General features: G+C 47.1%; 2 protein-coding genes and 1 pseudogene across 3 annotated transcripts in view; 1 reads left to right on the plus strand and 2 right to left on the minus strand.

Annotated features, from left to right (window-relative positions):
• The window catches only part of LOC311183107 (translocon-associated protein subunit gamma-like), a gene marked incomplete at both ends in the record, with an annotated part of 558 nt that extends 227 nt beyond the window's left edge, over positions 1 to 331 (minus strand). The window contains 2 exon segments of the mRNA XM_084252367.1: positions 1 to 184; positions 188 to 331. The exon segment at positions 1 to 184 is cut by the window's left edge and continues 227 nt beyond it. Of these exon segments, the coding sequence (XP_084108493.1) occupies positions 1 to 184; positions 188 to 331 (328 nt within the window).
• Positions 332 to 11,546: 11,215 nt separating this feature from the next.
• Positions 11,547 to 47,524, plus strand: ARHGEF37 (Rho guanine nucleotide exchange factor 37; the record flags this gene model as incomplete). The annotated part of the gene is made up of 12 exons (XM_084252784.1): positions 11,547 to 11,726; positions 12,932 to 13,055; positions 23,312 to 23,459; positions 32,325 to 32,524; positions 33,591 to 33,721; positions 34,386 to 34,490; positions 36,181 to 36,291; positions 36,842 to 37,171; positions 40,085 to 40,213; positions 42,761 to 42,956; positions 44,676 to 44,836; positions 47,315 to 47,524. The coding sequence occupies 12 exons, from the start codon at positions 11,547 to 11,549 to the stop codon at positions 47,522 to 47,524; spliced, it is 2,025 nt and encodes a 674-aa protein (XP_084108910.1).
• Positions 47,525 to 71,095: 23,571 nt separating this feature from the next.
• The window catches only part of LOC311183288 (large ribosomal subunit protein uL11-like), a 614-nt pseudogene continuing 408 nt past the window's right edge, over positions 71,096 to 71,301 (minus strand). The window contains exon 1 of the transcript in view: positions 71,096 to 71,301. This exon is cut by the window's right edge and continues 408 nt beyond it. The product of the transcript in view is annotated as a large ribosomal subunit protein uL11-like (transcript).

Genomic DNA, 71,301 nt, shown 5'->3' on the forward strand with positions numbered 1-71,301 from the left:
TTCTATTATCAGCTTCAGAAAGTTTTCTCATCACTTCTTTGGAAACAGTATCCTCCCTCTTTTGTGCTACTTTGTGCTTGAGAACAAATTTCACATTTTTGTAGGCGAATGCTACCAAGTAAGTGCTTACAAGGGTCATCACACTGTACAGAACAGCAGACTGAATAAGATCCATATGCCATATTCACCAATATAACCAGATCGGGATGGCCGACACAGTGAAGGCGTTCCCGAAGAAGAGGGCGGTGGATTTGGCCGAAAGGTTGCGGCTGAAATCCTGTAAAAGCAGGTCCTCTTCAGACTGCTGCTTGGAGCCACCTTTGGGCACCATGGCAGAGCCGCGAGCAGAGGCGGACGCTCAACCCCTGGAAGTATGTTTTAAGGCAGCACAATAACCTTAAGAATCATCTTGGTTGTTGTAGGTTATCAGTACCCACTTCTCTTTATTTCTGAGTAGTCAGTGGTGTTGGATATACCACCGTTGTTTTTTAAATCGTTCGTCTATTAAAACAACATTGTGTTGCTAAACCAAAGAAATCTGGTAAAAGCAAAACAACTGGCTGCTTTTACTTTTTGGCTCTTACAAAGAGCTTCTGTGAACATTTGTACATAGATTTTTGTATGAGCTTAATTTTTTTTCCCCCTCTGGTATAGATGCACTGGGTTGTGATTGCTATTAAGGGTGTGACAACTGCTAAGGTATGTTTAGTTTTTTTGTTTGTTTTTGCTTTAAAGATTATTTTTATTTATTTATGCATAAAGAACTAGGGTGTAGGCCAGACTTAATGTGGAGGTGGGGGTGTGTGAGAGTATTTACCAGAGTCAGAGTGGGGAGCAGAACAGGGAGATTGAAATATACTGCTGAGGGGAGCAGCGGGCAAGACAGGAGAGGTCTGCTGCACCATGTGGGTCATCTACCTGGCTGGGGATCGAACTCAGACCACAATGGCTGGCGATAGCTTGATGGCGCTGAGACTTTAACCCCTATGCCACCAGGGAGGCCCTAAGGGTATGTTTAGTTTTTAAAGAAACCAACAATTTTCCAGAGTGGCTAGACCACCAACAATGAGAGATCTACTTCTCCTGCATCCTTGTCAGCATTTGGTATTATCTAATATTTTGTTAGGTAACAGTGTTGGTGTGATAGGATTCACATCAGATAATTCCCCCTTTTAAAGTGTAGAAGTCAATGGTTTTGAATGCGTTCACTGAGTTGTGTAAACACTACCACAATGCATTTAGAATATCTTCATTATCCCTGCACCCCATAGCCACCACACCCAAATCCCTGTCCATTTTAACAGTGAAAATCACTTATCTACGTTATGTTTCTATAGATATGCCTATTCTGGACATTTCACATAAGTGGAATCATACACAGTGTCCTTTGTGTCTAGCCTCATTCACTTAGTGCTGATGTTATCAAGATTCATTAATGTTGTAGCATGTTAGCAAGACTTAATTCCTTTTCATTGCCGAATGACATAGAATATTTTTAAAGAACTAAAAGTATGTTTCTTTCCATTACATGGGCTATAAACTAAGAGATAACTATAGAGAGGTTTTGCCAGCTCTGCTGGGAGATCTAGATTGCAATTAACCTAAGTGCAAATTAAAGCTATTTTAAATATTCAGCAATTTTCTATAAAGTATTACTTAATGCTTTTTTTTTTTTTTAGCAACAGTTCTGAGTTGTAGAACATGAGTGACTCTCCTGAAAACCTGCTAAGACTTTCTAGAACTGCTGTATACACACAGGGTGGTGAATGTCAGCTGACCACACACAGGCAGCTTTCAGGAGCTAGAAGAGACAATGCCTTCATGTGCATCAGACAATGCCTTCCAGGATCTTTCTGGACCCTTCACTTTTTGACCAACCTTGCTTTTACCACTCAACTTACATATTATCATTAGTCAGGTCAAAGCAGGTCAGTGTTTAAATACCAGAACAGAAATTTCTGTTGCTACTAACATATCCAGAAAGATCATTTATGTATGGAATCTGTGTTAATCACCAGTGTTCTGAGGCACAGAGGAGGACACAGATGAATGGGTGTTCATCGTGTCTCTAAGAGCATAGTGTCTCACTGGAAAAATGAGGCAGAGCTATAAATAACCCCAGTACAAGGTTAAATGGGATGTGTGCCACTTTAAATATCAAGAAATATTTTAACCACTCAGAAAAGAACTAAGAATAACAAATACCCATGTTTCTACCACCTAGCATTATTTAATTTTAACATTTTTACCATATTTGCTTCAGCTGTTTATTTTACTTTCTTCTTATTTTGTTTCCCTTTTTAAAAAATTTGCTTCAGTTTTTTAAGATTTATTTTATTTATTTATGCACACAAGAGCTGGGGTGCAGGCCAGAGGAGTGGGGTGGGGGTGAGAGGATTCACCAGAGGCAGAGTGGGGAGCAGAACAGGTAGATTGACTGAAATACACCACTGAGGGGAGCAACGGAAGAGACAGGAGAGGTCTGCTGCACCATGTGGGTAGCTCCCTGGCCAGGGTCAAACTCAGGCTGTAGTGGTGATAGCTCTGAGAATTAACCCCTACGCCACCAGGGAGGCCCCCACCATCCTGTATCTTGACTGAATCAATGTTCTGGCTGTGATATTATTGTACTAGATATCACCACTGAGGAAACTGAATAAAGGTACTATTTCTTGCAACTACATGTGAATCTATAATTACTTAAAAACTAAAAGTTCAACTAAAAAAGCCCTCAGATACCATGAAGTCCTCTTTGATCCAGATCCATTCCTCTGCCTCCCTTTCCAGAAGTTACCACTAGCCTGAATTTATTGTCATCATTTCCATGAAAATTTTAATACCTCTGCTACATATGTATGTGTCCCCAAACAATCTCTAGTATTGTTTTACATATATTAAACTTAAAAATAGTATCATGCTCTGTGTACCCTTCTGGGATTTGCTTTATATTTTTCTTTACAGTGTTTATGAGGGTATCCATATTGATATGTGAATATATAGTTTATTCATTTTCACGGTTGGCTCAGAATTCCATTATATGTCTCTACCATGAGTTACTCATTTACTCTCGTTGGGACATCTAGGGCATTTCTAATTTTCTGTTAACCTGGCTGCAGTGACTATACTTCCACATTCCTTCGGTATATGTGGAAAGTTTCAGGATAGATCTGGAAGTAAAAATTTCTGGCTTGGCAGTGTATGTTTTCTAGATCTTGCCAAATTGCTCCTTAGAGTGGCAACAGCAATTTACATTATCACAACAGTATACCAGTATGTGAGACTTCTCATTCTTCTATAGTCTCATCAATATTTTTATATTTTGCCAACCTGATGGGCATGAAATCAAATGTGGTTTTGATTATTTACGTTTGCTTAGTTATTAGTGAATTGAACAATTTTTATGTGTGTATTAGCCATTTAAGTTTCTTTTTGTCTGTGAATTACCTGTTCATAGCAGTATCAGTCAGGGTTTTATTGGAGATACACAAGATAGATTGACAATCAATGTTTATTGACTCAGATACAATATAAATATCAACTATGTAACAGATAATATCTGCTACAGAAAACTTCTGGGATATATGATATAAAAGCTAAACAAAATAAACTATGAACAGAGAAGTCCTACTGTAACTTAAACCAAGAGAAAGATAAAGGTGGGTAATTTGGAAAATAGCATAATTTTCATAGAGAAAAACAAAAAAGCATGATTTAACAACTGATTTACTCTAAACTTCACCATTCCTTTAAAAAAAATTGTTACTTTATATTTCGAGGAAACTATTTGGAGGCGATAGACAAAGAATAAGAGTTGAAAAATGTCTGACATCTTTTACATAGACCTAACCTAATTTTTTTCAAACATCTGATTGCTGAAAACTTGTCTGCATTTTTTAAAAAAGATTTATTTATGCATACAAGAGCTTGGGTACAGGCCAGAGGTGCAGAGGGTGAGAGGATTCACCAGAGACAGAGTGGGGAGCAGAACAGGCAGACTGACCGAAAACACTGCTGAGGGGAGCAATGGGCAAGACAGGAGAGGTCTGCTGCGCCATGTGGGTAGCTCCCTGGCCAGGGATCGAACTCGTGCTGCAGAGGCCTCAGATAGCTGCATAGTGCTGAGACTTAACCCCTTGCACCACCTGGGAGGCCTAGTCTATATTTTTTAATGAAATACTTAGTTCTTAAATCATTCATCTTTAATTAGTAAAGGATTTAAAAGCAGGTACCAGGTATTTATCAGGTTGGTGAGGGGCCAGACAATAGGCCACAGACTGGGACTCTATGAGGGGGTCCCAGAGCTAAATTGCAGGAAAGAGCCTCTAGTGGAGCTGTTGTCTTCCTTGACAGCCAGGACCCTGGAGGACTGGAAGCTGCCTTCCCCCTGCTCCCTTCAGGATTCCAAAGTTTTAGCCTCACTCTATTGAGGAGTAACACAGTAGGTACTATTACACGGGCACCTTAAACACCACCTCTCTTCCTAGTTAGCTCAGTTCTAAATTCAGGGTTTACATGAGGCCATCTGATTGGTGAGGCTGAAACCATATTTTTTAATTTTAGCTCAAGGGAATGTAGAAAATGGTTTTTAGCTCTCTAATTTCAGTATTATAGCAACACTTCCAAGGAGGAGGTTAAAACTGACATTGAGTCAATTAAAATGCTGTATTTGCAACAATAATTTCTGTCTATATTTCTTTTAGATTGCTTTGTTTTAATGATTCATGGAAATTCTTTATATAGTCTAGGTATTAAGCTCTTACAGGTTATATTCATTACAAATATTTTCTGGTTTGAGACCTCTCTTGTCCTTTTGCATATAGAATTGTCTGATAAATAGAAACATTCAATATTATTATACTGAGGTTTTTTAATCTTTTAGGATTTATATATTTTGTTTCTTATTGAAGAACTCTTTTCCATTGAGAGAATAAAAGTATTTCCATTTTATATTAAATTATTTCTTTGTTTTCTTTTAAGAATTTTATTTTTTATTTTTATTTTTTTTAGATTTATTTATTTATACATACAAGGGGGGTGGTGAGAGGATTCACCAGAGACAGAGTGGAGAACAGAACAGGCAGACTGTTGAAATACACTGCTGAGGGGAGCAGCGGGCAAGTCAGGAGAGGTCTGCTGCGCCATGTGGGCAGCTCCCTGGCTGGGGGTCGAACATGTGCTGCAGTGGCTGCAGATAGCTTCATAGGTTGTGTCTTAACCCCTTGTGCCATCAGGGAGGCCCTCTTTTAAGAATTTTAGAGTTACACAATTAACATTTTTTTTTTATTTTTTTATTTTAAATTTTCATAGCTGCCTAGGAAGTAGATCTTTTTTTTTTTTTTTTTTAAGATTTATTTATTTATGCATACAAGAGCTGGAGTACAGGCCAGAGATGCAGGTGGGGGTGAGATGATTCGCTAGAGACAAAGCCGGGAACAGGACAGGCAGACTGACTGAAATACACTGCTGAGGGGAGCAGCGGGCGAGACAGGAGAGGTCTGCGCGCCATGTGGGTTTCTCTCTGGCCGGCCGGGGATCGAACTCATGCTGCAGAGGCTGAGGATTGCTTCATAGTGTGGCACTAACCCCTTGTGCCACCAGGGAGACCCTTCACAATTAACATTTAGATCTTTTAATCCATCTGTAGTTTATTTAGGGTGTGATGTGGAAATGCATTCATTTATTTTCTATATAGGGAAGCCAAGTTTCACATGGGCCATTCTTTTTCCATTGACTTTTAATGACAGTCTGTTACATATCAAGTTTCCAGATGTATACTTTTGTTCTGTTTCTGGGCTCCCTAATCACTTCCACTGATCTCTTCCTCTGCCCCTGTGTGGGTATCATACTGCTTAATTGTTACAGCTTTCAAGTAGATCTAGATCTTTGCTGGGACAGGTTGTCTTACTTGTTCTGCAAAATTGCTGTAGCTATTCTTAGCCTTTTTACTCTTCATTTGTATTTTATAATCACTTCATAAAGTTCTACTTTAAAAATTGGGAATTTTATTTTAATTTTATTGATTCTGGGGGAATTTTCATCTTTATGATATTGCATCTTCCTATCCATGAACATATTTAATTCATTCTTAAATATCTTTCAATACATTTTAATAATTTTCTTGATAAAGATCTTATACAGCTTTTGTTAACATTTTAGAAAGGAATACATATGTTTTATTTTTAAATTTTTTTAAATTGTATTTTTAAATATTGTCATTATATATAAGAACATGATTTTTTTTAATATTGATTTCTAGCAAACCTGAGTAACTCTCACTTTTCCTTACATTTAGTTTTAGTTCATATCAAAGCTGTAAAAGTACATAATTTAAAGAGCTGGGTTAGTGGGTACTTTTATATTTGTTAAGAAAAACAGCCTGCCCTTTTCTCTTTCCTTCCTGCTTCAGCCACTACCAGGCAATACCTTCTGTCATTTTTATTTTTAAATTTTTTTCAAAGATTTGTTTATTTATGCATACAAGAACTGGAATACAGGCCAGAGTTGTGGGGCATGAGAGGATTCACCAGAGACAGAGTGGGGAACAGAACAGGCAGACTGACTGAAATACACTGCTGAAGGGAGCAGTGGGCGAGACAGGAGAGGTCTGCTGCACCATGTGGGTAGCTCCCTGGTCAGGGATTGATCTTGTGCTGCAGTGGCTTCAGATTGCTTCGTAGTAGTGCTGACGCTTAATCCCTTGTGCCACCAGGGAGACCCCCCTTCTGTCATTGTTAGCTGATTATCTTAGTATTTACATCCATGTCTTTATTTTTTTTTAAGATTTATTTTTTATTTATACAATAGCTGGGGTACAGGCAAGAGGCGCAGAAGGGTGAGAGGATTCACCAGAGACAACAGGGAGCAGAACAGGCAGATGGACCGAAATACACTGCTGAGGGGAGCAGCGGGCACAACAGGAGAGGTCTGCTGTGCCATGTGGGAATCTCCCTGGCCAGCTGGGAATCGAACCCCCACTGCAGACGCTGCAGACAGCTTCACAGCGCTGCGCTCAACCCCCTGTGCCACTGGGAGTCCCCATCCATGTCTTTATTTTTTTTTTATTTAAATTTTATTTTTATATTCCCCATACAATTACAACCCCCTTATTTTGACCCCACTTCCTCCTTTCCCCGTCCCCCACCCCGCATAGAGTGTCTCTGGTTCATAGTTGTTTGTTGATTTCGATATTTTCTTTCTTATAGTTATTCTTTTTCCTGGTCCCTTATTTAGGTTTTCTAGATTCCTGCTATGAGTGAGACCATCCAGTATTTTTCTTTTTCTTTCTGGCTTATTTCGCTGAGCGTGATCCCTTCCAGCTCCATCCATGTTGCTGCAAATTGCATGTGTTTATCTTTTTTGAATGTTGAGTAATATTCCATGGTGTATATGTACCACATCTTCTTGATCCAGTCATCTATTTTTGGGCATTTGGGCTGTTTCCAAAGCTTAGCTATTGTAAACAGTGCTGCTATAAACATAGGGGTGCAGGTGCTCTTTGGAATTGATGTTTCTGTGTCCTTTGGGTAAATACCTAGGAGTGGAATTGTTGGATCGTATGGAAGCTCTATGTTTAGTAGGTCCAGAAATCTCCACACAGCTCTCCATAGTGGTTGGACCAGTTTGCACTCCCACCAACAGTGCAGAAGAGTTCCTTTTTCTCCACAACCTCGCCAACATTTGTTGTTGCTAGTTTTTTCAATATGTGCCATTCTCACTGGTGTAAGATGGTATCTCATTGTTGTTTTGATTTGCATTTCCCTGATTACAAATGGTGTTGAACATTTTTTCATATGCTTGTTGGCCATTTGCATTTCCTCTTCAGAGAAGTTTCTTTTTAGCTCTTCTGCCCAATTTTTGACTGGATTATTTGTTTTTGTTGAGCCTCATCAGTTCTTTGTAGATTTCTGTGATCAGTCCTTTATCATTAGTGTTGTGTGCAAAAATGTTCTCCCAGTTGGTGGGCTTTCTCCCATCCATGTCATTAAATAGCATGCATGCACTGCTACTTTTTGAAATTTAAGTCTAGGCATTGTTCTTTGATTTCCACTATAGAAGATAAGGAGTTAGCTATTTTTCACTTCCGCTCCATCACCCTAGCCTCCCGGTATAGTAATACATAACATTAATTAGCTCACTTGCATTATTATTTGTGTAAATTCTATTTAGAATAGCACTAGTTGATAATATATAATTTTACCTTTTCACAATTTTTTATTATAAAAATTGTTATAACAGTATTTTTTTTTACATTTGTTCCTTAGTTGTGTATGTATTATCTGTGTAATTATTCCTTGATAAACACTATGTTCTCTATTAGTCCAATAAATCCAAGACATTCTAGTACCTTCAGCAGTATTCTGGTCCAGACTGCTTGCCCTCCACCTGTAGCTAACAGTCAATTCTTGAACTTTCTCCACCCATCCTGGAGATTTCTTCATCTCTCTACCATGTTACATCACTGATTTCCTGTATCCTATAAATTCCTCCTTCTTAACTCTTTATTTTGATGTAACACATTCTCCAGTAGTTTCCTGAGACAGGAACATACAAAGTAAATCCTCTGGAACTGCAAGGTTTTGTAATTTCTCCTCCATGTATTTAGATGTGGATTTAAAAAATATTATCCAGCTTGTGACCTATACTTCCTGCATCTAAGACTGCATATATTTTAGAATTCTGTACAATTTTTAGTCATACCTCTTCTATTGTTGCTTTTCCTCACTGTCTTTATTCTTGCCTCCTAGAATGAAGATCTGATATGTGGCTCTTCTTATTTCATTATCTAGATCTCTTAAATTCTCTTTTATATTTATCATGCTTCTCTTTCTCTTTAATAGTCTGAATAATTTCTTCATATCTATCTGCCAAGTTACTGTTTCTTTTTCCTAAGTGTTTGTTTAACCTGTCCAACTTTTAAATTTAAAAGAAAAAAATTTTTAATTTCTGTTAAGTTCTACTTGTTGCTATAGGTAATCATACAGGTCTTTATTATTATTCTGTAATGTCTCCCCCCCTACTTATTTGATCATTTAGGATAGTTTATCTGATGTTCTTGAGGTCTAATCTGGTGTTTTACTGTGATGCTCATTCAGAGTAGAGTACTTGTAATTTTGGATTCTAAATCCATGATAGGGTTATCTATTGGATTACCATGTGGCCTAGGTTAAGGATTTGTCCTTCTGAAGATATTTTATTTGTCCTGTGGGCACTCAGAGTAGCATTAGTCCAGAACATCTCTTTTTGTTAATTTCTCAGTTTGGGCCTACTTGGACCATGTAAATTTTGTCTTGTTACGGCATGTGGCGGGGGGATGAAAATGGATTACTCAGAGTCCATGTCCAGAACAATGAGAAGCCTAGAGGGACTATACCAGGAAGGTGCAGCCCAGCTCCAAGGGCAGTCTCATTTTTATTTAGAATCAGACAGAAAATAAAAGATCAAAGAAGCCAGCAGGCAAACGAGGAATGCACAAGTGTATGGGAGATACGTAACCAGCTGGCCCCAAGCAAGGCTGAGAAATAAGGAGAAAGAAAGCCATGGAAAGTCTCAGTGTTTATGCTACTCTAACCATAACACCTATTGCTGTTTCTGCACATGGTGTTTTCAGTGTGTCTAGATCCTCACACCAGGACTTTTGCTCTGAGAGGTTATTTATGTTAAACTTTCCCTGTTTCTACATATGCTGTTTTCAGCATGTATAGATCCTCATACCAGGACTTTTGACCTTAGAGTTCCTTATCAACTTTCCCTGTTTCTTCACACTGAGAGGCACAAAATACTCAAAGCAATGAATAATCAAGGCAGAATATATGAGGCACACAATAATACAAACTCCCACAAAATTTGAATCTAAAAACTAAGGAAGGGGTTAAGTTGTAGCACTATGAAGCAATTCACAGCTACTGCAGCATGAGTTCAATCCCCGGGCAGGAAGGTGACCCACATGGTGCAGCACACCTCTCCTGACCACTTACTGCTCCCCTCAGCAATGTATTTCGGTAGATCTGCTTGTTCTGTTTCCCACTCTGTCTCTGGTGAATCCTCTCACCCTCTACACCTCTGGCCTGTACCCCAGTTCTTGTATGCATAAACAAATACATCTTTTAAAAAAATAAAATCCTATGAAGGCAAGTCTGTTGTTAAGAATTTTCAGAGGAAACATTTTATCCTCATGCAGGACTCAGGCCAAGATAGAGAAGCAACTTCGTCACCTTCTGTGTGGGTGAGGAGACAGCTTTTTCTGATCCACTGTTGCACCAGAATCATTGGGGGTCTGTTCTGTGAAAGAACTTGTCTCCTGTTCCTTCCTGGCACTAACACCCAAATCCTGTCCACCATGTTGGACAATGCCTGTTCCTGTGCACCCCCTCTGCTTCCTGTCACAGCCTCATCAGCTCAGCTGCTCCTGCTCTGGTTTTCAGCTCCCTCTACTTGAGGGCCTGCTGATTTCCTTTGCTTTACCCTGTTGCCAGTTCTGACAGGCAGAGAGAAGGAAGTTTGTTATAGCTGATCCAGCATTTCTAGGTGTTTGGGAGTAAGAAGATTTTTCAGGCCATCTTGTCCACAGTGTTAGCGTCTGTACTTTTAAGATTGAGAGATAAAGGGCTAGTGGGAGCTTAAAAGAAACATCCAACTGAAAGGTCAGGAAAGATGTTAGGGGAATAAACGGGGAGCGAAACTTGGGGAGGGCATAGCAGATACAAAAGCACAGAAGCAGGAAAGGACCATGCAGGTCTGCAGAACAGCACAGAACTCTTATCTGCTGGAGTGTGTCTGTGAAGGGGAAATGCATGGGGATCCACAAGGAGCAGGGAGCTAGTAAAGTTTCATAGAAGGGAATGGTACAATCACAAACTTTGTCCTAGGAAATTTAAACTGAATGTTCAAGATGAAGAGATGCAGGTGGCATCCTTCCTTCCAGCCTCCTGCCTCATGGCCTTTTTTGTGGCCCTCTCTGCCCCTGTTTCAGTTGGCACCCAATGGGGACTCAAACCCACGACCCTGAGATTAAGAGTCTCATGCTCCACCGACTGAGCTAGCTGGGTTTGGAAATTTGGTGGTGGAGGCTGTGGAAATAGCCCAACGTGGGGCCCGAACCCATGACCCTGAAATAAAGAGTCTCATGCTCTGCTGACTGCGCCAGCCGGGTCTGGAAAGTTGATGGTGTAGGCTGTGGAAATAGCCCAGGAGAGAGAGTTGTGGGAATGAAGAGGAGGGAGCCTTTGGGAGGGAGACGGTGAGAGAGACTGAGCCAGATAAAGAACCTGAAAAAGAAATCTGGGTCAAAAACTGGGGAAGAAATGCTAAGCAAGCACATTGTCTGAATCTTGGGAAAACATCAACAGTAATTGAGCTGTGTTCTACCTTTTTATATTGTTCAGGTGCTGCCCACTAATGCTAATACACAGTTCATCTCTACTCTGTATGTGGCTAAAGATGTTTTTAGGCTGCTTGATAAATAGGTCTGTCTGATTTAGAGACAGCATGTCCCCCCAGAGCTCCCGGAAGTGAGTCAATATGTGTTGTCTTTTCCAGAATCTGCTGACATGACCGATCATGGGGCTGAGGAGCCTTCCTCCAGGACAGGGAGTTCAGATGGGGACGGTCAGGAGGACAGATGGTCGCTCCATCAGGGGCTGGCCATTAGGGAGCTCATAGACACTGAAGTGTCCTACTTGCATATGCTCCAGCTCTGTGCCTCAGACATCAGGAGCCGCCTGCAGCAGGTACCTGGGTGGGGCCACACAGTTTGTTGTTACAGTGGTAAAGAGGGTCCTGGCTCAGGAGACCTCACCTCTGTCCCTGGGATGGACCTGCTAGCAGGGGAAGGCATGGTGAATGTGACCTCTGACAGACGTGGACATAAGCCCTGGCCAGTACCTCCAATTTATTGGCCATGCAACTTTCAGCAAGGTATTTAATGCCTTGGAGCCTTAATGTATACATCTGATACATTTGCTGAATTGGGGGGGGGAGATAATTACATTAAATGAGTGAATGGATAAAATGGCCCTTTTTGGAGTTTAGAAAGCCAGCTTAAACTGACCTGCCTTCTAATGATCTCATTTGAAGGGTGGTGACATGGAGATGTTATCACCATGATGGATTTCTGTTTTGGTGTCTTTTTTTTTTTAACATTTTTGTCACCCCTGATTTCAGAAATAATTAGGAACATACTATAAAATTTTAGGCATTCCCTAGCATGTAACTCTCTAAGGACAAGGGCTGTTTAGTTCAATATATTCCAATTGCTGACATGTAGGTGATGGACTTTCAATTAGTATTTCTTGAATGAATGAAATACTAAAGTCAATAATGTATAAAGTGAAAGTTCTCTCTTATTTTACTCTCTAGAAATTAGCTTTATTCTGTTGACATTCAACAAAGAGAGATTATTATTTTTTCTGACAAAAATGAGAGCTTTGTCTAGCTATATTTGTAGAGTTAGCTTTTCCCACTTGACTGTGTGCACAGGATAGATACATACATACCTCCTCTGCATGCCCAAACACTTATATAGATGTCCTGCAACCTTTTAAACAGGGGGTTGCCCAATTAATAGGGGGAGAGGTGAGCTCAGAATACATCTCAAGGTAATGCTGGTAGGTGCCAAGTATGTCGGAGCTGGATATGACCTGATATGACAGATGGGGAAACTGAATGAAGAAAATAATAATTGGCAGCAGATGTAGAATGAAGCCCCAGCTCAGCTCTCCTTCCATGCTGAGTGCGCCATCTCTTTCTTCTTGTTGAGTAATTAAAATATCTAATTTATAAAATTTCAAAGTCCTTGCAAACATTCCATGGTGACAGTTTTCCCTGGAGGGGTGGGGCCCTATGGTGTGAGGGCTCAGGACAACTCTGCAAAGTTTGCAAATAAAGTCACTTTGACAAGTTCCCAGTGACCTCCAGGGCTACTTTTTTCTTCCAGCTGCCACAGGGAGATCTGGATGTCCTGTTCTCAAACATCGATGATATCATCAAGGTAAATAGCAGATTTCTTCACGATCTGCAGGAGACTGCCACCAAGGGAGAGGAACAAGCGCAGCTAATTGGTAAGCAAGGGACTGAGCATTTGTCAGCCTTGGATTCCTGGGGGATTGTCCTCTGCTTGTAGGCACTGCTGACCTGTCTGCAGTGTTCTGAGGAAATGTAGCTCAGCAAGAGTCTGTTTTAGGTGATTCCTGAACCGTAGCATTTCAGAGCCGGCAGGGTCTTCAAATAATACCTAATCCAATCACACAGTTTACAGATGAAGACATTGAGGCCAGAGGCATTGCCCTCACAGCCTGTGTCTTACTATGTGGCTTTTTCACATCAATTCATTGGACAGTTGTCCCCGAGCGCCTGTGCTGTGCAATATGCTGGTGTCACAGCGTCAACTGGGAGCCCCAGCTTCTGCTCTTATGGGTGGACAAGTTAGTGAGACAGAAGATAAAAGATAAACACAGAATTTTAGGTAGTAGTTTGTAATTTAGAGGAAAGAAACAATTGTAGTAACTTGAGTCCTGAAGAGGACCCCCAAATAGGGTCCTCTGCCCAGCAAGGCAGTGATCTGCCACATACGTTTTGCATCAGGGAAAGTGACCTTATTACTGACCATGATGGGGTTTTCAGAGTCTGTGGATTTGGAGTGCGGGGTCCTTGGGTTCACTCTGGGAAAGGTTTCACCAGAGTTCTGTTGCAGCGAGTTTCCCAGGCAAGTTTCTCCACGAGACAGAGACGTCAGTTATATTTAAAGGGCAGGTTTATTAGGGAAAGAGACAAAGCAGTAAAAGACACTTGCATAGACACAGGCAGGCAGGACGAGCTGCCCGGGAAGGAACAGGCCTGAGAAAGGCCTGTAGGGTTGCAGGCGGGCGTTCTTGAGGGGAGCTGCCTCTGCTGAGGGAGGTCAGTAAAGAGAAGCCCTGGCATGGGACAGGTCACGGTCAGGCAGGAAGGCTGCTGCCCTGCAGAGGGAGACAGTTGGTGAAAAGAAGCACTGCGTGGGCAGACAGACTGCTGCCCCATTGTGAGGGCTGCGTTAGGTTTTTTCATCTTCAGGGAGGGCCTCTTTGTAGGTGAATGGTGTGCTCCTGACATTCCCCACAGCAGTCCAATAGTTTCTGGGTGTTGTGCCTCCTGATCTGGGTGTTGATGCCTAGGGGCCCTGGTCTCTGCAACTGGCCTACACTCATCCCATCTACCCCTCCCTCCCTGTGCCAGCCAGGGTCCCGACCCTGTATCTCCCTTCTTACATCAACCAGTCCGGTAAGGAAGCCAGGAGTCTGCTGAAATCTGGCCTCCTCCTATCATGTGGGTCAAGTCTTTTATTTATTTATTTACTTGTTTATTTTAAAGATTTATTTTGTTTTTTTATGCATACAAGAGGGGTGGTGAGAGGATTCACCAGAGACAGAGTGGGGAGCAGAACAGGCAGATTGGCTGAAATACACTGCTGAGGGTGCAGCGGGCGAGACAGGAGAGGTCTGTTGCTCCATGTGGTAGCTCCCCGACTGGGGATTGAACTCATGCTGCAGTGGCTGCGGATAGCTTCATAGTGCTGAGATTTAACCCCTTGTGCCATCACAGAGGCCCATGTTTAGGTTTTTTAAAGGTAGGGTAAATGGGAAGTAGGGAATGGACCACGGGGAGTGGTCAGGAAAAGGAGAAATCTGGAGTTTTTCTAAGCAATGGGTGCTGTTCATGCCTCTTCATGCGTCACATGCTCATTGTGGGGGAGGCTTGGTATGTGCAGGGTTGTGGGATTTGTTGGGCTCCACTTCACAAGGTTATTCTCAGCCAGCTTTTAGGCAGTCATGCAAGTACTTTGGGACTTTTCTACGGATGGTCAGTCTAAACCTGCCCCAACTGGTCCCCGACTGGTCAGGCCGACCAACTTTGAAAAGAAGCAGGCAGATTATAAATCCCGAAAAGGAGGATGTAAACTGGAAACAAAGTTTCAATAATAGTTAGAGAGTCTATTAGATGATCAAAGTGAGGATTTGAACCCAGGAAGCAGTTTGAAAGATATTACTCTGTGAGAGCTGATCGCTTATCTGATAAAATAAGTTTGAATTTACTTATATAGGTAGGAACAGTGAGTCATTGACATGAACAATGTAATTATTCTTGGTTCTAAGTTGTCCTGACCTAAAGGTATACTGATGCTAGCAGGAGGCAATGCCGGGCTCACTCTCTTCCTTTCTAAAGAATGCAGTGCAGACAATGGAATATTACTCAGCAATCAAAAAAGATAAACTCATGCCATTCGCAATGACATGGATGGAGCTAGAAGGAATTATGCTAAGTGAAATAAGCCAGAAGGAAAAAGATGGTTTCACTTATAACAGGAATGTAGGGGAACCAAATAAGACAACAGTGTAAAAAAATAATAATAATAACAGTACAAGCCACAACAAAGCAAAAACAGACAATTATAAACCAGAGTCATCCTGCAGGGGAGGAGGAGGGAGAGGGAGGGAGGGAGGAGCACAGGGGACTGTGGTGATGGTGCACAGATGCCTTGGGGAAGGAAATTCTAGGGGACTCAATCTGAGGGGGTGGGGGAAAGCAAAGATGTAAAATATGTAAAAAAAATGATTAAAAAATGATAAAAAAAAGTCTAAAAAATGTAAAAAATGATAAATGTTGAAAGAAAGAAAGAAAGAAAGAAAGAAAGAAAGAAAGAAAGAAAGAAAGAAAGAAAGAAAGAAAGAAAGAAAGAAAGAAAGAGAAAAGAAAAGAAAAATAAAAGAATGTAGCGCAGAGATGCAACCTGGGTACCCATTGTTAAATTTTTTTAATTAATAATTTTATTTATTTTTAAATACTTTTTTACATGGTTCTTCATTTATTTACAATGTGTGCTTTCTCAACTCAGTTATTGTCCCCATGAAATTCCCACCACCCATTCACCAGTGTACCGTCACTATGGTCCCTTGTTCTCTTCCCACCCCTGTTTCGATCCTACTCCCTTCTTCCCCCATGCAGAATGTCCCTGGTTTATAGTGCTTGGTTAAATGTTCTTTATCTGGCTCATTGGTCGGGAGTGGGTGTGAAGATTGGCTTTACCTTTAGGCAGCAGAATTCCTGCATCAACTGTGGGGTGGAGCCTGTTCACGCTTTAAGTCTATGAAGATAACTTTGCTCTCTTGCCTGCTAGCTGGGGAGTGGAGGGTGGGACCTCAGAAAATTTTACTATAGGTTCACAGGAATATACATGGGAAAGGAAGAGTAGAGTTAGTTCTTTACACAATTTTGATTTCCTTGAAAAAACAGACGCCTGTGCTTTGCAAGACTGCCTTTTACCTCTGTGCACTGCAACATGACTTTTTACTTTACAAAATCTTCTGTGTCTTATGAAACAATTTCCAACCATGGACATAAGCCCCTGCCTTACAAGACAATGTCTGACCACACCTTTATTTAAACTGAGAAGTGAATGTTGGGAAGGAGCAGCGGTGAGAATATCTGGAGGGAGGGTGGAGAGAATAGTTGTGGAAAGACCCGAGGCAGGGATGAGTCTGGAATGTTTGAATGACAGACAGAAGGAAGGCTGGTGTGGTTCCAGGGCATTTAGTAAGGGAAGAATGTTAGGGGATGAGATATTGTGATTTATAAGAAAATGAATATTTAGATGACCGGAACACATGCCTCATGCCTATTTGGTGTTCATTGACAGTTCCTGGCTCACAGCTCTGAAAATCATTGGAATTTTCCAAGTGTAGAGAGTGTTGTGCCTCTTACTGTGTGAATGAGGTGACTTTGAGAAGCACCTAGAATGGGGGCTTGTTGCCAGGAGAATCAACCACATGATTTCTAAGTTGGAAGTCCCAATCCAGACCTCTGGGGAGAGGAAAAGGCTGGAGGTTGAATCAGTCACCAATGACCAGTGACTCAATCAATCATGCCTATGTTATGAAGCCTCCATAAAATCCCAGAGGTGGGAGTGCTCTGGGTTGGTGAACTTGTAAAGATTTGGGGAGGGTGGTGTGCCTGGAGAGAGAATGGAAGCTTTGCATTCCCTCCCTCCACCCAGACTTTGGCCTATGCATCTCTCCCACCGTTCTGAATAATATTCTTAGTAATAGGTTGGTGATCTAGTGAGTAAACAGATTTTCTGAGTTATGTGAACTACTCTAGCAAGTTAATTAAACTTGAGAAGCAGATCATGGGAACCTCTGATTTATCGCCAGGCTGTGGGATTGGGGTTGAGACTGTGATCTGAGGTGAAGGGGGGTCTTGGAAGACTGAGCCCTTTTCCTGTGGAAGCCGATGCTCTCTGCAGGTCGTGTCAGAATTGAGCCAAATTAAGTTTAATATTTGGACTGGTTTCCAAGAATTGCTTGGTGTGGGACCCGACACACACACCCACATTACAGTTGATTCCAGGAAGCCTTTTCAAAGGATGAGACAGAAGAGGCAGAGCAGGACCAGGTCACACAGAACCTTGTAAGGCCTGGTATGGAGTTCAAATCTGACCCTTAGTGTGATAAGCAGCCATTGCAGTTTTGAACAGGGTCCAACTGATGTTTTTTGAAGATCTCTTTGTCTGTTGTGGGTAGTGAATCGTGACAGGGTGGCGAGAGTGAAGCACTGAGACCAGTTGGGGGTGTCACTGGTTTACCAGGTAAGAGATGATGGTCACCTCCTGATTGATTGTGAGCTGGGTGGGATAACCAGAGCATAAATAAGGAGAGAAGACCCTCTCATCTCTTTCTCCTTCAGGTCTCTTCCCATTGGCTGCCCAAATTGCCATGAGTTCATCAACCCAGATGCTCCAAACAAGGAGTTTCTAAACAGTCCACTTTCTGAGTGTTGACTGAGTGCTCGGCACTGTTCTGTAGTGGCATCTTAGCTCACCCAGCCCTCCCAATGACCCGGAAATGTAGATGCTGTTATCTCATTTTACAATTGAAACTGAGGCATAGAGAAAGGCAGTTACCCGGCCAGGGCCACAGAGCTCGTGAAGAGCCGGGACTTGAATTCACACCTTGGGCCACTGGAACTGGTGCTCTCAACTGGGACCCAAACACCTTCCACTTAGCAGAGAGTGGGGTTAAAGCCAGCATGTGTGCTATTCCCTTGAGTATATCATTCTTTATTAAAGCTGCTATGTGAATGAGTTACTCTTTAAATAATAGATGACTATAAAATTAATGAACAGGATTTTCTAAAATCTTACCTTTTATCTTTTTATGCTGGTTTCTGTTAATAATGACCACTTATTTGAGTTGGCACTGATATATTCTCAAGCTGAAGGACCTCCAAGGTCCGGGACTCGGGTCAGGCTCCTCTGCTGCTGTAGGTGTGAGCTTCGGCGTGGTTCCTTGGTCAGGGTCTGTGCTTCCCCTTTGCTTCCTGCTTGGCCTGCAGAGTCAAGGTGCCCCTTTGTTCCTGCGCACACATGGTGATCTCTTCTTTCTCCTCCTTCACTTCTTTCCTGGTGGGATTGCCAGATAAAATACCAGATGCTCAATTAAATTTTTATTTCAGGGGCCTCCCTGGTGGCGTAGGGGTTAAGTCTCAACGCTATCACGCTATTACCACTGAGGCCTGAGTTCAATTCCTGGCCAGGGAGTGAACCCACATGGTGCAGCAGACCTCTCCTGTCATGCCCGCTGCTCCCCTCAGCAGCGTATTTCAGTGGATCTGCCTGTTCTGCTCCCCTTTCTGTATCTGGTGAATCCTCTCATTCCCTGTACCTTTGGCCTGCATCCCACTCCTTGTATGCATAAAGAAATAAAAATAAATAAAGTTTGATTTCAGATAAACAGTGAATACTGTTTTTAGTATAAATATATCCCATACAACATGGGACACAATTATATTAAAAAATTACTCACCCTTTCCTCATATGAGGATACAAGACCCAGAAGAGGCCCTCACCCGACCATGAATAACTGTATTTAAAAGATTTTAAATATGGTGATATTAAGTTTAATGACACGTTTTATTTAACCTACTATATCCAAAATAATACTTTGATATATAATCAATGCAAAAATTATTCACAAGATAGCTTACTTTTTTTTGTGTTTGTGAAGTCTTGGAAATGTAGTGTGTTTTACACTGACAGCACATCTCGATTGGGATTTTCCATGTTCAGGTGCCCAATGGCCATGTGCAGCAGCACAGAGCTGGAGGTGTAGACCAGGGCCTGTGGAATCCGCCTGGCCAGGCTCTGCTGCCCACAAGTACCTTAATGTCTTTGGGCCAATTTCTGCCTCTTTAAAAGGAACTTGAAGGGGCATCCCTGGTGGCACAGGGATTAAAGACACAGCGCTATCAAGCTATCACCAGCCACTGCAGCAAGAGTTCGATCCCTGGCCAGGGAGCTACCCACAGGGCGCAGCAGACCTCTCCTGTTTCTCCTGCTGCTCCCCTCAGCAGTGTATTTCAGTAGATCTGCCTGTTCTATTATCCGCTCTGACTCTGGCGAATCCTCTCACCCCCTCACCTCTGGCCTACACTCCAGTTCTTGTATGCATAAATAAATAAATCTTTAAAAAATAAATAAAATGAGCATGAAAATAGTCTCCCTCTATGCCAGGCATGACTCGACCATATAACATGTGTACCAGAGTGATCTCCATAAAAAGAGGAGGTTCCATGTCCCCTGCCACTGTGTAGGAAAAACAGAGGAAGACTTGAAAGAGGACAGGAGACATGTGGAGCTGAGACATATAGAGGCACTTGGAAGAGCCGAGGGAGAGAGACCCGTGGAGAGGCTTACAAAGACAGTCTGTAATTTGATTTGTACTTTGGTTTTGCTCCTTTTATCCCAGATTTGTCTGGCCCTTCTGCCCCTTCCCCATGGTTCCCGGCCAGAAAATGCCTCAGACTTGTGGCAAATTTTCAGGCCTCAGTGGTCCCACTTTGGGCCAACCCTCTTTGACAGGGCATTTACCCACAAGGTGATGGGTAACTTTGGGTGTTTCATTGGGAAACTATTATCCTTTTTTGTTCTTCTCTGTCTATGCACACTCATCCTATTAAAGTTCTTTCACACTAAGAGAATGCTTTATCTTTATTCGGTGGATGGTGGAACCTATTTAGAGTGTATAGGTCTGGGGGATCCCTGGGTATCCTTCAGTCCGCCCACTAACACATGTATTAGCCCTTTCCATTCTCACAACACTGTTACTTGTTGATGACAATGGTGATGATTATCCCCATCTTACTAAAGAAAAACCCAAGGCTCAGAGAAGTTAAGTAACTTTCCCAAGGTCACACAGCTTGCTTGACCAGGAAGTCAGAAATCAACTCATTCAGAGTCATTTGACTCTTTCAGAATCCAGAGCTCTAGTTCTTGACATTGTGCCTCCCTTCTCTTTTCCCTCACTAATCCCACTAGAGTTTTCTTTTGATGCCAGGAGTAACTTCTTTGCTGCTGTGGTTTCCTTACAATCTGTAACTGTGGAGGCATAGGAAGAGAAGAGATGTCTTCACTTTTGTGCCCTGGGCATTCCTGCCTGTGCCTGTACTCTGGGAGTTTGCCCTCCTCTACTCTTCAGTTACTGAATTGCCCCACCCCTCATCAGACTGGTTATGATATACTTTTTTTGGCATTAGTCACAGTGATGGGCCACACCCATGTTGGGGAGAGTATGGGAGCCACCCTAGGTATCATGGCTGTGCCCAGCCTATCTCTCACCAGGGGTCATCCTGCAGCTAGCCTGTCTCCAACATGCAGTCTCCTGCTAGCTGCAGTGTTGGTGATCTTTCCTATCATGTTCTCTCTAGTTCTGGGGTCTTCTCCTGAAGATTGGGACCAGCACTCAAGAAGGATTGAGCCCAGGGGATCAGGATAATCTCTCTCTGAGGGTCTTTGCTCATTCTTCTAAGCACCATCCGACATGTCCCAAGGCCTGGTCTAGACTAGAGATCCAACCCGGAACTTCAGCAGGCGGAAAGGTCAGTGGACTTCCTGTGGTTCCTGGCTTGCACCTGCCCTGCTGTAAATAGTTCTCTTCGCCCTCACCATCTCCCCCCCACCCCGAGGTGGACACCCAGATCCTGATACCTGGATGTTTGTGGTGCCCTCCTAATAGCCATTCCTGTTATGGCATTCAAAAACTAGTTTAGTATCAACATGGTATAGATCTTTCTTAAAAATTTAGTGGACTCTATGTTTTGGAGCACTTTCAGATCTCCAGAAAAATTATGTATTAACTCCTCCATACTCTAACCCCCTCCCTCCAGAGTTTCCTCTACTATTGACATCTTTTATTACTAGTGTGGTCTATTTATTATAATCAATGACTGAATATTGATAAGTTATTATTATTATTTTAAAAGATTTATTTATTTATGCATACAGGAGCTGGGGTGTAGGTCAGAGGTGTGGGGGTGAGAGGATTCACCAGAAACAGAGTGCGGAGCAGAACAGGCAGATTGACTGAAATACACTGCTGAGGGGAGCAGCGGGAGAGACAGGAGAGGTCAGCTCCCTGGTTGGGGGATCAAACTCATGCTGCAGTGGCTGCTGATAGCTTGATAGTGCTGAGACTTAACCCCTTGCGCCACCAAGGAGACCCGATAAGTTATTGACCAAGGACGGTAGTGCACATTGGGATTCACTCTTCGTGTTGTACAGTTTTGTGGTTAAGAAGACCCATGTATGTCATTAATCCACCATTTTAGTATCATACAGGTTGTTTCCATGCTCAAAAAATCCTCTGTGCGCCTTCTATCCATCTTTCCCTCTTTCCCCCCCAATCCCACCCCCGGCCCTTGGAAATCACTGATTTTTTTACTGCCTTCATAGTTTTACCTTTTCCAGAATGTCACATGCTTGGATTCATACAATATGAAGCCTTTTCAGTGGTGTCTTACACTTAGCCACATGCATTTGTTTCTCCACGACTTATCAGTATTTGGGCTCATTTCTGGCAAACATTCCTGTCTTCATAGAGGCCTTCCCTAAGTGGATCTTCTAACACTCATTCTTTATCTGACTTTGTTTCGCTGCCTGGCATATGTATTGAATTTATTTGTTGTCTTCCCCAATAGGCTATATGCCTATTGGGCGTATAGGGAGGGGCTGTATTTTATTCATTACCTGGCACAGCCTGGCAATATTTGATGAATGAATTTGTGTAGGGCACTTTACTTGAGTTTTCATTTAATCCTGACAAGAAACACTGGAACTGAGGACTGTTTTCTCCCTGTCTCTAGAGGAGAGATGGAGGGCCAGAGGGGTCAAGTGCTTGCCCCTGTGCTGTGCTAGTGTGTGTCCGTCCTTCCTTCCTTCCTTCCTCTTTCTTTTCTTTTAGACACAATTGACATATAACATCATGTTAGTTTCAAGTGCACAACATAAGCTTTCAACACTTGTGTATATTGCAAAGTGGTCATCACAGTAAGTCCAGTTAGCACTCGGCACTGCAGTTACATTTTTTTTTTTTTTTGTGATGAGAAGTTTTAAGATCTACACTCTTAGCAGCTCTCAAATATGCAGTACCTGTTCATTATAGTCACTCTGATATACCTTCATCCCCATGAATTAATTATTTTGTACCTAGAATTATGTACCTTTTGACCCCCCTCAATTTTCCCAGTCCCTATGCCCTAGTCTCTGGCAACCACCAGTCTGTTCTTTGTCTCTATGAACTCATTTTTATTGTTGTTTTGATTTTGGTTTTAGATTCCATGTAAATGAGATCTAGATAGACAGATAGATATAGATATTTATATGTATTTGTCTTTCTCTGACTTATTTCACGTTGCATAGTGCCCTCAAAGCCTATCCATGTTGCAAATGGCAGGGTTTCTTTCTTTTTTATGACTAAATTATGTTTCATTCTGTATATATAGTACATTTCCTTATCTATTCCTCCATCCATGGACACTTGTTTTATCTTGGCTGCTATAAATATAACAATAAACACGAGGTGCAGTTACCTTTTTGAGTGAGTGTTTTCATAGTGTATCTTTGTTAACTGGAGATTTGGAGTTGTACTTGCCACACATGTTCATTGTAAAAGTATCATTGTAAAGCTTTAACACAGGTGTGTTTTGCAAACTGTTGTGCAAATAGGAGACTCATCAATATTATCACTATAATTATGGCGCAGTTATTAATGGAGTTCAGGGCAACAGTGCACCAATCTGAGCCCTGTGTCACTCTGTCACCTAATCCTCATGACAGCTCTTTGAAAGTGAGATAAAAATGGAAGCTCAGGAAGGTGACACAACTGATGAAGCCTGGCAACCTCATGCAAGGGATGGGGTGCTCAGTAACCTCACTTACTGTCTTGTTATCCCAAGCAAGGGCACAGACAGACAAGACTCTGATAATTCATTGTTGCTTCTTCACTGTCAGGTGACTTATTCCTGGAATTCCAAGAAGACCTGGAGCGAGTTTATAAGGTCTACTGTGCCACCTACAACCAGGCCTTGCTGCTAGTGGAGACCTACCGGAAGGAACCAGAGCTGCAGCAGGAGATCCAGGCTGTTATTGAGGCCGTGGTGTGAGTAGAATGACCAGTGAGCACCCACTCCTGTTGCAGCTGACCCTGAGGTCAGGAGCAGTTATAGTCTTACCACCACATGGTACTGTCACTCTTCCTCAGGACTGTCTCAGTCAGGATTGCCCAAGTTATGCTGCAGAGACAAATAGGTCCCTAGCCTTGGTGGCGTCAAACAACAGCAATTCATAGTCTTCTCATTGTGGGTTAACTTGGGATTCTTTGCATCATTCTCACTGTGAGACCCAAACTGACAGCAACCATCATCCATAACATTGCCAATAACTGTGGCCAAGGGAAAAAGGAGCTCAAGAGGGTAAAATGATGGTAGTTAAATGTTCCAGTTCAGAAGTGATATCCATTGTTCCTCATAAATTATTGATCACATGGCTTCAGCTAACTAAGAGGCCAGGGCATACAATCCTGGCATGAAATCCTGCCATGTGTGTTAGGTGGAAATGCAGAAACCATTGAAAAACTTCTCTCATGACTATGCAGGAAGGGGAGGGAGATGGTGGGAAACGTAGTCTATAGGTAGCAGTGTCGGGAAGTCTTTTACACATGGCTGAAGTCCTGCTGGTGGAAAAGAAACAGAACTGTCGGGGCTCCCTGGTGGCACAGCGGGTTGAGCGCAGCATTGTGAAGCTGTCCACAGCCTCAGCCTCTTCAATGTGGGTTCAATCCTGGCTGGCTGGCAAGAATCCCATATGGCACAACAGACCTCTCCTGTCGCGCCTGCTGCTCCCCTCAGCAATGTATTTCAGTCGTCTGCCTCTTCTGCTCCCCATTCTGTCTCTGGTGAATCCTCTCACCCTCCTGTGCCTCTGGTCTGTACTTACCCCAGCTCTTGTATAAAAATAAATAAATCTTTAATAATAAAAAAAGAAAGAGAACTGTCCCTGGTGATCCCACAATCCAGAGCTGGCACAGGTGGGTGGAAGCTGCAGAGATATGTGAAGCACAGAATTTTTTAATTAAAAAATTTGAATGGGGGCCTCCTCGGTGGCGCAGTGGTTGAGCGCTGGGTTGCGAAGCTGCCCGCAGCCTCTGCGGTGCCGGTTCTATCCCCGGCTGCTCCCCAGCCACCGGAGGAGGGTCCCACATGGCACGCAGACCTCTTCTGCTGCCGCCCGCTGCTCCCCTCAGCAGTGTACTTTGGTCCTTCTGCCTGCTCTGCTCCCTGCTCTGGCTCTGATGAATTCTCTCGCCCTCCCGCACTTCTGACTGTACCCAGTGCTTGCATAAATAAATAAATAAATCTTTAAAAAAATAAATAAATAAAAATAAATAAAAAATTTGAATGGATAATTCATGGCTCAAAAGCATAAAAATATCCAAGTTTATATAGTAAAAAAATCTTTCCAGTCCTGTCCCTTCACCCAGTTATTACCCCATCCTAAAATTAAGGTAAACACTTTTAAAATTCTTTTTTTTTTTTAGATTTATTTATTTATGCATACAAGAACTGGGTACAGGCCAGAAGTATGGGGGGGGTGAGAGGATTCACCAGAGACAGAGTGGGGAACAGAACAGGCAGACTGACTGAAATACACTGCTGAGAGGAGAGGCGGGCGATTCAGGGGAGGTCTGCTGCGCCATGTGGGTAGCTCCCTGGGTGGGGATTGAACTCGTGCTACAGTGGCTGTGGACAGCTTCATAGGTTGCATCTTAACCCCTTGTGCCACCAGGGAGGCCCCACTTTTAAAATTCTTATGGTTCTTTGTAGAGTTCTTTCATACATCGATAAGAAAATACAATTATATACTCTTACTGCCTTTTTCATGAAAGTTTTTTTTTTCCCACTTTAATATATCTTGGAGGTCTTTCCACTTCAATACATTACCTGTTCTTCCATCACGTGGCTGTTGCACAGTTTACTTAATGGACTTTTGGATTGTGTCTATTCTGTTGATATTACAGACAGTACTACAGTGAATATTCATGAGTATTTGTCATTTTACTCAGCTGCAAGTAAATCTGGAAGGTAAATTTTCATACAGGGAATTGCTAGGTTGAAAGAAGTACATATATATTGAAATCTTTATAAATATTGCAAAGTTTCTCTCCCTAAAGGCTATGCCAGTTTACATTCCCATAAGTACCATATGAAGGCTTCTGTTTCCTCCCAGCCTCATCAGCAAGCTGTGTTATTAAACTTGAGAATATTTGCCTCTGAGCTAGGTGAAAAATGGTGTCTCAATATAGTTGCATTTTGCTTTTATCTTCTCATGATGAAAATTGATCTTTTTGCATTTTTGAGAGTCATTTCTATTTCCTTTCCTGTGACTTGTTCTGCTTCCTTTCTGTTTTAAAAAGGCGTACATCTTCCCCAGGATGAGCTTACCAATAAAGCGCATTTTCTGGAAATCAGAATAATGTACTATTATTATTATTACTATTATTATTAGTTATTAATATTGTTTTGTCTTAGTCAAACTTTCCCTACATTTCTACCGCCCTTAGCTAATGCTTACCTATCCTGCCCCTGAAGTCTCCTTTTAAGTACCCGTATCCCAGCTCCTCCCTGCCTCCAAAAATGACACTCATTTTCCTCTTTGATTCAACCTTCACAGGTCCTACAAACTTAGGCTTTTGCAAAGGTCACTAAATACATTTCTCTCAGAGCGAGGCAGATAACAGATATGAGGGTAGCAAGGTGCCAGATATGGGACAAAAGGGAGTAGTGGAGACTCTGGTCTACCAGAGCCAGCAGACACTGTGCGGTTCACAGCTGCAGCCCGGTCTCAGCTGAATGTTGCTGTTTCAGGTAACTTTGCTATATAGCAAACTATGAGGTAGTAGCTTAAAGTAAACATGTCTTTAATTTACACTTCTACAATGAGCTGGATTCGGTAAATTAGTCTCGTCGTCCTACCTGAGCACACTCACATGTCTGCAGGCAACTCAAATCAGGTCTGCTGATCTTGGTTGGACTTTCTTGTGTATCTGGGAAACACAAGCAGACTCTGTCTGCTCTTGCTGCACAGCCTCATGGTCCTGCGGGCTAGTCCAGGCTTGTTCTCGGGGTGATGGCAAGGTTCAGAAAGAGAGAAAACAGAGGGGAACAAAGGGAGCGAAGCCTTCAAAGTTCTCAGCTGGGAATTGGCATGCTGTCACTCATTCTACCTTTGAGGCCCGTCCAGACTCAAGGGGTAGAGAAACAGTCATAGTCATATTCAAAGGGCATAGATAGAGAATAATTGCAGTCATTTTTGCAAACTATCTACCTCAGTTGCCATGTAGAAATGTGAGTCCACTGTGGCCAGATCCTCTGATTTTTTTTTGAGAAACCAGAAGCTTTGATGTAATGTCTCCCATGTGTTAGATGTTGGCACCCAGGTCAGGCATTCAGAAATGCTGTACGTTGGGGGCTGGGTTGGAGGGATCTGCAGGGTTGGCAGCGGCTGCTGTTGCCCACACCCTCTGCATGCTGATCTTCCCTAGCCAGGGCAGCCCAGGCCTTTCCCATGGGTTTAGGCGCCAGGCTGCAGTGTAGGGGCTGGCTCTGCCCCTCCATCACCTTGGCAGGGCCTTTTCATGTCTCAGAACCTAGTTTCCTTACGTGCAAAGTGAGCATAATAGCAGCACCTCATGGGTGTACAGACTTATTGCACACCAGTGACACTCAATAAATCCCAGCTATTAGAGTGTTCTTGGCTAGGCAGGGTTACATTTCTCTGAGACTACACTGTGTTTCTCAACTTCTGTGTGTCCCAATGTCCCCATTTTTAATAACTAACATTAAATAAATTTATTATCCTGAGATATATTCTGGAAAAAATTAACACATAAAATACATATACATAAAATGAGTTCTAATACAGTGATATGTATTTCAGTGGCAAATGCTTGGGCCCTGCCACAAAGGTATAATGAAGCAGTCAGATGCTTGCAGCTACTTATAATAAATAAGTTTTGATCTAAGGAAAGAAAAATCAGAAGGCATTTTGCATATGAAATACAAGAAAATGAAATAGCAGAGAGTGTATACACCCTCAAATTACAGCTAGCAATGGTCACAAACAGGACTTCCGTGTATGTGATAAGAGATAGAAGGGATAACATAACTGAAGCTGAGATCACATTACAGGCTGGAGAGGTCAAGTGGTAGAATCTTGCAGATGGTCTAGGTCTTATTTATGAAGACAGTGTTGTCATCAGTCCAGTGTTATGACATGTGACTGGATGAAGTCGAAGTATAAGCATCTCAGTTCTTGAAATCAGCCCATCTGGAGGCACTCATTCAGCTTCTGAATGTTCAGAGCGACACAGGGGACATAGAACTGTCCTCCATAGACTAGGACTAGACTGTCCTTGCCAGATGTCCCGCATCCCCCAGTCCCTACCTATTACATGCCTGTAGGACCCCATAACCCACAAGTCTCTCAGAGCCCTCAATGAGAACCCTGATCCAGTGTTGCACCAGGAACCGCATTCTTCCTGATCGCTTGCCTTTCGGTCTCCCTCATGAGATGCTTTCTTCTGCTTCTCAGCATGGACCACTTTCTGGAGCTTGGCTGACTCAGATCACCATGCTAGCCATAGTGGTTCTTTCTCAGACAATTGGGATAGATGGTGCCATCTAGTCTTTGTGATTCCAAAATGTATGCTGCCTTCCACCCTTTATTTGAGTGGTAGCATGAGTAGGTGCTCAGTTTGTACTGTTTTTTGTTTTTTTAAGATTTACTTATTCATACAAGAGCTGGGGTGCAGGCCAGAAGTGCCAGGATGAGAAAATTCATTAGAGACAGAGTGGGGAACAGAACAGGTAGATTGACTGAAATACACTGCTGAGGGAAGCAGCAAGCCAGACAGGTCTGCTGTGCCATGTGGGTAGCTTCCTGGCCAGGGATCAAACTTGTGCTATAGTGGCTGTGGATAGCTTCATAGTACTGAGACTTAACCCCTTGGGCCACCAGGGCCACCCGTTTGTCATGTTTCTTAAGACAGCACTTCCCACCTGAATGTCAGGGGATCAAAGGCTTGCCCTTGCAGTGAGCAGGACCTCTGCTTTAGGTAGGACCCTCTTAATGGCATCGCTATTGAGGGGCTGCTCACAGAGGCAGATCAAAACACCAAGTGCAGAACACCAAGGTTCTGGAGTAATGACTGAGGCAGAGTTTTTAAAGAAGGCAATTAGGGGCCTCCCTGGTGGTGCAAGAGGTTAAGACGCAACCTGTGAAGCTGTCCACAGCCATTGTAGCACGAGTTCGATTCCCGGCCAGGGAGCAACCCACGTGGCTCAGCAGACTTCTCCTGACTCGCCCACTGCTCTCCTCAGCAGTGGACTTCAGTCAATCTGCCTGTTCTGTTCCCCACTCTGTCTCTGGTGAGTCCTCTGTCTCTGGTGAGTCCCCACACCTCTGGCCTGTACCCAAGTTCTTGTATGCATAAATAAATAAATAAATCTTTGGGCCTCCCCGGTGGCGCAGCGGTTGAGTGCTGGTCTGCGAAGCTGCCCACAGCCTCTGCAGCACCGGTTCGATCCCTGGCCGCCGGGCAAGGGTCCCACATGGCTCGACAGACCTCTCCTGTCTGGCCCACTACCCCCCTCAGCAGTGTACCTCGGCCTTTCTGCCTGTTCTGCTCCCCGCTCTGGCTCTGGTGAATTCTTTCATCCTCCCACGCTTCTGACTGTACCTGGTGCTTGTATAAATAAATAAATAAATTTTTAAATAAATAAATAAATCTTTAAAAAAAAAAAAAAGAAGGCAGACCTCCCCTGGTGGCGCAAGTGGTTGAGCACCGTGCTGTGAAGCTGTCCGCAGCCTCTGCAGCGCCAGTTCAATCCCAGCCAGCAGCGAGGGTCCCACATAGCACAGCAGACCTCTCCTGTCATGCCCGCTGCTCCTCTCAGCCGTGTATTTCATCAGTCTGCCTGTTCTGCTCCCCACTCTGTCTCTGGTGAATCCTCTCACCCTCCTGCGCATCTGGCCTGTACCCCAGTTCTTGTATAAATAAATAAATAAATCTTTAAAAAAAAAAAAAGAAGGCACTTAATCTTCTTTGCTTTTCTTTGTTGGCAACTTCTGTTTGTTTTAAATATAAGAGTAACATATGCTTATTGAAGAAGAGAAAATTCAAACAATGCCCAAGTATATAAAGTTAAAAGGAAAGCCATTTTCCCCTTGGTTTCTGGTTTCCCCATCGTTCCCCCTAGTGGTTAACATTTCCCATCCAAATTTTCTTCGGTATATCTTACACACAAACAGATAGGAAGTAGGCTTCTCATGGGAATGGATGGATGGGTGGATGGATGGAGGGGAGTGGATGAGTGGTGGGTGGATTGGTGGTTTGGACATATGTGCAGGTGAGCGGGTAGATGGATAGGTAAGTGGGCAGACGGGTGGATGGGGATAGATAAATTTTTAAGGGGCTCCTACCATAGTACTGTTCTAGAGTTTGCATTTTTCACTTAACCGTAAACCAATGAATATCTTTTCACAGCTACCAAAATCTACCAAGCTCATTTTATTTTATTTTTTTTTAAAGATTTATTTATTTGTACAAGAACTGGGGTATAAGTCAGATGTGCGGGAAAGTGAGAGGATTCACCAGAGACAGGGCAGGGAACAGAACAGGCGCGACAGGAGAGGTCTGCTGTGCCATGTGGGATTCTCCCCGGCCGGCCGGGATCAAACCCGCGCTGCAGAGGCTGCGGACAGCTTCATAGTAGGGGCGCTCAACCGCCTGTGCCACGAGGGAGGCCCTACCAAACTCCTTTTAGTGACTGCAGTAGAGTTCCTTGCTAGGGCAACTCACAGGCTATGAAGTGCTTCCCTATTGATGGAGATTTAGCTTGTTTCTAATTTTTTACTGTTATAAACAGAGTTGGTGAGTAACTTCTGCCTTTGTTGTTGCTCACTTGCGCTGATGACTCTGGGCAGTAGCACCGATGAAGCCCAGGGTTTGTACATTTCGCAATTCGCCAAACTATTCTGAAAAGATCTCACTGATTGATATTCCCACCGAAAGAATTTAAGAGGGTCTGAGTATTGTCTCTCAATTTTTGTTGCCTCTCTGAAAGGCTGCATAAAAAGTGAACTAAGAGACTATCATAATACTTTTTAAGGAAACATACATTGATATAACATTGATTTATAACGTTATGTAGTTTCAAGTATGTAGCTGTATAATTCGTCATCTGTATATGGTGCATTATGCTTCTTATAAAAGTCTCATTTCTGTCCACTATCATACTGTTTATCCCTTTATCCCACATACCTACCACCATCCCCCTCCCTCTGGTGACCACTATTCTGTTGTCAGAAACTAAGGATTTGTTTTTGTTTTGTTTTCTTTGTTCCTTTTCTTTGTTTCTTTATCTCCCACATAGGAGTGAAATCATATAGTATTTGTCTTTCTCGAAACTGCTGTTGTTCTGTAGGGACTCCTTGCTGATTGTGGAGAAGAGAGGTGATCGTCTCTTTACAGATACCCTTCCCTCTGGTTTGTGAGGTGAATGTTGAACCCATGGGAAAGCTGGTCCCTTCCCTTGGAAAGTAAGCCCAGAGGACAGAGTTTGACAAATATGTGGCTTTTGTTTCTACCTCTCCTGCCATGTACTAGGAGGTCCTTGTGAGAGTAGATGGTCAGCGTAGGCGTGTCTCACAGGTGATCTCCCCCCATGCCCTGCAGCCAGTGCACAGCTACCTCCTGCTCTGCCTGTTCCCCACCACATGGCCCATCTTTCCCAGCTATTTGGTCTAGAGATTTCTCCTTAAGAAGAAAAGCAAGAGGCAAGGGTGCCACGGAGAGGGCCTAGCGCAGCACATGGGGTCCTTTGTGGGGATGCTTGAATATTGAGGTTTGAAACCCTCTGGGATTTCTCCAAAGGTGGGTCTGAATAATAATAATGGTTGTGATCCAGGAAAGACTGTTGGAGCCTTTTCCCAGATGCTGTTGACCTTTGGGACATCGTTGAGAGGGGGCTAGCAACAGTCATCCTCACATCTGACGGTGCATCTGGGAGGGAGCTCAGCAGTACTAGTTCCCATGCTTTCCTGTATATTTCACTTGTTGAAACGAAAAATACAGTAATGTAATGGAAAAATACAATAATGTAACAAACGCGCACATACCCGCCACCTGAAATTAATTACCGTTGGTGTTTCGCTGTTTTTGCTTTATCTATTTTTATGCTAAACTATTTGAAGGGAATGAAGATATGATATTTTACCCTTATGTCCTTAAATACATCTCTAAACATTACGTTCCTGTGATTTTAGAAGCTTTCCTTTCCTAAGGGGACAGAATCATTTTATAAAGTGAAATATAATTGGATGCCCTCGCTGTGGAGTTGTGCTTGGCCAGCCGAGCGGAGATGTCGAGGCAGTTGAGCCTGGAGGCCCAGACAGAAACGGGTAGTGGACATCTGGGTGTGGGTGGGCTTAAAGCAACAGGACTGAATGAGGTCGATAAGAGAGTGAGTGGAAAGGGAGGAAAGGAGGCACCCAGCATTCTGGCACTGGAGGTTTGAAACCCTCATAGGCCCAGCAGAGGAGGCCTATAGATTATGAGAAGTAGGAAGAAGGGCATCTCTGGGGTCAGAAGAAGAAAGTGTTTCTAGAAAGAGGGAGTGGTCAGCTTTGTCTGTTGCTGTAGACCAAGCAAGCCAAGGGCAGAGAACAGACCATTGGCTTGGTACAGAGGGCCAACTAATGCCCTAAAGTGGGTAGAGTGGGAAATAGCAATGCCCATCTAACCTCTAGACCACACAAGTTACAGATGAGGAAACTGAAGGCCACAGAAGGAAGGTCATTTGCCTGAGATTACAGTGAGTTAAGTAGCAGAGCTGACACCAGAGCCCAGGCCCCCTGGCCCCCAGAGGGTGGGCTCTACCTACCTAACACCAGCCTTCTCCCTCAGGCCACATGCGGGACCCTCAGGCCTCAGTTTCTTACTGGTAATCCCTCTGCAGAGGATTACCAAGTACCCATTACTGCTGCAGAAAATCCTGGAGAACACACTCCCTGATGCCAGTGCCTACCCTGTCCTTCAGAGGGCTACCTCTGCCCTCCAGGACGTGAACGCCAACATCAATGAATACAAGAGGCGCAAGGAAGTGGGTAAGGACTTGGGGGCACTTAGGGCCCACAACAGTGTGAATTCTTCCAGTTATGAAAATCTTTACTGGCTTCACCAGTAAAGGGACCGTATTGGCTCATAGAACCACACATTTGTGGGTAATATGGGCTTCAGGTAGGGTTTGTTCAGGGTACCGGCACCAGTTCCCTATTGTTCTTCATGCTATGATCTTTATTGTATGTCAGCTTCATCTTCAACCTGGGCTCCCTCCAAATAGTGAATAGCTATTGCTGTCCCAAGACTCATTTCTGTATGCCACATTCTCCAAGGTAAAACAGGACCTTCCTCCCCTTAGCTGTAAAAGTCAAATTGAATTTTCAATTTGAAATCTAAGCCTCATCCTGGTAAGACCCACTTCAATCATGTGCTCACCTTGAACCAATCACCATAGTTAGGGGAATGTCCTGATCTGATTGGTTAAGGCCAGGATTATGCATTGAACCAATCACTGTGGCCAAAGGAGAGGGATTCTATGGATTGGTTTATATCAGTCAGCCCCCACCCCTTAACCATAGTGAAATCGATTCCACCAAAACCACATGGCTTCCGTACTGTGGAAGACATGCATACTGAGGAGGCCAAGAGCTGTTCCCATACCAGGGAGGGGACAGGGATCTTGCCTCTCAAGTTGTTGAAACAAAAAGGTAGAATGAGACCTTGTCATTTGCTCCAAGTCATGGAGCTTGTAGAGAGGGAACTACCTTTCACTCAGGCCTGGGGCCAGGCTGCCAATCAGAAAGTCTAGAGTTCTGCCAATCAGAGTGGGAACGTGTGGTTTTGGCTAACACTGGCTGAGGGACCTCAGATGAATCACCTCTGCTGAGGAAACAGGCCTACGAAGCGGTAACTTGCCAAAGTCAAGCATACAGACAGCTCTTGAGCCAGGTTCACACCTGAGTCTTGTGCCCTGCCTTCAAGCCTAGTCATGCTGATGGATGTATCTCTGGTGTTTGAGAAAGGCTTCAAGGCATGCCAGGGACACTTTGCTTTCCTGGGTCAGCCTACCATCCCTGTCCTCCCTGTCCTCCCTCTCCTCTGTCGTTGCAGCCTCCAAGTACAACAAGGTGGAGCAGCTGACCCTACGGGAGCGGCTAGCCCGAATCAACACGCACACCCTCTCCAAGAAGACCACACGGCTAAGCCAGCTGCTGAAGCAGGAGGCCGGGCTTGTGCCCAGGGTAAGCATGGGTGGAAGGAATGGTCACATCCAAACATCCCAAGGGCAAGACTGTGCAGTGGGTGGGGAAAGGGTCTTAGAGTCCCTTGGATATGAGGAACCAGAGGCCAAGGGAGTGAAGAGACTTCCCAGCATTGCATAGACAGGAAGAGGCAGTACTGGGGTGTCCTCCCTAAATTGGGAGTCTCAAGGTAGGGCTCTCTCCACTGCTGCTTGTGCTTTTCTTTCTCTGGAGATAGGAGAGCTAAGCTATGGGTCCAGGCAAGGAACCAGCCTCGAATAGCTGCTTGTAACTCAGGTTGACTGAGTACTTACTCTGGGCCTAGCATTATTTGAGCTACAAAATGAAGTAGGTGTTCATATTCTCTCCATTTTGCAGATGAAAAAACAAAGCTCAGAGAGGGCAAAACACTTGCCCAGGGTTACACAGCAGGAAGCAAGTAACCCAGGGCTCACGTTCCTGGCTCTGGTTCTGTGGTCCAAACACAAAACCACTAAGCTGCACTCACTGCTTCCAACAGTCCCACTTAGCTTTGGGGCAGGAGGAACTGGCTCTGATGGCGGGTCCCTGGGAAGAGTCCTGGGGGAGTATTGGGTGCACATGGGATAGACACTGCCCCCATGTGGCTGTTCTTGGCCCTCACAAGCATGAACTTTACTCTCAGACGGAAGACAAGGAATTTGATGACTTGGAAGAGAGGTTCCACTGGGTGTCGCTGTGTGTGACAGAGCTGAAGAATAATGTGGCTGTTTATCTGGATAACCTGGAGGTGAAGCGCCTGCTGTACACAGAGGGCAGGGCGGGATTTCCTGGGCGGGAGGCAAGTGGGGGCCATCTGCCTGCCAGCAAAGGCAGTGACTGTGGGGACCTAAGGAAAGAGGTCATCCAGTCACTGGCTGCAAGCCAGAAGGCCCATGGGCAAGCACCCTCAGCCCACAGGCTGTCTGGGGCAGCTTCTGAGCTCTTGCAGGGGTGAGGGTCAAAATTCCCTCCAGAGGGCCCCTGCCAGCCAGCAGACCTAGCAGGGGTGCCGAACTTGGGCCAGGTGGATAATACTAAATGGGCCAGGTGGATAATACTACCCAATGAAATGTACAGATGTGCAAGGCTTGGCAGGTTGTTTATGAGATGCTTCAGTAGAGTTAAATATATAATAATGCTTGGAATTTGAACTATGGAATGAACAAATGAATGAAAAAATTTAAAGGGACGGCTATTTCTTGGCCGTCAATGAAATAGCAAGCTGGGATCTGAACCCCAAAGTGCTTGCCACCACTCTAGTTACTGCGTGGAAATGGGACCCAAAATAGCCAGTTCTTCTGACTTGAAGCAAAAAAAAATCGTGAAATTCAGACTTTTTTAGGTGAAATCTCATGACGTGTCCATGTGAGCAACTAATTAAATCAGCATTTAAATGCTACCAGACCCAAGAAAATGTATTTCTACCAAGTGAGTTCAGCCCCCGGGAACACCAGCTTACATTCCCACCGAGCTCGTCACTTGGCCTGTGCCAGCTCCCGCTCCATTCTTGTCATCGGTGCTGACTCATTCCTTCCACGCTGTCCCTTTTATGTGGTTTTCTTCTCAGTCACATCTATTTGTGCACACCAGCTGGGTCAGACTGTAATGGGCTCTTGGATAATGGGATTTGGGGTGGCGTTAGCGAAAGTGGGTAAAGGAGTTCAGACTCTTCTACAGGACTGATTCCCCTGCTGCTTCCTGCTCATCCTGCACCCCCCAGTGGGCAGACTCGAACAGCACAGAGAGCCTTGACTTGAGGAAGAATGGAGGGGCCTTGGGAGACAGAAGCCAGAGGCACAGGGGAGAGATGCCGCTTGGCAGGGTGAGAGGGCTGTTGGGAAGCACTAGGCTGTGTTTCCCTAGACTCAGGAGTTACACAGGTACGCGGACATGACAAGAAAGTGGCTTCCGCTCATAATCCCCCGAGTCTAGGAAGAGCCTCTTTTGCTGGCATGCCTTTACCATGGGCCAATGAAGCCTTCAGCAGCCAGGGACATCTAGACAGAGCTCATTAACAATGCTTTTATAGCAATGGATCTGACGTGCCTATTTTTAGCAATTGTTGCTGTCTTTCCCTTTATGGTAGCATCATAAGGGTGTGTGTGTGTGTGTGTGTGTTTAATGTATTAAATAGAAACAGTTAGTAGATCTAAAGAAAAGTATTAATAAACACGTAGAATATGGACCTGGCAAAAATAGTCACAAAGGTGACTGTAGATGTATGAGGTTCAAGAAGTGCCAGAATGGGGAGTTGGTGGCTCCATCTGAGGAAGAAACGTCTAATCACCCAAGTTGTGCAAGGATAGAACAGGCCGTGTGCTTCCTGTCACAGGGGTGAGCAGACAGTCTGGACCTCTTTGGGGCATGGCAGAGGGAAATTCAGGTACAAGATGGTCACCACAGGCCACGAGTATCTGTCTCCCATTTGCCCCGTGCAGGCCTTCCTCCGCTTCCGGCCGCAAGACTACGACCTGGACATCCCCGGCGGCCCTGTGGTGCAGTACTGCAGCCTGGCCGGGGACCTTCAGCTGCAGGCCTTCCCAGAGTTTGTGAGTGGAGCTTCTCTTTCCTCCTTTCCTTGTTAGGCAGGGGGCAGAGCCTGTAATAATATTTAGAAGTCAGGACTTTGCACGACTGCCACGTCTCTAACCGCCCTAGTAGTCAGCAGGACAGATTATTATTAGTGCGTTTTACTGATAAAAATAGCCCAGCGAACATTTATTGAGCTTACTATCTGCCAGGCGCTGCGCTAAGCCCTTTATATTCTTCACCTCATTTAATCCTCACAACACAGCTTACGGAGTAGGTCCTATTAATAGCTCCATTCTGCAGAAGAGAGCAGGTGGCTCAGAGGGGGTGACCTCCCTGGTTATTCACATGGTCAATGAAATGGCAAGCTGGGATCTGAACCCCAAAGTGCTTGCCACCACTGTAGACAACATCTTTGTCAAGTTTTGTGTACAGAAATGGCATTAAGAAGTGAGATATATTGAATACATATTTTGTGCCAGGCATTCTCCCTGCCTCCAAAGTCCCTTTTCCCAGTACCTTCCCTCTGTCACCTTCTCCCCTGACTCCCAAGCTCACCTCTGCCCACAGAAGCAACGCCTGGAAGGCCTGGTATGGCAGCCGCTCTGCGACATGGCCAAATCTCTGACCGGCCCCCAGAACCTGATCAAGAAGCGCCTGGACAAACTGCTGGACTATGAGCGGGTGGAAGAGAAGCTGTTGGAAGTGGGCAGCGTGACCTACGAGGAGGAACAGGCCCGGCACACGTACCAGGCACTGAACTCCCTGCTGGTGGCCGAGCTCCCGCAGTTTAACCAGCTGACCATGCAGTGGCTGGGCCAGATCCTGCGCACATTCATGGCCCTGCAGAGGGACCTCGCAAAGCAAGTCCTGCAGAGGGCAGAGGGCAGCATGGCCCAGGTAAGACCTCTGGGCTGGGTGCCACTGGGGGAAGAGCCAGGCAAAGCCTCACAGCCCCTTCAGCCAACTGTTGGCAGGACTGGAAGGGAGTAAGGTTGAACCTTCCCAACAGATTAGAGGTGCATGGGAGGAGGCTGTGGTGACATTCTGGATCTCTCTCTTACCTGTTCTCCCTCTGTGAATGGAGTCAGACCATGGAAGCAAGACCTGGGTCTGTGGGCCCTGGGACCCCAAAGCAAAAGACATGCTACTGGTTTAGAAATAATTCCACAATGTGCCAGAGTTCAGTCTGCAAGTGAAAATAAAGCTTTATTTGGGGTTTTTAGGAAGACTGCAATTTGGCAAATGCTCCTGTGGGGCTAAAATACAGAGCCTATGTAGGCAGGGCTGCCTCCTACAGGGAAAATAATACAATTCACTAGAGGGAGAAAACATTCAAATAGAAGGGATGGCTGCACGTCAGTGCAATAGCATATTGTCTTTTTCGAAGCCCGGTGCTGTTTCTCAGATCTCCCAAGATTCCAGGTGTCAGGATGCCAGTTTCATGGGGGTGACATGTGTGTGATTGTTGTCAGGGCCAGGGTGGGAGACATGCAGGCGCTGCAGCCCCTGATGGCCTCCTCACTCAGTCTGGATAGTCCCTTTATCAGGTTGGGTGCCATTATTTATTAGTTGCCTGTACACAGGGGAATGGCAGGCCCTGGGGCCAGTGCGTCAGAAGCTGGTGACCAGGGTAGGTCCCGGCTGTGCAACCTCAAGCTGGCGTTCCTACTGCTCCTGCTGCCTCCACAAACTCTGCCACCAGCACTTACTGTGTACCTGTTTGGAGCACCTGCCTTAGCTATCTCCCTTAATCCTCACAACAACCCTCCAGAGGAGGTATTGTTATCATCCCTCATTCAAAAGGAGGCCAAAGCCTGAGAGGTTAAGCGGCTTGCCCAGGGCCGTACAGCTGATGAGGATTTGCACCCTTCAGTTGAGCCCCAGAGGCTGGGCTTCCATCGCAGTGCCTGGCAGCAGCACGAGGCGCTGTCTGCTGGAAACGTAAAGAGGGTGCAGAAAGGTTTGGATGAACCTCCAAGTGCGGACTTTGATTTGGGAATTTTGAAGATTGGAGTTGATAGAGGAAAGAATCCAGAGAGCTCTCTCTGATGTCAACTTCGGAGCTGAACGGTCGGTGGGGCCAGCCTCAGGAGCAGCCAGTGCTCCTCATACCCCGTGTTGTCTCAAGCTCAGCGTCCCCTTCCTGTTTGTGCCATGAACATTCCTTTCAAATTTGTTCTCCATGCCCACCACCTTTGCAGCACCTGGTCCCTCTGGAGGCCCGTAGCCACCGTCCCCTTGCACAGACCACCTCCTATATGTGGAGTGTCTTTCCCCACTGTCCTTCATGTCTTTCACAGCTTCTGGCATATGGTAGGAGCTCCCCAGATATGACAGATGAGCAGGTCCCAGCATCCCCTCCCCTGGAGGGAGTATCCATCTCCAGCCTCTGGCTCCAGCAGCCCTCGGCACAAGCTTGTGCTCAGCACACAGCATGGCCTGCCTGCTGCCGGGTGATGGGTGCGTCTCCTCATTGAGGGGGGCTGGAACTGTGGGCTCTTCTTCTCTTTGGCCTTTATAGCTTCTAGTGCAGTTATATCTCAGACACTCTTTGAATTTAGTTAGGCCTGAGCCATCTGCAAAAAGAAGCATTTCTCTTTCCTGAAGGCAGAGGGGTACACCTGATTAGAGGATTTCTTCCTTCTCCAACCCTCTTGTTTTCTCTGAAGCTGCAGCCCCCCCCCCCCGCCGCCACCCCCCCACCCCAGTATTAAGGTTGGAATGTGCAGGACTGGGGAGTGTTACAAGATGCTAGTAGTAGGGAGGTCAAGTTGATAAGAGCAGAAAGAGCATTTCTTCATTGGTGCTTTAACATAGAATGTTACGTGATCCCTGGCAGCTTCTTGTCTGTGCCCACGGTCCATTCGCTGCACTGCCTGCAGATTGGGGGCAGGAGCGCGGCTCTAAGTCAGAACAAGAGTGTGAGTTTGGTGACAAGCAGAGAAGATGTCTCTGTTACTCCTGGGGTTGTCTGATGAGAAAGTGGGTGATGCCTTACAGGGCCAAGGTCTCAGGAGAGGGATCAGTCCTCAGCTCAGCTGCACGCAGCACAGATAAAGTTGCCAGCACTCTGACTTTCACTCCACCTCTGAGCTGCTTCCCTCTCTGGCAGGCTTTTTTCTGCACCTGGGAGAGGTGGCTACCAGTAGCTGCAGGGGGTAACTTTGCGTCCCAGATCCCAAGAGGGGGCGGCTCTTCAGTTGTCAGCTTTCATGTCTGACGGGAGGGTTCTCAGTGACTTTGCTTAACCCGTTGTCCTATCCTGGGACCATAATGGCAGATAGAAGGAAGGGGTGCTAACTGTTCCTGACCTTAGCTAGAGGCCCAGACTGGGCCATGCTGCTGGACCCATCAAGAGACGCTCGCATTGGGCTTCCCCGGTGGCGCAGCGGTTGAGCGCTGGGTTGCGAAGTTGCCCGTGGCCTCTGCAGCACCGGTTCGATCCCTGGCTGCTCCTCGGCCACTGGAGGCGGGTCCCACATGGCGCGCAGACCTCTCCTGCCGCCCGCTGCTCCCCTCAGCGGTGTACCTCGGTCCTTCTGCCTGCTCTGCTCCCCGCTCTGGCTCTGGTGAATTCTCTCACCCTCCCGCGCTTCTGACTGTACCCGGTGCTTGTATAAATAAATAAATAAATCTTTAAAAAAAAAAAAGAGAGAGAGAGAGAGAGAGACGCTCGCATTAAGGAAAGCAGGCGCAGCCAAAACCACGCTGACTAAGATAAGAAGTACCATGTAGACACATCAGGGCCTAGAGTGTAGGCTGCCCGGTCTCTCCGTCTAAGGCTCTGATGATATGCCTGTCTCCCCCTAGCTGCCCCACCACCAAGTCTCTGAGCCAGCCTTCGGGAAACTGCTGGAGGAAGCACTAAGTCAGAACAGTAACCAGCTTCGCTTCTTTGAAGAGAACTTCGAGAAAGTGCTGCTGCCTCCCACCGTACAAGTAAGTGTCCCTCCTTCCTCTGGAGACTCACTGCTGGTAGAATGACCCTGACCCTATTGCCCTTGCTTTTCCTGTGTTTCCTCTCCCTCCCCCTTCTCTCTCTGAGCTGGGGTGAGGTCAGGTAGGGTGTGCACCCATATACACCCCTGCCCTTTGGTTGTATGTTGGATCAGTACACATAAAAGCAGAACAAAATTTTGGGTCCAGAGTAAGAAAACCCAACATTCCCACGGGCAGTGAGAGTCACCATCATAATGGGAAGTTGGCATTAACATCAGAACACCTAAAACTTCAAGTTTTTCACCAGAATCTCTCCTTGTTAAAGCACAATCTTGTCTAAAAAACTATATCAAACCCCAGCATTCAAGATGAATGAAAAGGCATCTAAATTTTTGTTTTGCAATGGAATTTTTAAATTGCAAAAAACAGTATTCCGGCTGCATTATGGTTTACCATGCTTTTGGCCAAAGGCTCCACATGGAGAGTCTCTCCAGGAAGGATGTGTTTTAGAAGTAGCTGAAGAGGGCCTTCCTGGTGGCGCAAGGGGTTAAGCACAGCACTGTGAAGTTATCTGCAGCCTCTGCAGCATGAGTTCCATCCCCAGCTGACTAGGGAGCTACCCACATGGTGCGGCAGACCTCACCTGTCTCGCCCGCTGCTCCCCTCAGCAGTGTATTTCAGTCAATCCACCTGTTCTGTTTCCCACTCTGTCTCTGGTGAATCCTCTCACACCCCACACCTCTGGCCTGTACCCCAGGTGCATAAATAAATCTTTAAAAAAAGAGTAGCTGAAGGGGGTCTAGTGAGAAGGGACACCCACAGGAGGATGGAGCCTGGGCTTGATGAGACTGGAAACTGTTCATTCACCTGAGAGATGTGACGTGAGGGTCAGGAGCTGCCCCCGAGCCTCCAAGAGGGAAGGGCCCAGAGACCCAGCGAAGGAATGAAAGACACAGCTGCAGACAGGTGGCTCCCCACTTGGCCAGAGTGACAAGGACCATCGGAGATGCACGTCCGTGCCAAGGCGACTGTCCCCACCACCTGTTCATGCTGAGACTGCTCGGCAGAGGTCCCCTGGGACTATGGCATGGGCCCTGCCACTTGGGGTGCAGAAAATGAAGAACAGAACAGCCACTCCAGTGGTTGGTTTCCTACTTAAAATCAAGTAACACTTTTCTTATTAGAAAAGCAATCCACGCTGCTTATAGAAAAGTGAGAAGACCAGGAAAAACAAAAAGAAGAGACTAATGGAAACCCCATGGCCGCAGGGTGTGTCGCTAACTGGTAGGAAGAGATCCTTCCCTTCCCCGCCTCTCCCTTCCCACCTCCCCACACCCCCACACATCCTCCCTATAAATTCCTGACTTGATCCACTGTTGGAACAGGATTTCTAGATGTGAGGTGGCCCCCAGAACAGGAGCAGTCCTAGATACCGTCACATGCCTCCCGGCCCCTCCGGCGTGCTCTTCTCACACAGGCGGGGGCTGCTGGGCTTGGGGGAGGAGGCAGATGTTGGCCACACCACTGGCCCTTACACTCACACTAACGTCACCTTTCCTCATCTACCTTGTCTCTACACGTCTCTTCAAGGGCCTTGGAAATATCAGACTCTTCTGGCCCTTGATTGTGATCCGGTGACGCCGTTAGAGTAGGTGGTCAGTGGAGTCCCTGCACAACTGCCCCTTCCCTACTCCTAGCACTTTCCCTTCCAGAAATGACCCTGTAGAATACGCTGAAGATAGATATTACGTAGACAGATGTAGGTATGTAGGTAGGTAGGTAGATTATATAGTTAATCTGTATTTAACATTTTCAGTTTTTTCCTGGTTTTGTAAAAAGGAGACATTCCCCTCTGGGTCCTCTTGTTGATACTGCTGCTAGAAGTGGTGAATGGAAAAACAGGCAGTACCGGAAAAGTTTTAGATGAGGTGAAAGTGCCACAAAGTCATTCTCCCTGGCTAAATGACATCAGGGCAAAACTGTGTCCTGTGTCTGCTGCACCACTGATGAGTCTACCTGAGCCTTGTGAGGAGTAGATGCTGAGTCTACCTGAGCCTTGTGAGGAGTAGATGCTCAGTACATACTTGTGATGGGATCAGGGTGTTGCCCCCATGCATGCTGGCCCTGTGCTGGCTGCTGATGGGATGGGGAGGGAGGTCTGGTGTCCACAGGAGGCTCACTCTAAATGGCTGGGAGACCTGCGCCAGGCACTTTCCTGGGGGGTAGCTTAGTTTGACGTTTTGAATAGAATTTAGGACCTGATGGTGGGGCTCTGTAACTGCGACATTTCAGAAGTTGAATTAGAATTTTAGAGAATCTCAAAAGTTCAGACCTGGAAGGATTTTTAAAGGTTCAACTAGAGGTTTCTTCTGAGATGACTTTGGACTCTTAGAAACGTGGCTCTCATCTGGCCCAGCCATCTGTTAGGAGGTGACTGTTGCCCTGGCCGGGATGCGTGCAGCAGCAACCAAGGTGGGACTGGCCCGGGAACACTGGCTCTCATGCTAACTCGGACCCCTGTGTCTGTCGCTGTCCCTTCTCCCCCAGCCTCTCCTGCCCGGAGCTGAACGCCAGGTGCAGGCTCTCCTGAGCAGGTATGGTCCTGGGAAGCTGTACCGGGTGACAAGTAACATCAGCGGTGGTGGGCCCATGGACCTGACACTGCTGCGGGGACAAATCGTGGCCCTTCTTCAAAACAAGGACACCAAAGGCAACAGCAGCCGCTGGCTGGTGGACACTGGAGGTATGTGGACTCTGAGGCCTTTCCCCTCCTACTGGGGAAACTATCCCCCAGAAGCCTGTGGGGAGACCTAGGCAATGGTGTGGGCTGGTCTGACCGTGCCGAGCAGGATGGGAATGAACACAGGTGAAAACGCAGGGCTTGAGGCGCAGCCGGCCTTGCATGGTATATTCAATGCCAAAAAGGGGAGTTGTTATCACGCACCTACTGTGTGTCAGGTACGATGCAGGAAAGGCCAGGACCCTGCCTCAAAGCCCTCACAGACCATTGTCAGCAGAGATAGAGGGAGAAAATTTCAACTTCACCCTGAGAGCTGGAGATGCTTGAATCTCGGCCTTGTGACAGACCTCTGATGTGCAGAGTAAGGGAGGTGACCCTCTGGCTCTCCCTGCACTGGTCACACCCTTTGGGGGAGCTTCTCAGGTCTGGGTGCCCCATTATAACCAGGCAGGAGGCAAATGGTCTCACATTCCTGGAGAAAATAGCCCTATAGAGTATCTTCCGAAAAGGGGCGTATAACCCACAAAATGAGATTACACAGGGCTGTTGGGGAGAGATCTAGGACCAGATTCCCCTCCCCTGACAGTTTATTATAATTAAGCACCTTGATATATATTAGGAGAAACATATAACTAGTACATAAACCCTTGATTTTATTCATATTACTGTATACTACAAGACTAAGTTTTTAAAAGTGAGTTGATTAAAAAATTAAGAAAAAGGCACAAATCTGACAGACCGCAAAATGTCAGTTTTATGACTCCGAGTTGGAAAACAGTTGAATGGGGATTAAAGCTAGACCCCTGGGGCCAAGGGATTGGGTCAAAACCCCAACTCTGCCACTTACTGACCCCATGACCACGGAGAAGCCATACAGCCTCTCTGAGTTTCGCTGGCTCGGCCCTCAAATGGACCCGATGGCGCTGACCTCCAGAGTTCTGTGAAGCCTGGAAAATCAAATATCGGTTCTGATGCCTGGCAAGCTCTCAGAAAGCGATGGCCATTTGTAAAGGGGGTGGCTGGAAGAGCGTTGGCAGTAGTCACTGCTCAAGAAACAGCTAGGGACGGTGGGCTAAAGAAGAGCAGTGTGGGCCTTCTGGAAAGGGCTGTCTCCAGGGAGAAGCAACCTAGCTCTGGGCGACCGCTGGAGCAGGGAGATCAGTGTGCCAACACCGGGAAAGAGGTTTCCATGCAGTCCCAAGGAAGCACTTTTTAACTCTGCCAGATCTGTCCACAATGGAGTAGTAGGGAATGAGCATCCTGTCACTGCAGGCATGCAAGCTGAGGCTAGAACAGTGAGCGAGGGGGGTGGCTTGTGAAGTTCTGAGATGACCTTTTCAGGTCCTCTTTTTTTTTCTTTTTTTAAGATTTATTTATTTATTTATACAAGCACCGGGTACAGTCAGAAGCGCGGGAGGGTGAGAGAATTCACCAGAGCCAGAGCGGGGAGCAGAGCAGGCAGAAGGACCGAAGTACACTGCTGAGGGGAGCAGCGGGTGTGGCAGGAGAAGTCTGCACGCCATGTGGGACCCTCACTGGCAGCCAGGGATTGAACTGGTGCTGCAGAGGCAACCCAGTGCTCAACCACTGCGCCACCGGGGAGACCCCAGGTCCCCTTTTATGCTGAGAAGCTCTGTTGGGGTGTTCACACCCATGTACTTCCTCCACATTAAATGGGGTGGGGAAGGTCACTCAGTCACATGATGTTCTGTTGTCTTGTAGGACATCGAGGGTACGTGCCCGCTGGGAAGCTGGAACTGTACCATGTCGTCACCTGGGAAGAGCAGCCCAGCAGGCCGGCGGGGTCTCACAACAACTCCCCCCGATGTTTAACACCAGAGCCTGCCCCAGCCCCCATCTCCTCTGTCCCAGCCGTGACCCAGGTGAGCTGGGAAGGGTGGAGGGTTGCCTCTCCGTGGCTACCTGCACCAGGGTGTTGATTTTCCTCCTGTCTGGAGCAACCACACCCTGTGATGCTGGGGTCTTGATCAGGAGTCACGTCAGGGTTGTGGCCAGGGTTGGTACCCAAAGAAAGGAGTTTCCCACCCCTGCCACAGTGACCACAAAGCGTGAGCCCCATGCTCCCCATCAGCAGGGCAAGTGGGATTCATTCATTCCATATTTCTAGACACTGCACTAGATGAGAGAGGTAATGATGAGCAAAAGTAAATCTTGGTGCTTGCCCCCTCACATTTATAATCATGGGGGGTACAACAATAAAATAATCATATGAATAATGTAAAATTAAAGCAGTGATAATTGTAGAACCCTAGGCGTGGGAGAGCTTCAGGCATAGTTTTCTGGAAGGATGATAACTTTCTCTCAGCTATGAAGGGTGAGTAGGAATTCATTGGGTAAAGGAGTGTGTTGGGAGGCGAAAGCGAACAGCTCCCCAGAAAGTGTGCACCACGAATGCCAAGGCCCAGTGTTAGCGACAACTGGGGTATATGAAGAGACTGATGAGGCCAATGTGGCTGGGGAAGATGGAGGGGCTTTGGGGGAGGAGCACTGGAGAGGTGAGCATGGCCAGACCAGCAGGGTGTTGGCAAAGGCGACGCCTGTCCTCTTAAAAACAGTGAGGAAACGTGTACATGCATAGACATAGCACTGTTCATAAAAATCCCAAAGTAGAAACAACCCAGTGTCCATCGACTGGTGAAAACATACACAAGATGTGATCTAGCCACAGCACTGAATATTATTCAGCTGCGAAAAAGAACCAGGTGCTGATATGTGCTTCATGTGTAGCGAGACTCAAAAGGCCACATTTCCTGTGATTCTCTTCATGTGAGATGCCAGAATAGGCAAATGCACTGGAGGAGAGGAAATTGGGGGCAGGGGATGACTGCTAACTGGTGTGAGCTTTCTTTTTGGGGTGTAAAGATGTTCTGGAAATAGGTAGTGGTGGCTGGTGCACAACTTTGTGAACACTTTAAAAGGTGACTGTGAAGGTGTGTGACCTGTATCTCAAACAGAAAGGCAGTGAGCGAGGCGGGTGGGCTTGTGAGGTATCTCAAACTGGGAAGGCAGTGAAGGGTTTGGCTTTGCAGGGACTGAGTCCTGGGGCTGGGGAGAGACTCAGCAGGGTGGCTGTGAAGATTGGAAGAGATAGTTTAAAGAGAGACTGTGCTGACTGTGAACCTCAGTAAGTGGAGGCTGCACTCACAGCAATCAGCGTAACGGGGGAGCAACACAGATGGTTGGTGAGCGACAGCCCCCAGACAGGGCTAGGACAGGTTTTTAGGGGAGAGCCAGGGAAGCCTTTGGCCAGGACAGCAGTGGAACATGAATGGGTGGTGGAGGGCCACAGAGATGCCTATGGATGCTGAGAGTATGATTTGGGGCACCCCCGTAACACCCCCCCACACACACACCCAGAAGGCTCACAGCCCAGTGCCTGGGGCATTAGACAGAAGGGAGTGTCCCAGGCTGCCACCTTGGGACATCCCACCCATCAGCAAAGGACCCCCTAAAGGACCAACTTGGGCTCACCCCAGCTCCTCTGGGGAAGGGGATACGGTTGCTGCTGTCACACTGGTTGCAGCCAGCGTGGACAGTGTCTCCAGGAACCCAGCAGTGTCTCAGGGGCTCACTTGGGGAGCCCTCAGCTGTCCATCTGCCTGGACACTTCAGCTGCTTCCTCTTTGTGGGGCTGCTCAGGGGGATTCATATAGGGACATCACATCCCTCTCCCCGCTCCCGATTGTTCCTTATGACAGTAATAGCAGCCACAAAATTTTAAGGCAACCAGCATATATGGAGCCCTTACTGCATACCAGTCCTTCCTTCATTCACCCAGAGGTGAGGATGTCATTACTTCCGTTTCGCAGATAATAAAACTGAGGCCCAGGGAGATGAAATATCAGCTTAACAAATGCCCTCCCTCCAACATGTTCTCTAGTGCAATGCCTTTCCCTAAAAAAGTAACCAAGTTGCCCACCCCTATCTCCAAGCTGGGAAACTTAAGATAACTTAGATTGGGGAAGGTACTGAGTCCCATTCTCGGAGAGACGGCAGAGTAGGCTGGGAGCACCGGTTCTGGGTTGGACAGGCCGAGCTTCACAACTGGGTGATTTTGAATCAGTTCCTTGACTTCTCTGGATTTCAGTTTCCTTATCTAAAAAAAGGATCAAGCAGAATGATAGACACAAGACGGGCAAAGTGCTAGAACAGGCTGCCACATTCGTGGGCCTTGGAGGTAGTGGAAGTAGCAAAGTCCTTAGCACTAGTGATGAACTTGGGAGGTGCTGACTGCTAGGCGCTGGGGGCAGAGTCGGTGAAGGGAACAGGGTGAACAGCCTTTCCCGGCTGGGTGCGTCTTCCCTCCTGATCCTTTCTGTGTCACTCCCCATGTGTTTCAGGTGGTGGCAGCTTACTCCTTTGTGGCCAGAAGCAGCCACGAAGTGAGTCTGCAGGCAGGCCAGCCGGTTCTGGTCCTGGAGGCCCAGGACAAGAAGGGGAACCCGGAATGGAGCCTCGTGGAAGTGAACGGACAGAGGGGATACGTGCCTTCTGGTTTCCTGGCACGAGCCCCGAGTCCAGCTCCTTGGGGCTGGAGTCTGCCTTCTTAGGGTGCCCTCCTGGGAGCCCGTGTTGCTAAGGGATGGGTAGGCTTAGAGGGTGTGACCTGGCAGGGCTGCAAGGGGAGATCAGGTCAGGTTGGGGTGAAGAGCCCCCAGAAGGCAGCCAGAGTGGTGGGTGGGACTTGTAGCGTGCCTGGCGTGGGTGGTCATGAGAGGCCGCGGCCAGAACTGCTCACTGCATCTGCAGAAAGAGGGCCTTCCTGCCTGCAGTAGCTCCCAGCAATTGGCCAGGACTCGCTGCAGCAAGTGCCCCCATCCGGGGCTCCCATGGGAGTGGGTCACCCCAGTAACTGTTCCCTATGTGTTGTGTGGCTACAGGGAAGGGATGCTGGAGAAATCTGAAACTGCCCCAGTGGGGCAATTCACTTCCTACCTACTGTATCAGGAGACACCATGGTTGACCAGTCATCTTTAATTTCTCCCTCCCTGCTAGGAGCTGGGTTATCTCAGGTAGCGAGCCTCTGGGAGCTCTTTCTGGCGGGGGAGGGAGGGCTTGTCTGGGCAGTGTCGAGGCTTCCAGGAGACTCCTAGCTGGGTCTGGGAGTGGGTGTGAGCCTGTCACAGTTCTAGAATGTGTGTAGGCACATCCAGAGGCTGTTTCAGGAAAGGGGATTTTGAGGGTGTGTGTTAGGTAGGGTGCAGGAGGCTGTTGGCAGTGATTGTACACTGTTGCCATGTTCTCCCCACTAGGGGACAAAGGGACACACAAATTAAAGAGGAGACTCTGAAGCAGGTGATTAAAATCCTGGTGGGTGGAGGAGCTTGGGTAATGGCTGGGCTTCCTGTTTCTGGAAGAAGGAGAGCCTGGGGAACCCCCAGTGGTTTCAAGAGTTCACCTTGGGCCAGCAGGCAACAGTAGACATGACATCAGTATGTTGTGGAATGTCAGACAGAGGCCCTAACCTCGGGTTGCCATCCATAAAGCCCTAATCACAGGGTAGCAGCAAGAATGATATGAGGCCAGTGATGTGGAGGCCATCATGTCTCGTGCAGTACGATCAAACTGCAAATTGCCCTTGGTAACAGGATGTGCTAGACATCGTCTCAAGCACAGCCCAGTCACCAGCCATCCCAGGCTGGCAAATGACAGCAGCATGCCACCACGCCACAGCCAGCCCAGGGCACTCTATAATCAATGTGGTGTCCCTTTCCATGCACCCAGCCTCTGGCTTGGGATCCTTCTTGATTCCACATTCTAGTAGCCAGTCTCTTGAACTCAGTGAGATCAAACCTTCTGTCATCCTTTTCTAGAAGCAGGAAATTAAATCCCTCAAAAACAGTTCATGTTCAAAGAAGAACAATTGATTGAGACAGATCTGGGTGCAACATGGTTGGCTCGTCACCTCTAGATTTCCACCTTGGGCTGAGATAAATTGCAAGACCTTTCATGCAAATTAAAATCCAGTGTATAACATTTAATACAGATTACAAATCTTGGAACCAACCCAAGCTAGAGTATATGTAAAAACAGGTGGCAGTTTAGATTTATTTCTAAGAACATCTCTGTTATTATAACTAGCACTCTGACTCTTAAGAACTGCAAGTGTGTGTCAGACAGTCTGTAAATTACCTCCTGTGGGCTGCTGAAAGTGCGGAGACTGCACAACGCCAGAGAACAGTGCCCACGATCCCTTTCCCAGCCCCAATTCACTTTATAAAGTGCTCTTGACTAATTTCCCTTTCCTTTTCCTGCTCAGATTTTGGATAAAAATAGGAAGCCCAGGGGAGCAGGAAATAAACTAGGTAATCCATGCGTGCATGCTGAGGGCCTACTGTGTGCTGGAGCCCAAGCTCAGGGCTTCTTCCCTGGGAAGCTTCCACCTGAGGCCAGGATCCCATCGAGAGCTTCTGATGCACTTGGTCAGGGTTGTGGCCTGGGCCTCAGAACTCGGAATGCTTCCCAGGTGCCCTTAGGGTGGGCAGGGTCAGTACCTCCGTCCTAGACACGCAGTGCTGTACAAGATGGCCCCAGGGCCAGAAGCAGCCATATGCTGTAAGCTAGGTAGGCTGTGCCTCATCTGAGCTCTGTAGCGGCAGCTTTTGAGGTTGTTTGAAATAGGACAGCCTGTTCTGTCAGCTCCCAGAATGTATATTTATTAAGTGCCATTGAAAAGGACATGGACAAAATTGAATGTTCTGATAGGCATAAGGGAGAGAACTGGAATGCCCTGGAACTGATACACTCGGTTCTCATATACTTGGAACCAAATCTATCTCAAAAGGAAAAATGAGAACGTGTTCAGTAGCACCAGGGTTCTGGTTTCTCGTGAACCAGGGCATGAGATAAAAGTCACTGAAGTTTGAGAGAATGCATATTGAGAAGATGGCGAATGGCCTGAATTTTCTCCAGGGGACTCTGTAATGTGCCTTCTCCTCCCAATCCCCAATTCCTAGAACCAGTGCACTGTGTCTTATTTCTTTCCTTGCTGCACTGTCAGCTGTTAAACTTGCTAAGGTATTTGCCTCAGAACCGAACAAGACCTTTAGGAGTTAAGACTGGTTCACAGTAGATGGAGGCCTCTTAACCTTTTGGATTCCACCCCAGTTTTGGACATGCAGACAAAGTTACAATGTGAGCAGGAAGATGAATGGATTCTTGGTTAATGTGATGAGCTCTAGCTTGGTCAGTAACTTCTGTCAAGGGCTGGGAATAAAGGCTTCAAAGAGGAAAATGTCTGGATGTTGTGTTATCTAACCAGTGGATAATCAGATGCCCCCTTGTCACATTTGTTCACAGGCACTTGACATATATAAAAATGGCACCTTATTCTTACCTGGTCGTTCATTTCATGAGCGTCCACCACACCCCCTGGTACCTCCAGGGGTTGGCCTTAGCTGCTGGGAATACAGCAAGAAATCAGACAGGTGGACTAGGAGTCTGCCTTCCCAGAGCCCACAGTGTGGTGGGGGGAGATATATAAGTCAATATCCAATGTGTTAGGAGAGGGGACAGTAGTGCCCTGGAGTTGGGACTCAGCCCCGACTTAGACGTGGCTGCTAAGGAGGTCTGATGGGTAAATAGAGGTAGGTGAAGCAGGGGAGGGAAGGGCGCCTGCCAAGGCCCAGAGGTCAGAGCAAAACCTGGTCGTCAGGGAACTGCAGTGCTGTAGCACTGGCACGTAGGCTGTGGCTGGGATGTGGGTGCAGTGGGAGATGGTGCAGAGGTCAGCACACTAAGAAGCTTTGGGTTTGGTTCTGAGGGCAGAGGAGTGATACCCCCAAAGGTTTATTTTAGGGTGGTTCATCCTGGAATCTCCCTAAGCATCTGTCATGTTCTTCAGCTAATAAATGCTCAATACTTACTGCTCAGACAAACATCCTAGAGGGGTGGGGACACGGATGCCCTGCTTCCATGGAATCTCCCAGCTAGTTGGAGAAAAAGACTACAGTTACCTGAAACCACAAGGCAGGGTGCTGTCAGCCCCAGAGGGGTGCCATGGAGCAGGCTCATAGGTTTTCAGACAATGGGAACGGTGTGGGGGTAGTGATCAGGGAGGTTTCCTGGAAGAGGTGGAGGCAGGTGCTACACCTCATGGGATTAGTGGGACAGGGGAAAACCAAAGAGAAAGCAGCCTGGGGGCAGTCTGGCAATGTGAAATCGCAGGGCTCCTGATCTTAGAACACCTGGGTTAAGGCCTCCTTTGCCATCAGCAAGTGCAAGTACACTTCTCGTGGTTTCTGCAGATAAGGAAGTTAGATGGGGGTTCTCACCCTATCCTTTCCCTGCCAATCAACCCCCAAAGTATTCAATGTAGAGTTCGGGCTTATCTGAGTCCTGTGACTCCCTCCACCAGGATCTAACTTCCAGAGTGAGAGGAATCACCTTAGGCCCTGCTTTGGCAGAATGGACAATAGCCTAGGTCACATGGGTAAGAGTCAGCTTCCATTCCTAGCGAGGAGCTGGCATCCTGAACAATTCATTCACTGAACTTGCTCATCTGTTTTCTTATCGGTAATTTCTGAACTTACCTTTTCTATTTTGTCATCTGTAAAACAGGTGCAATTCCTGTTTTCATGGGGTAGGTGAGAGATTAAATGAAACAATTTGCATGAATGGCTTTCATCACATCCGGATGTCCCTGCTGTGCTGTGACAACCTGTGCGCGTGACCACCAGATGGCAGCAGGGCTCCACAACCGGCTGAGGGGAGCTGGGAGGCACCTGGGTTCTAACCTAAGGGCCAGAGGGACAGGCAGCTGGCGCAAATGAGTGAAAGACCAAGTGAAAGACATTAGGGAGTGGTGGGGCTGTGTTGGACTCGTGTGCACACTCATTCTAAAGGAGTTGGAAGCTATTTGGCTCTAACCAATAACGGTCACATCAGAATGGTGTCAGTCTGGCTTTTCAAGAGAAGCCAGGAACCAGGGTTTTCATTTATTTTTTTTTTATGTGAAACCTCCTGTGAGGAAACTGTGTGGATCGCAACAGGCCCCCTATTTTGCATCCTCTGCCTGAGTGTGGGTGGAGAATCTCCTCTGAAAAAAGATTAGTATCCTGTCTCTGTTTCCTGTGAGTTGCCTTCACGCATCCTCACTTCACTCATTGCTGCCTCAGACATTCATTTCCCTCCCTCAGGTCTCCCGGGAGTCCCATATCCTTTCCTGCTTTTGTTACTTACTAGATTATTTTGTTACTAGATTATTACTAGATTTTCTGACACCCCCCCCCCCATCGCCAGTGGGACACCCCATAGTACCTACTTCACAAGGGTCTTTTGAGAATTGTAAACAAGACACATAGAAAATCATTTAGCCCAGGCTCATCAATGCTGAATAAACACAGTTCTCATTATGAAGACTTTAGAAGGATGGCAGGACATTTGGAGAATGTGTGTGGGGCCCATCTCGCTTGTCTCAGGGATGGTCACCAGGCCGGGCCCCTCCCCTATGTCAATGAAACCCCTGGTCTCAGGTCCCGACTGGGGTTGGGCATAGCCTTTCCCTCAGAGTCACACTCTAAAGGCATTTCTGGGACTTTGCCTCCTCTGCCACCCCTGGTGCTTCAGGGCATGTCAGTTTCCCATCCAAGGCAATGCCCACGGGCTCAAACAACCCTGATTCTGCACCCCACTCCTTTCTCCAGCAACGGGGCTTTCCGCTGTCCTCTGTGGCAAATGTGCTAACGAGGTAGGTAACTGAGCAATCATCAGGCACACAGGTACTGCGGGGGAAGCAACTCTGGCATAGGCTCAGGGGTCTTTACCGACAGGAGCCGCGTCTCATGGTGTTTCCAGGGGCATCCAGAGCCGTTGGGGTTTAAAGTTCTTCGCTGGAGTGCAGCAGGTTTGGGAGCAAAGAGGAGGGACCTTGTCCTCGAGGATTCTGCCTTAGAGCGGGGCTTGGGAGCATCAGTTGCTGCTGGTCAGTTAATACCGGGGTCTCAGGCAGCCCCCAGTCTCCAGGACATTTTGAATTGGCTCTGGGTTCCCATCTGCCTCTCTGCCTCTCTGCATCCTTGGGTTTGGTTCATGGAAACCGAGCTTTCAAGAAACAGTGGCTGCAGGTTGGGACAGCGCCGAGGCACAGGAAGGGGCCGATCTTCTCTATGATCCGCTCCTACTGGAGGCCCTCCCTCAGGATCCCAGGTCCTGTTAGCCAGGCTGGCTCTGCTTCCCATTTCTGTCAGGTGGCTCCAGAGGCTGGATGCTGAAAGCGCCACCTCTTCCCCAAGTCCCTCTAGCCTAAGGAATAAGATGTCTTTTGTTGTTGTTAATCTCTGGGGCTCTTCTCCATCTACTTTCACCCGTGCAACCCCCTCCTTATATTCAATTCCTTTGTTCAAACTCTATAGAGTAATTCTCTTTCTGACGGGATAGTGGCTAATAGGCTGCTCAGGAAATGGGGGTGCAGGGAGGGACTGAGCAGTGGAACTGGGGGCTCCACCCTTCAGACTTCCCTGGGAGATACCTGTCCTCAAATGTTCCCTTGGCTTCCTGGCCACTGGCCTCCCCCCTCATCCCTGGGGAGTGTCCTGCGGTCATTTCCCTTCAGGGACGATTGGAACCATCACCAGGTCTGTCTCGTCCTCTCCACACCGAGTTCTTGGAAGTGTCTTGAGCTGCAGAAAGATCCGGGCTCAGTTGCTGTGAAAGTCGGTTGAGCCACCCCCGGTGCTGGTCCCATGAGGCTGTCCCACAGAGCCCAGAGCCGAGACGCAGAGAGACACACAGGCCACTGTGTGAGGGGAGGGCAGGGGGAGAAGATTAGTGTCTGACTCGGAGATTTCCCATCTCTGAAGTGGGGTAGGCCTTCTGGCCAGGAAGAAGCTGCTGGTTGTGCTTCTGGGGTCTTGGGGCACATCAGCAGACCCTCAGCCTGTAGAAAGACCAGCACACTCACCACCACTTCCAGTCCCTACCCCCAGGGCTGTTGGAGGGTGACCTGAGGAAATCTGCTCTACATGGTTAAGCCAGTGCCTGGCACATAGGACACGTTCAAGAGATGCAAGCTAAAAAAAAAAAAATAAAAAAAAAAATACAAATCTCAAGAGCAGCCACTGTGGACTTCATTCTGCAGACATTTCACAGCCCCAGCTGTGTGGCCGTTAGATTGAGCTCTAGGTCTCTTCCTTTTAGGCCGGGCCAGGGCTAGGGATGCAGGTTCAGCTGCCAGGGCTAGAAGAGGGTCAAGTCAGGTGACAGAGTTGGGAGGTTGGGAGGGCATAGTGATCCCAGGACACACTCCCCAGGGATGAGGGGGGAGGCCAGTGGCCAGAAAGCCAAGGGGACATTTGAGGACAGGTATCTCCCAGTGCCCAGGCAGAACAGAATCAAAGGTCAGGTCAAAAAGTGGAAAGAAGGGTCACAAACTTTGGATTGAGGCCCATTAAAGAAACAGAGATCATGGCAGGAGGCAAAATTGAGAACCAAGTACAGGGTTGGGGTCCAGCTTTTGGCACAGGGACTAATTATTGATCCCTGGGTCCAACCTACAGCTGCTTGAAGCCCATCCATGGGAGGAAGGACAGGGCTGGCTCTAGGGAGCAAGGTGTGCGGGACCTGGGAGAGGGTCTGGAATGAAGCAGCAGCGGTGGCAGTGATCATGAACCCAGAACTCATTGTGTAGTGCCCAGATTCAAAATCCTGACCCCATGCTTATCAGCAATGTAACCTCCTCCTCCTTTTTTTGGGGGGTAACCTGCTTGAACATCTTAAGTCATCTCCCTAAAAGCTTACTTTCCTCTTTGTGTGTAAGCCAGGCAATAGTCCTCCCTCAAAGGGTTGTTGGGATGTCAAAAAGGAAAAGGCATTTGTCACTGTACCTGGGATGCATGAGGTGCTTACCAAACAATTGAGCACACAAGCCAGTTCTGCTGTCTCCTACCCCCTCTTGATATTCCTTGCCATCCCTTGAAAGGCAGAGGCCCCTCATGCCCAAGTTCTCTCTTCTCTGGGCTAACACCCCCATGTCTTCAACCTCTCCTCTAATGGCTGTGTTCCTGACCCTTCACCACTGCAGAATCTGAAAAATACCTTCTTGCCGCATGAGCGCTCTCAAAACTGAAAGCAAGTGGATGTCTCAAGAGGCCAAAGGTTGTTTTCCTGGGAACAGATTGTGACCTCGACCTCAGATACTCTCTGGTGATTAGAGCCAGCCATCTTGAATTACTTCAGTCTCTCAAGAAGCTTCCCTTTCTGCCTGCGGCTCCCTGGAGGTAGCCTTGCCAATGTGGCTGCTGTTTGTGAGACCATATTTCCACATTTTTTTAATTTAAAATTTCTAAATTTTTTTTTTAAAGATTTGTTTATTTATGCACATAAGAACTGGGGTGTAAGCCAGAGGTGCGGGGAGAGGGACGATGAGAGGATTCACCAGAGAGTAGGGAGCAGAACAGGCAGATCTACTGAAATACACTGCTGAGGGGAGGAGCCGGTGAGGCAGGAGAGGTCTGCTGCGCCATGTGGGTTGCTCCCTGGCCAGCTGGGGGATTGGACTCGTGCTTCAGTGGCTGGTGATAGCTTGGTAGCACTGTTTTTAACCCCTGCACCACCAGGGAGGCCCAAATTTCTAAATGTTTTTATCTCAATTCTTTTTCACCCCCCCGATAATTCAGAATGGCAACCACAAAATAAAAGCACAAACACAAGACACACACACACAAATTTCAACATCCATCCTCCACTTGGAAAATCCATCCTTCAGCCTGACTTGGAAAATTTCAGCTACCAACCCCAATCATTTGGTCCAGATTTATTTTCTGTAGTTCGTATTGTGAAAACAATGAATTTTTGGTTTCTTTTAATGTATGGGCAGCATTATTTTAATAATATGGGATTTGAAATATATCAATTCACCCACCCAAGGATCTGTCATGCTCCTTCGCATCCTGTAAGGCACAGGGCCAGCCAACAAGTACTTCATTGCAACTGCCACCCCAAAGTCACTCTTCCTGCAATCTCTCTCCCTCAGTTGTTCATACTCAAAATTTGGGAGTTGCCCCAAATCCTCTTTCCTCTCCATCCTTCACATTCAATCCTTCAGCAAAGCCTGTCAACTGGACCTCCAAACCTCAAATCAGTGCGCTTCTCCTCTTCTCTACACCTGCATTCCAGGTGAAGCCGCGCCATCTCTCACCTGGACTTCTGCAGGATCCAGCTCAGGTCTCCGGGTCTCCACCCTTGTCCTTCACTTCACCTTCAGCCCACGCTTCATAGATCCTTCTGAATGAGTCTTCAGAAATGTAAGTTAGAAAATGTCACGCTTCAAATAAAACAAAACCCCAACTCTGACCTAAAAAGCCCTGTATGATAGGCCTCTGCTCCAGTTCTTCCCTACCCTTCTCTGGGAAGTGCTCATCCCCACTTGCCCATGGCCAACTTCTGGCCTGGCAGGGCAGCTGCTCCATCTGGGTGGTTGCCAACCCACCCCACCCTGACCCTCCAGTCCCAGCCACTCACCCTGCCTCACTTTCATTATAGACAGTACCACTCTTAATTTCTGGTATGTTACCTGATTCCTCATTAGAAATTAAGTTTCTCAAGGGCAGAGATTTTATTCATCTTTTTCAACCCAAAATCAAATAAATGTTAGTCTGTCCCAAATGGATCTTAAACTAAAAATTATTTGTGGTTTATCTGAAATTCAAATTTAACTAGGTGCCTGTATTTTAACTGGCAACCCCTACTCGAGGTCCATGCAGCCACATTTCTGGGACAAGGGCTCAAGAGAATGGAGCTGGCATGTGAAGAGGAGAGAAGAGAGACAATGAGATGCGGGGCGGGGAGTGGGGAAGCGAGCAGGAAGGGGACGAAGAGATACAAGATTCCGGCTATAAAATAAGTCAAGGAGTTGGACACCGGAAAGCCCAATGACTTGGGTCAATCATATGGAATTTTGTGTTTGGAAGCTACTAAGAATGCATTTTGAAAATCCACTTCACAAGAAAAATTGTAGCTTTTTATAGGAATGGACTTACTGGGGTGATCACCTGCAGTGTGTACAAACATAGAATCATGTCATATACCCGACACTGATATAACCTGTGTCAATTATACCTCAATTAAGACAAAAGGGCCAGAGGGCCTCCCCGGTGGCGCAGGCGGTTGAGCGCAGCACTGTGAAGCTGTCCGCAGCCTCTGCAGGTGCGGGTTCGATCCCGGCCGGCCAGCGAGAATCCCACATGGCGCGGCTGACCTCTCCTGTCTCTCCCGCTGCTTCCCTCAGCAGGGTATTTCTTCAGTCTGCCTGTCCTGTTCCCCGCTCTGTCTCTGGTGAATCATCTCACCCTCCTGTGCATCTGGCCTGTACCCTGGTTCTTGTATAAAAATAAATAAATCTTTTTTTAAAAAAAGACAAAAGGGCCAGAGAGGTCAAGATCACAGCAGACAGGGAACGAGGGAGTTGTAGGTATCACTTCCTAATAGTGTTCAAGTTCGGCAGTTCAGTGGTCCAAGGTCAAGGTCAGTTCCACCCTGTCCTTTCCATAGTTTGGTTGTTTACAGGCACCAGTGGAGACTCCTTTGGCTTCACGGTGATCACCTGCATTTCCTGAGCACACTTGTGGCCAACACCAGGCCAAGAGCTTTGGATGTACTGTCATTTCTGCCAGCATCTCACAAGGATTCTCTGAGGGCGTGACTGTCATTCAATTCCAAGAAGAAGAAAAAGGAACAGAGAATGAAACACATGCTCAAGGCCACATGGACTCTAAGCAGCAGACTGGGATTCCGGCCCAGACAGTCAGATGTGTCACCGTCACTCATGGCCAGGGAAGTCCTGAGTTGCACCTGGGGGGCAGATACTGAGGACTCTGGGCTGTAGATCCCCGAGAGTCAGCTTAGTGTCCTCCAAGGGCTCGGCAGTCAGATGAAGCAAGATGGGGTCCGGCTTCTCCCTCTCTGGCATGACTGTGGAAAAGTCCTTCTCTTTCTCTGAGCTACTGTTTGTGTAAAGTGAAGCTGAAATAATGCAGCTCCCTCTAGGGTGGACCTGGGGTTTAGTTAATTGATTGATGAAATGATTGCACACACACAAAGCAGGCAGCCCAGACAAGCACTTAAGTTTTTATAGGCATTTTTATTATTTTCTGCTCATCTCTGAAGCCCAGCCCGGGGATCTGGCACAAAGCAGTCTTAGGTGCCTGGATGGACGGCAATATGCCTGGGGAACATCAGTGAGCAGCTAGTAGCACTGCGTGCCCGTATGAAGCACCTTACACACATCTCAGTCAGTCTCACCACAGCTCAGCCACGGCTAGACCATTACCCCTTTCCACACTTGAGAAAACTGAGGGTCCAAGATGGCAAGTGACTGGAATGGCTACAGAGAGCGGTGCAGAGGCAGGTTCTCCGGCCTGGCTGATGAGGAAAGGAGACTGAGACTGCGGTGGTTTGCTTTAACAAAGACAGGAAGCAGAGGGTGGAAACTGAGCTAGTCTTCTAATGAGTGAGCTTGGAATTCTTCCCATTTTCTTTTCAAGCCCTTTCATGTCCCTTACCGATGCCCTGCATGCGTGCCTTTTCATGACTTACCTCTCAAGAGGGCATAGTCCCATTTTCTGAAGGTGCAGGGACTTGCCAAGAGCCACAGAGGGATTAACAAGAGGGTAAGTTCTGAACCCCACTTCATCTGACCCCTGTTCAGTCTCTGTCCCCTGTAACTGTAACTGACTCTCTGACCTACAGAGAACCCAACAGAGTATGACATCCCTCACTTGTCCCCAAAGCACCCATTTTTTGCCCTCTCCGCTGCCAGTGAGCATGCCAGGTTGGGGTCCCCGAGCATGCATTCACCTGCAATCCCACAAGTCTCCTGCACCCTGATCCACCTTTCCTTTTCTTGGTTACCACCTGGGTCACCTTTCAAAAACACAGATCTGATTGCAGGGCTTAGAGGTCCTTCCATGATTCCTGTTAATCCCTCTCCTTTAACTCTGTGGTCTCTCTGGCTTCCTTTGCACCCACTTTTTCATCTGGGTAGTACCCCCTCCTTTCCTCAAGTCAGCCTTCAGGTCCTGGTGACACAGTGACATGTTGCTTCCTCCAGGAAGCCTTCTTGGTTTGGTTCAGGGGCTTTTCCTATGTGTGCCTCTTCTCAGGTCCATCTCCCTCTCTGTTAAAATTGCCTTTTCCCTTGAGGGTCTCCCCCCCAGAGGCAGCTCCAAGAGACAGGGGCTGTGTCTGACTATCCACGCTGCATCCCCAGAGCCTGCCATGGTGTCTGGCACACATGGAGGTGTTACGTGAAAAGCTGGTGAATGATTGAGGGTTGCCTAAGGACATCCTGTTTGATTACAGTGAGCAACAAGCTCAGTTTGTTGGTACGCAGTAAGCTCCCGTCCATATCTGTTGAATGTACGATGGATGAATACATGAATAAATAACATGGCTCAAGCCCCCTCCCTCCCCGAATTTGCTCACTTCTCTGCTTTGCGGGCCTCTCAGCTGTAGTGATCTCCTGCAGAATAAAAGGGATCCCAATTCCTTGTTTAAATGCTGGAGGCTATGAGTAGAAAAACTAGTGCTCCTTCAACCAAAAGCATTTCAGGTGACAGAGGCCTTTCTTGTTGGGGAGGGAGGGAGGGAGCAAGGATGCCTCACCCCATTTCAGGCTGGCCTCAATTGGCCCCAAACTGACTAATAAAGTGTGAAATTGACTTCATCCTCTGCGCAGCCTCCCGGCCAGTGTGTCCCTGTAGCACTCCCTCTGCTACAACCGATGTGGTGCCGTGCGATCCCCTCTGTCACTGCAGACAGGCGGGTCATCAGCGCCCACGCAACCCATGCAGCCCCAGGCTGGCTCTCTGCAGAGCTGGCTAAGCTGGTTGGCTTGGGGCCAGGACGGGCTTTCAAAGCCAGAAGCATCTAATGTGGCGTGTCTGGCGCACCTTCTAGCCAGCCGCTGCCCCCTCCTGTCCCCATGTTCTCCTTGGGCACTGGCTTCCACAGCAGAGGTGGGGGCAGGAGGGGGGATAACATTAAGTGAGACCTTTGAGACTCCCCCCGCCCTGCCCTGCTCATGGCACCAAATGCAGAGACAAAGAATCGGGACAAAGGACCTCAGAGCAACGAAATCGGGGAGTTCAGAGGAGCCCTGGAGTGTCTCAGGGGCTGCTTGGGAAATGAGGGAGGACCCCAAAACCATCCTTCCATTACAATGGAGGCATGTTTGGATATATTTTGTTTATTGGCTTCTGCTTAAGATTTCCTAGGAAGAAAGGGATTCTAGGGCTCTAACAAACCCTAAGATTGGTGCCCTATCCAGCAGCCATCCCCAGACCTGCCCGTGTATCAGAATCAATGGGCAAGAAATGCAGATCCAAGCCCAGGAGTGTGCTCATCTGTTCAACACCGATTTCCTCTTCCCCTTAGTACCGTCCCACTGTTACCTTAGCAAGTCGTTCCTGCCCCACATGGAACCCCCGGTGGTTTGGGTGGAGACCCCCAGCTTGTTCATGGGCCAGCCTGTTTCCCAAGGCTGGCCGGTCACTGACAGAGTGGTCAGTCCAGGGTCAGAGCTGGGCTGAAATGGCAGCCCCAAGACTTGCTCAGAGCTGCAGGGGAGGGGATGCTTTCTTTTCTTGAGGTTTGGGGCTGGCAGCTAGAAGCTTGGAACTGCTAGCGAAGAATGAAGACCACACAGACAAAGCATGACAAAGAATGAAGGAGGAGGGAGGGAGGGAGGGAGAGAGGAGGGGGGGGGAGAGAGAGAGAGAGAGAGAACCCCCACATGACATGTTAACAGGATGTGCATCCAACCAGGCCTGAATTTTACACCCCTGGCTATTCAGAAACCCAGGCCAATAAATTGTTCTTTTTTTTTTTTTTCATTTTTGCTTTAGCTAGTTTGAGTTGGGGTCTTGCTACTGGCAGCTGAGAGAGTACTGACTAATATGTACTCCCATTTCAGGCCCAGTGAGCGTGATCCCCATGGATGGAGTCCAGGAATCTGGATGGTTCCAAAAGTTTCTATGAAAATTCTGATAAAAAGTCACTTTCTGTGCCTCCCTGGTGGTGCAAGGGATTAAGCACAGTGCTGTGAAGCTATCTGCAGCCTCTGCAGTATGAGTTTGATCCACAGCCAGCCAGGGAGCTACCCACATAGTGCAGTAGAACTCTCCTGTCTCACCTGCTGCTCCCCTCAGCAGTGTATTTCAGTAGATGTGCCTGTTCTGCTGCCCCCTCTGTCTCGGGTGAATCCTCTCACCCCCTGCACCTCTGGTCTGTACCCAGTTCTTGTATGCATAAATAAATAAATCTTTAAAAAAGTCACTTTCCAAGTCATTGTTTGGATGTCACTGAGATCCTGGCCCAGTGATATAGAGACACAAGTGAACCTTCCATGAATGGACGTCTGCTTACCTTCTAAGGGACTCTATAACAAGCTCTCAACTCTCACAACAATCCATGAAGTGCAGATTATTCTTCCTATTTTACAGATTAAAACACTGAGGTGCAGGAAGGTGAATTAATATGTTCAAGGGCACATACCAGTGAGTAATGGATCTGGGGTTGTAAGTCTTTGAAGCTCCTCTTCTCTCCATCATTCTACGCTTCCCAGAATGGCTACGTGTTTTGCATAGAGCCTCAACAGCTGGTGGTGACAATAACCTCTCTCCAGACTGTTTCAATCAGCAAAGCCTATTGGAACCACCTAGTGTGCTGTGGTTACAATCCGAGAGGTTGTCAGTGTGGCCGGTGTAGACAATAAGGAAAATGTATTAAGTAATATTCTCAGACCCAAGGCAGAATGGCTCCAGAGTTCATGAATTCCATGGCTCGCTCAATGTCATAAGCCAGGGTTCGGGGTCTTTCCATTTTTCTGCCCTGTCCTCTTCAGGTGCCAACGGGCCTGCTGGCTCAGCTTCTCGGTTACGAGATAGTGCCTGCACTTTCGGACAAGATGAAGTTCAAAATAGGCTGATGGTCTGTTTCTTCTTGTTGGTGAAGAGTTTCTTGCAAAAAGCCGGTAGCTCCTCTCATTTCCTTGATGAGAATCACATCACATGTTCATACCTAGTCCAATCATTGGGGAGAGGGGAAGGCCATCAGATGGTCTTGTCCAGTCACAGTGCACCCAGCTGGGCCAAGGGCACCTGAACAGTACTCGGCTCTTTCAAAAGGAAGGGGCCAGGGCACGGGGCGATGTCTGTCTCTAGTGTTCCCTGGGTCTCCTTCCCTGATACTGGGTCCAGACTCTCTTTTATCAGTCATACTCCTTACAGGAAGGTCAGCTTTCAAAGTTCAGAATCCTCTCTGTGGCTGCTGTGTTTTTTTCTTCAAATCCTTGCCCATGGCCAGTAAGGGGTCCTGAAGAAATACAAGACTTTCCCTAAACTTTCAGAGGCACCCTTCCTGGCCTCACTTCCCTTCCCCCCCCCCCCACACCCATCCCGTGGGCTGATATCAGTTCACTGCATTGCTGGGAGGCCTGATATCCTGTGCTGGTGCCTGCCCATATCCTGTTCTGCTTTTAACTACAAAAGACACAGGAGACCTTAGAGACAGGCCTTTCCCACCCTCAAGTCAATCTTGATAGTAACCCCAACTCTTTTTCCCTTTTGAAAGATTTATTTATTTATGCATACAAGAGCTGGAGTGTAGGCCAGAGGTGCCAGGGGTGAGAGGATTCATCAGAGACAGAATGGGGAGCAGAGCAGGTGGAACTACTGAAATACACTGCTGAGGGGAGCAGTGGGTGAGTCAGGAGAGGTCTGCTGCGCCATGTGGGTCAGCACCCTGGCCAGGGATTGAACTCCTGCTGCAGTGGCTGCATATAGCTTCATTGTGCTAAGACTTAACTCCTTGCGCCACCAGGGAGGCCCCAGTAACCCCAGTTCTTAAGGTGTCTTCCCCTTCATTCTGGGGCCTGAGTTGGGCCTGTTTCCCATCACAGCATCCAATGCTTCTTATCACTGGACTTGATTTTGGATAGACCTGGCAAGTTTTATGAGAGTCAATTTTTGAGCCTTGGCTTCAAACTTTTGGGGAAATTCTATTTCTATGAAGGTTGTCAAGCTGCATAAGTCTAGAGCTTTCAGCAAACATTTCGCAACTTCCTATAAGAAGGCTGGTCAAAGAATGAAGCTCACACAGAGCATAGAGAATGAGACAGTGCGCCTCTGAGCTGCTGGATCCAGTGGGCTTGGTGCCAGACAACCCCCTACATGTCAGTCCCATGAGTCGATAAATTCTCCTTTCTTGGTCAATCTGGTCTGAGCTGGCATTCTGCCCCTTGCAATCAAAAAACAACTAATATAGCACGTGCCGTTGAAAAAGTTGAACTGTGCTCTGCTTTGGCTGAATCACACACATAGGAAGGGGAGGGTGGGAAGTAAGGTTGGGAAATTAGGTTGTGGATACATGGCAGGCGGCCTTGAGGGCTGAGATGGACCACCCTGTCTCTGAGGCCACTGAGGGCACAGGAGCCCCTGAGGTCAGAGGATCCCAGGGATTGCCAAACAGGCTAAACTTTGACCCCCCCAGGGATCACATTGATGTTTTTGTAGCTGCTGGTAAAGTAGAATTCTTTACCTACAATCATCCTCCAGGGACATCTCTCCAGGGGAGAGCACTGCATAATTGAGAATGTTTGCAAAACAGGAGTCATTGACATTTATTAGTGGCTTTATGAGGTCCAGGGATAGTTAGGGTAGCCAGAAAGCTAGTACAACTAATGAGCAGATCTGGGGATACCAGTAAATGTGTCCCATTCCTTTTAAATTGCCCGGAATAGGACCTAGGCTGACCAGTTTAGAGGCAAGTACATCCTCCCTCCTTGCACAAGAGCTACTTCTATTAATGCAGCCTGAGATTGGACTCACTTTGGTGGCAACACATTAGGCTTTGTATTTATATGGATGTCATTTATGCTGCTACTTTTGTCATGTCTCCCCTATACCTCGAAGAGCCTTCCAAACTCTTTCCTCCCTTGGGAGAACTGCTTCCACATTCAATTCCTTCAACTCCATGAGTCAAAAAATTTTGTCCTCTTGGGGAGGTGAAGTGGTCATGGCAGAGATGAGAAACCAGCTCTCTCTCTCTCTTATTTTTTTTAAAAAATTAGTTTTATTTATTTATGCATACAAGAACTGGGGTGCAGGCCAGAGGAGCAGGGGGAGGGGCTGAGAAGATTTACTAGAAACAGAGTGGGGAGCAGTACAGGCAGATTGACTGAAATACACTGCTGAGGGGAGCAGTGGGTGAGACAGGAGAGGTCTGCTGTGCCATGTGAGCCAGCTCCCTGGCTGGGGACGGAACTCATGCCGCAGTGGCTGGCAATAGCTTGAGATCACTGAGACTTTAACCCCTGCGACACCAGGGAGGCCCTCTATTATTTTTTAATATCAGCAAAAAAACAAAAGCAAAACATATATTAATATGACCATAGAGGGTTGGCTACCCTTAGGCTTCACTCTCTAAATTGCCATCTGCACAGTGGGTGCATTTGCTCCAGGCTTAGCCTCTGGGAGTCCAATTCTGTCCTTCCCCAGTTAGTCACGTTCACTTCCACACCCTTGGTGGTGCAGTCCATCCTCTTATCTCTGAGGTCTTTGAATGTTTGTGTAGGGGCAGGAAGGGCACTGAGCAGGTTTCTATGATCTGCGCAGATGGGGTAAAGGAAATTCTTGGAGCCTCTGTGGCTTTCTCAGGCTTTTATTGAGATCTACATGCAGTGCAGCAACCAGGTATATGGCAGGCAGGGATGCTGGGGGGCCCAGGAGGCCGGTAGGCCTCCAAGCCCCTGGCACGTCTTCACTCTGGGCTTCTCTGGCTTCTTTCTCCCCTTCTCTCTCCTGCTTCTTCTGCTGCTTCTGCTTTTCTCGGTGACTCTCTTAATACTCTGCCCATGGCCCACAGAAGTAAACAAGACAGTCTACAACAATGCAACAATGGCAGGTGCCCCATCAGGAAGGGCAATCTCAATGGCGGGAGGGCAGAAAAGCCTGAAAACCATTTACCCTACAGTCTGACAAAAACATAAATAAATGAAAGTTGCTCAGGACAGTACCAGGGATAAAGCCACCATCCTTTCTGACTTTGCTTCCAACCAAATCCAAAACACAAGATAAATGCTTAATTACATGATATTTCACTTGTTATTTCCAGGCATTGGTTCTGGCGCCTTCACATATTAACTCATTTCATCCTCAAAGCAACCAATAACACACAGTTGTTATTTCCACTTTACGTAAGAAATCAAGGCACATATGGACCAGGCGACCTCCCGGAAGTCACAAAATTTGGGCAGATCAGAGATTTGAATCCGGGAAGTGTGTACCCTGTGCCAGTGGCAGGCAAGTGCTCCTCTAAAGGGAAGGGCCAGAGAGTAGTTTAGGTATTAAGCACCACATACAGCCTCTGTCCCAACTACTCACCTCTGTTGCTGCTCAACATAAAGTGGCCGTAGACGTTGCAAAACCAATGAGCGTGACTGTGCCAACAACAATTCAGAGCCTCTGAAATCCGAACTTCATATCATCTTCAGTGTCATGACATTTCACTCTGTTTTTGATTCCTCCCCTCCCCTCTACCGTTTAGAAATAGAAGGTCCATTCTTAACTCGCAGGACATTCAGAAACAGGCTGGGAGCCAGACTGGCCTGCAGACTCTGTGAGGTCCAGACCCCTGCTCTGCTATTGTTCAAGCCACTCGTCCACTCACCCTCTTATTATTTCCATTTTCCAGACAGAGAAATCGAAGTTAGAAGAGGTTAATCACTTGCCCCAGGCTGTACAGTGAGCATGTGGGGGAGTCAGGATCTGTGCCCAGGATTGTCTTCCTCTCCAGAGCCTCAGTTGAGGACAGCTGGCAGAGGCCAGAGGTGGGAAGGAAACAGGCTTGAGCTGGAGGGCACCCGTGCTGCCCAGGTAGCCAACAGCCATCAGTCCCAAGTGCTGCAGATCCCCTCTCCTCCGCCTCCACTTCTCGCAGGAGCTGAGGGCTGTGGCCTGGGGTCTCCTCGTCTCATCTGTCACTGAGCCCTTTTTCATGCCCTCCTGGGATTTGCAAAAGACTGAAATGCTCTGTCTTCCAAGGTTGGAGCCAAAGCCCCAGGAAAACCCAGAGGCTGTTTGACTTGATCTGATCTTGCCAATGGTAATTATAAGAGCAGGGCCCTGAGCTGCCGCTTTTGGGAACACATCAGCTTTCACCTGGCAAAGACTGGGAAAGGCAGGGGAGGGAGAGGGACAGAGGGCAGAAGAGGAGACTGAGCCACAGACAGAAAGACAGAGGGATACAGAGACAAACATGAAGTCTAATGGATACGGACACATGCATACATGTATGAACACACACACACACACACACACACACACACACGATGCTTCATGCTGCTTTTCTGAACCAAACTCTATTTCCTAGTTTCTCAGCTCTGCACACACAGACAAGCCAGTGTTGTCAAAAAATCTCCCTGCGTTACCTATTGTTAGTTGGTATTGATTTATTGTGTCCTTTCTAGGTTTCTAGAACCTTAACTTCATTCAAACCGACAAGCAGAGGAAGGATGTGGGGCTCAGGTTGCTCAAGCAATTTGCTCAAGATCACACAGTTTGAGCAAGTAGGTCCCGAGACCCAAAGATCCGGCCTCCCAAATCTCAGTGCAAAGTGAGCCTCCTACAAGCCACCCCCAGAAGTAGAGGAGACGCTGAAGGTCAGGGGTTTAGTTCCTTCTCTTTCCTTCAGTGAGTGAGCAACTACATTCCCTCTTTGACAAGGAAACAACAATGATAGTAGGAACTTGATCAGGGCAGTGGACAGTAGGTGTGTGATGTCTTCATGGTCAAACAAGGAGGAAGACTGTGAGACAGAGTCAAGGACAGCTGGTTGGGTGGATGGTGGTCACTGCGAGATTGGTGCCCAAAGGGTATAGGTGAATCAGTTTTCACATAGAAAGATGTCATGTTATGATTCTTATTACTAGAATTGAATGACTTGAGTTCTCATCCCATCTCTTCTGAGAATGATTTGTGGTGCTCCTTCCTAGGACAAGTGCAGTCACGTAGTCCAAGGGCCAGTTCTAGTTCCCACTTCCTGGAGAACAACCCAGAAGCCTGACCATTAAGTTTCCCTACAGTTGCTGGAACTGCCACATGAGGGTACTGTTGCAAGGAGGCAGCTTGGTTTCCCAGGGGCAGCCTCTCTGAGTGTATCTCCTGGAGCTGGAAACATGTTGTCAACAATGCAGGATCCTGCAGGTGCTCCTCAGGGAGATTTGGGAAAGGGAAAAGACATCTCAAGCAGCTATGGTTACTCCAGGACCTAAGCCTGGGCACGCAGTGTTACTGCTCTTCACTTACCCTTGATCACAGTGGTTTAGCAGTATCATTTCCCTAGGTATACAGTAGGGTCCTGGAGGGCTCAGGTTGGGACTAGTTTCCTCAGTTGGCTACAAATTGCCCAAGAAGCAGCAGTCTCTTGTCCTGGCTCTCTCTGAGCTCTCCAATGGGTAGCTCTTTTTTGGGACTAAACCACCCATTCCCCTCCTACAAGGACTCCAGTTTCATTAAGGGAAATGACCTCTCTCTGACAATCTCGAGTCAAGGTTATACTTGGCTCATTCTCGGTTTCCTCCAGTGACGTCGACAGGGTCAGATCCTTCCTCTACTCATCTGGGTGGATTGATGGGGGAATATGCAATCTAACTTGAACTCTGACAAGGATAATTTCAGGTCATTCTCTTTATGACGGGAGAAATGTAGAGTCATTAATAGTAACCCCCATCTCTGTCCCTGTTAAAGCAATGTCTACTTTCCTTACTTCCAGCTTCTTGGTCCTCAGAGTTCCCCTAGTTTCTACATCCCAAGCCTACTCAACCAGTCCTTCAACAATTTTGTAAGCTCCTGTTGACCTTCTCCCAAATCTCTTCCCTTTAGGTTTCTGGCACCTGCACCAAGAACCGGGTTGGATACAGCCTTGGAAATGAAAGACCTCTCTCCCTCTCAGGAGGATAGTTGGGGTCCCCCAGGGTAAGTCCCCACCTTGCCGGTTAGAAATCATCATAGAAGAAGCAAACAGAATAGAATACCTTACAAAATGTCAGTGTGAACACAGGGTGCTGAGACCACTACAAGATTTCATTTTTCCCCTTTTTGCTCTTGTGTGTCACCTGGAAAAAAAATCTTTTCCCATATCTCTACAGTCCATTTATAATTAAGAGCAACAGTTTTCTGTGAGTTTGTTTAATTGCAGAGAAATAGAGACACTGAGAAAAGTGCTATAAAGCACTTTTCAAACAGAAGGCATGAGTTCCTGACCCTGTGTGGTGACCTTGGGAAGGAGACATGGTCAGCATTTGACATCACTGTTGGCTGTTATCACCCACCAGCTTGGGTGTATTTATTGACAGAACCAAGAGCTGATATCCCATTGACTTTCATATGCATGACTCAGGACAAGTCCTCCCTGTTGAGGCCCCTAGGTCTCTCAAGGAAGGGTTGGGCCTACATGACCTCTAGAAATTCTGCTGCTCAGCTCCAGGGTCTGCCTGGAGGAAGCAGATCCAAGCGAGAAGCTGAGCTCCCACTCTCTGGGAGAGGCCCTGTGGCCATCATTTGTGGCCAGCATCTTCTCATTATCCATGAAAAAACCCAACACGAGTTGGCTTGAGCAGGACGGGGAATTTATTGGCACCTGTAGCTGAAAAGTTTAGGTCTACATCTGGCTGGATCCAGGGGATTACAGGGTGTCATAGGGCTATCTCCCCTAATCTCTTCTGCTCTCCTTGGGCTGCTTCATCGTCAGGCAAGTTCTTCCCATGTAAAGACAAGACAGTCTCCAGCAGCCCCACTTACATCTTGCCAGCTTAGTGCCTCTTTCTGGACTTTATTAAGTGACATGCTCACCACTGAACCAATCATTCACGGGAGATTGGTACAGATTCTGTCGATTGGCTGGCCTTGGTCTGAAGTTGGGAGACAGGATGAATGTCATGGATGAATGCCATCCTTATGGCCCAAAAGGTGAATTGGGTGGCTGCCTAAAGGCAAATTAGGAGCTGTCCCCAGAGGATAAAGGATGCTGGGAAGGAAAAAGCCATAGAGGTACACTCAGGCTCAGCTAGATCAACTGTTATCAGCAGCATCCCCAACATGGAAACCTGTTAGAAATGGAAATTCAGGGGCCTCCCTAGTGGCGCAAGGGGTTAAGTCTCAGCACTACGAAGCTACCTGCAGACACTGCAGCATAAGTTCCATTCCCCGCCAGGGAGCTGACCCACATGGTGCAGCAGACCTTTCCTGTCTCACCTGCTGCTCCCCTCAGCAGTGTATTTCAGTGGATCCAACTGTTCTGCTCCCTGCTCTGTTTCTGGTCAATCCTCTCACCCCCCCAAACCGCTGGCCTACACCTCAGCTCTTGTATTCATAAATAAAGAAACCTTCAAATAAAAGAAATGCAAATTCATAGGCTCCACCCCTGGCCAAATTGAGGAGGGCAGTCCTATAGGTGATTGAGATGCATGCTAAAGTTTGAACACAAATCATGTAAACTTGTGGAATGAATCCAATTAGATTTACTAATTGGAGCCACTAATTAGTGGAAGAGCCTTCTCTTGTGGACCCTTGGAAGTAGACCCCACTTCCAACCAATGTGGTCAGGATAAGAGCGAGGATGGCATTCAATCCTCAGCATTTTTGAAATGTTCTCCCAGGTGATTCTGATGGTGGCCAAGTTTGAGAACCACCACGCTCCAAGGAGCTCTTGCTCTCAGCAACGTCTAGAGCGTGCAGTGGAGATAAAGGAGATGTGGACAGTCCCTCTGCTGTGAATGGAGGTTTATTAAAGGACCCACTTGGGCAGAGGGAAGCTGAGACAAGGAAGCGGTGCTGCAGGAGACGTGCGCTCTGCTGAAATGCCTGCGCCTGAGTGGAAATACCCTCCCTTTGAGAGATTAATCTTTTTTTTAAAGATTTATTTATTTATACAAGCACTGGGTACAGTCAGAAGCTTGGGAGGGCAAGAGAATTCACCAGAGCCAGAGCAGAGAGCAGAGCAGGCAGACTGACGAAGTACACTGCTGAGGGGAGCAGCGGGCACAGTAGGAGAGGTCTGCGTGCCATGTGGGACCCTCCCTGGCGGCTGGGGATCGAACAGGCACTGCAGAGCTGCGGGCAGCTTCACAACCCAGCGCTCAACCACGGCGCCACAGGGGAGGCCCCGAGAGATTAATCTTTACGCCCTAAGAGCTGATTCACCCAGGAGGAGGCGGACTAGAGAGAAAATGCAACAGACAAGGTTTACAGAGTGCCTACTGTACAGCAGTCAATGTGTTCATTTCATTTACGCTGACATGACTCTATGGGTAGGTGGGGACATTAAATATGACTATAATCCTGTGAGGCAGGTAATATTGACTATCAGGGAGCGAGTCACTGAGGGCCAAAGGATAAAGCACCCAGAACTTGGTGGCTAAGCTGGGATTTGAATGCCCGGTCACGTGGGTGTAAAAGCAGAGCCCTTAGTGCCCAGTCTGTGCTGCCTTAAGGGGAAGGTCATGGTCTCCAGTTACGAGCAGAGGAGCCTGGAGAGGGGATCAGAGGGGAAGCTTTGGATTCCACAATTTAAGAGGAAAGAGCCTGGTGGGGAATCTGACCCTGGCTCCATTCATGGTTACTGCCTTAATTAACTGTGTGACCTGGAGCAAATTTCTTCCCTAGCTGGACTCTCAGTCTCCTGGTTTGTGTACAATGGGAATTTCTGTTCAGGTGATGGTATCAGGAAGTTTCCAGCAGAAGAACTTGCTCCCCAGGATCCTAGGCCCGTTTTGAAATGCTACCATGTTCCTGCCTGACCGGGAGTGCAAGTCGTTCTGGAAGTTACTGAGAATTGCTCCCACCACTGGCCAAGGACTCCTGGTTTCTCCAGGCAACACAATTCAGACAAAAGCTCTCACATTCACAACTGAACCTTGGAGAACTGAGATGCTGCAGAATTTTTAGGATCTCAGAACATATTTCTGTCCTACAGAACAGCCAAAATAGTTTTAGCCGTCGCCATTGGGCTCGGTTCTGCTCTGGGCAGCTGAAAGCCAGGGATGGAGGGGCAGAGGCCAGCATCAAAGAGGAGGAGGGCTGTGGTTGGGATTTAGCCCCTTCTGAATGGAAGCACAGTGGAAAGAAATATCACTTTGATGAGATTGTCAACATTACGTGAGTCAGGGAAATGCAAATTAAAGGGAGAAGCTTTTTTGCTTCTTTGTCAAATGATCCTTCATGGAAGCATTTTCCTTTGTAGCTCTTAATGGCTAGACATCCCACCACACCCGTGTTGATGTCATCTGTGATGTGAGGGTAGAGTCTACCAACATTGCAGCCCACGGTCTGAGCAA

Source organism: Talpa europaea (genome assembly GCF_964194135.1).
Source record: "Talpa europaea genome assembly, chromosome: 13".
NCBI classification, from domain to species: domain Eukaryota; kingdom Metazoa; phylum Chordata; class Mammalia; order Eulipotyphla; family Talpidae; genus Talpa; species Talpa europaea.